Raw genomic sequence first — 70,479 nt, forward strand, 5'->3', positions numbered from 1 at the left:
GAAAATAGAATACGTAAACATGCTGTATATATTGTTACACGTACAAGACACATTTGTGTCACAACTTTCGTAAATCTCACTATGCTTTAATCCAATATACTGTACTTTAAGTTGGCGGGAAAAGCTTCAAACATAAAATAAAATAAAATTTTGAGAAAGTAAAATACAACAAATGGTTTATAACTTTTGTTGTTAGTTTTGGCCCAATTGTTTTCCTAAATCCAAAATTGTTGTGTGATTTTCCTAATGTATTTATAAAACTGTTTTTCCGACCCAAAAACAAAACTAATCTGTCCTTTTCATTCCAAGCATTGTATCAATTTTTCCAAATCTCCCTTACAAAAATACCACGACCTCTCCAATTTGTAAACCCTATCTTCTCTCCTACGCAACACACAAAAATCTCGATGAAGAGAAAGGTTCCCACCTCGATCGACTCAACTGATCTCATACTCGAGATACTCTCGAGATCTTCAGCAAAAACAGTTTCAAGGTTTCGTCGCGCTTCCAAATTCTGGAGTCAACGCTTCGCCGTCAATATTTCACAGAGTTGTTCCTAACAAGATCATCAGCTAGACCACGTCTCTTAATCTCCCTTGAAAAATCCGGTGAGTTGATCTTCTGCTCATCTACTCAGTTACAGAATCCTGAGGATTCGTCTCTTGTAGTAACCGCCGAGTTTCATATTAGTTTCCCTGCAGATTGGCGTTTACAAAATTGTTATGCTGTCTCTGGATTGGTCTATTGCCTTAATTCACCGTTCTCGGTGGATAGATTACCTGTGATATGTAAACCTAGCACGGGACAACACGTAAGTTTACCAAAACCTAAAGTGACCAAGGCATTGGTGCATAACTTTTTTGGGTATGATCCGATTCTAAAACAATTCAAGGTACTGGTCATGAGCCATGATAAAGACGTTGCAATCCAGGAGGCTTGTATTTTGACACTAGGAACTGCACAGTGGAGGTTGAAAAAATGGAGATGTCTCCATTATCCTTTGTCTGAGGGGATATGTATCAATGGTGTTTTGTATTATATAGGTCGAGTAGTAGAAGGTTCTGCTGTGGTGATAGTTTCCTTTGATTTTAGGTCTGAGGGGAAATTCATGTTGATTCCGGAAGTTAATGGCATTGCTCTTTGGTCAAGGCCTAGTGTTTTGGTTAATTTCAAAGGTAAGTTAGGAGGAATTCAGAGTGAGTGGCGTGCTAATGATGCTGTAGATGGAAGGCTTAGCCTTGTGTTGTCTTTATGGGTTTTAGAGGATGTTGGCAAGCGGGAGTTTTCTAAACGTGTCTACAATTTGCCGGAATTGTGGGAGAACCGAAACGTTAATGCCTCTGTTCACAATGCTGGAGTGACTGCTACTGGTGAAGTTGTTTTGTCGAGAGAGTGTACATCGTCTAACCCATTCTATGTTTTCTACTTCAATCTTGATAGCTACACTCTACGAAGAGTTGAGATCCAAGGATTTGAAAAGCTTGAGAGATATAGAGTTCGAGCCTTTGTAGACCATGTTGAGGATTTAAAGTTTCTAGCAGCGAGCTAAAGTTTGGTTGTTAATGCATTAGATTCTCTCTTCTTTTTTTTACTGATTCGTACGTTTGTGACTTATCTTAATTAACCCATTAGATTTCCATTTACCTTTTTTTAGTTATATTTTTTTTTTTTCCTTTGAACTTGTTAATATATTTCCTAGATATCATCTCCATGATTCTTGTGTTGGAGAGCCAATCCAATAAATTAATGTTTGAACCCACTTTGTTTCACAAAACTTCTTTCATGATATTCTGTTTTTATCCCATGTCTTTTTATTGTCTCAGAATCTCAACTCGACATCCGGGTCAAGGACATGCATAACAACCAAACATGTTGCAACCTTGGACACATGGCCAACCATGAGAAGGTACAAACAGGTCAAAATCCAATATCACAACTCGGTTCCGAGGTAACTTGGATTCTAGACTAGGAAAAAAAAACTTGCACTTTGCATGTACAAAGAAACAACAACAGTGGGACAAGTTCAATAATCAATCTAGTATAGTGATTTTATTAAGCAAATTTATCTTCGACTCTAATTTTGGTTTTTCTTAATATGGCTATCTTTACTTAATTTCACCAACATATAAAACAACGGCCGAATCAACCCATCCTTTTGTGCTTTCTGTGAAACATCTGTCTTCAACTTCTCCGGCAATTCATCGGCTGCCCAAACCCTCCTTTCCCGTTGCCATTAGACACAAAATTCGTCCAATCCTCCAGCATTTGTCTTAAATCCTTGACCTTATTATCCTGTCCAATGCAACAATTCCCATGCATTACGCAAACTTTGGTAATATCCCAATCTCGTTGGCAAAAATTCCCAACGTGTGTCATATCGAGAAATCTCATTTTGAGCCCTATTTTCTTCACGTATTGGTCATCTTTGATCCGGTTAAGCACGTCCTGCTCGTTTTCGCCAGGGAATCTTAGTCTGGACTCATACCAATAGTTGTAGAAGTCGATTGTTCTGCGGTTAGATATGACAAATTTAAATCCGCCATTGGCTGAATTACTGGTGTCGCTATGATTCCCGTTGAAGAAGACATCGCAAGCGATCTGAAAATCTGCATCCGCAACAAATCGAGGAAATGGATCTCTAAGCCAAATTGTATCCATGTCCTTTCACAAACATTTGGCGGGGAAAAAAAACAACAATATTAGCATATGTATATACAAATTCACTTTCAAGATAAATCGATAGATATAAATAACCAAACTTAACCTAGTTGAATAACCAAATGTAAATCCTAAAATAAAGATGTAAAGCTTAGAGAGCTACCGTGAAAAGGAAGTTATATCCAAGCTTAAGCAGAGAACCTAAGAACTCGGTTCGGCGCCACATCATCTTGAGGTAATCCGGCACCATGAACCGCTTCTCGCTGGAGAAATCAACTCCGGTAGTCTTCAGAAAGAAGCACCGACGGGGTAAGACTTCCAAACACCGTGTGTAGGCTTTATCATCTAAACACACCACCACAACGTGGCGGAGTAGCCTCTCCGTCCCTATTCCGATACGGAATCCCTCAAGAAACACATCAAACATCGAATTTGGCTCCGCCCAAGCCTGATTCATTATCATCACTATCACTGTCTTCTCCTTGGTCGCTGCTTCCCTTAGGACTCTTGCCAAATTTCTCCTATCTTCTGCCTCAATCTATCAACCAAACAAAACTAGTTCCTTGACTGAAAATACTCCATTTAAATTCAACAAAAAAAAAAATCCTCAAAATCTCAAATTATATATTTAGAATCTACTTCGCCAAGACTACTTGCTCGCCGTAATATATATATATATACTAGAAAGTAGTCCGCGATGCATGGGTTATGTATGTATTTGTTTTATATATTTGAAATATAAGATGAAGTTTTTATTCAATTATATATGTAATGTAAATGCAGTTGTTAATATGTCTTGAAAAATAATTTTAATAATCCTGCGGCTCAACTACAATATTATAATTTATACATATTATATAGTGTTTCATAAAATGGTCATGATGAGATAGAGAGAAAAGTTAAAGTACATGTTACTAAATATTTGTGATTACAATGTAGTGTCTAAATTATTTAAACAATTATGTTATTATAATAATAAGACTATTAGTTACAGCAAAATCAATTAAGTTTGGTCTTTTCGTTAAATAATTAAAATAAATTATACTTAATTATATTTTTGGTTTTTTGGAAAGTTAAAAACAAAGTAATCTACGGAAAAACTGTAAGGCCTTGCTTAATTACTTTGATAGATAATTTATGTTATCCTATATACTAATTTTACTGACAAATAATTATATATATGATAAGTCAATTTTAATATAATTTACTAAAACGATGTCACAAAACAAATATCTTATAATCTAAATTTAAATATTTTTTTTATAAACACTCATGAAAAGAAAGTGTGTCAGATATTTTTTTCTATATATTATCTCTATTTCTAATCAATTTAAAATAAATAGTATAATTAAAGATAAATTTATTTTTGAAACTATTATTTTCTGTTATTTCATTGGACGATAAAACAATTATGTTATATACCATTGTGTTTATTTTTATATTTTGGTACATATGTCTTAAAGAGAGTCAAACTGTAACTTATAGAACATTAAATACAAATTAAAAATTATTTGAGTTGTTTCTTTAATATAATATATATGATTATTGAAAATAATGTGAGTTTTCATATATTAGAAAATCTTCTAAATTTTAAATTAGAATATCATAAATTAATTTGTTTTCACTTTAAACTTTAAAATGTATGAAACCATTTTATAGTAATAGGTCAATTAACTACAGCAAAGTCAACTAAATTTGTTTTTTTTGTTAAATAGTTAAGATAAGTATTTTTGTTTTATATTTTTTTAGGGAAAAAATGATAAGTTGTCTAGAAAGAAAATTGTAAGACCTTACTTAATTACTTTGATAGATAACTTTACTGTCATAATTTAAAAGTAATAACTAACAGCAAATTATTGTATATATGATAAGTCAATGTTAAAATAATTTCTTAAAACAATATCAAAAAACTATTTTTATACTATAAGTTTAACTAATTTTTATAAAAATTCATGAAAATAAAAGTTTTTGTCAAATTTAATATTTCTTTTTTATCTTCTATATATTATATCTATTTCTAATCATTTAAAATAAATAGTATAGTTAACAATAAATTAATTTTTAAAACTTTTGTTTTCTGTTATTTCATTAGATGATAAAGCAATTATGTTATAATACCCTTATTTTGTTTTTTTTTAATTATCGCATATGTTTTAAAGACAGTCAAACAGTAAAACTTATTTGAGTTGTGTCTTAATGATTATTGAATATAATGTGATTTTTTCATATTTTAGGAAATCTTCTATATTTTTAAATTAGTATATCATAAATTAATTTGGTGTAAGTTGTTACTTTTAGAGTATGAAACCATTTTATATGCTTTTGTATGCTTATGCTTTTTCACTTTTTGCTCTTGTATTCTTCCCAAACTTTTGCATTTTCAATCAGATGGCAAAAAAAAAACCATTTTATATTTTTTAATTGGTGTAGATTAATTTGGTTTCAATTTGTTTATATTTTTTTAGTTTGGCTGATCCGTGTTTTTCATTTTTAGGTTACATGGTATATGATATCATTATGAAATATATTAGATGTTAAAACTAAAAAATGGAAGACGTATATTTTGTAACAATGTAAAAAAATTTCAAAAAGCAAACTATATTATATAAGATATATTTTTAAAAACCTATAAACCATATAAGATATAACTAAAATAAGATATAAATTAAAGAAATTAAATGTTAAATTTAAAATTAATGAACTGGACAGGTGTCACAAAAATAAAGTGACAAATGTCACATTGTTGAGCAAAGTTAGAAAAAACCTTCTCATGTTATATAAGATATATAGCTAATATATACTATTCTATATGATAAATATTAATAATATATACATAGACGTTTGTCGTATTATAAATGCAAAAAAACGAAAACTAGATATATAAAAAAATCGTATTTTTCGTGCATATATATTTTTACGTAAACTTGATATATGATAAATATGTAGATCATAAAATGAAGGTTACAAACGTTATCAGTATTGTTAAGTCTCTGCTTGGCTGCGATCACCGGCGGCACAAACGCTGAAAACCTTGACATTTGCTGCAGCGGTAGAGGCAGTGGCTGAACAAGAGAAGCCAAATAGTAAACTGCTAGAGACAGCAAAACTGTCAAAACTGATAATAATACAATCCACTTAACCACTCTAAATTTTGCTTGAAGTTGCAATAACATTTGTTTCAGCGGCTGCTGCTCTAGACCGGGGAAGCTGTTAATGGTGGTGGAGCAACTGCTGGCAGCCGTTTTCTCAGTGATGATCATATTTCGAATATGGTCTAAAGTAATATCTCTTTCGCTTAGTATTGTTTAAATGTATTTTTGGACTCATGCATGTGTATCGTTTTATAACATGCATGATGCATGATCGGTCATTTTCATGTGTATATTTACTTTAAGTTTGTTTCTTTTTTTTGCAAACTTAAAATACAAATCTCAAAATTTTCGTTTCATATAATTTGAGACCTAAATTGAATATTATTGTGAAAACAGGTTAATGCGTCTCTATATGTATTAAATTTATTTGTTAATTGCAAATGTAAACGTCAAAGAGAAAGACAAACAACCAAAAAAAACAAACTTATCATCAGTTGCGTTTATGGTTTGCAACTATATATTACTTATAAATTTCGAAACTTTTCGGTTTTATGATTTTTTTTTTTTTTTGGCAAACATAAAAAATTTCTGTTGAGATTGAGACGTAGCTGTATTGAATGTTGTTGTGAAAAAAGATGCGACTCCATATGCATTAAATATTATATTTTTCAGTATTGGTAAGTAGAATTAGTAGTAGTGACAAGTGAAGTGAGTGTCTTTTTCCAAGGTAGCGTGAACGTAACAAACTTGGCGTATGAAAGTAAATTAATACCAATGACATTTAAGCTCATCATCATCTTCGCCCTTCCTATGATTCCTCTTAACATGACATGACATCACATTAATCACAATAAATAAAAGGCGTATCAAATATTTAACAAATGGCTTATTAGCTCAGTTGGTTAGAGCGTCGTGCTAATAACGCGAAGGTCACAGGTTCGATCCCTGTATAGGCCACTTTTTAAAATCTTTGATTGTTTACTTAGTCAGGATTTGTTTTTCTCATTTTCTAAATAATAAGAAACATTTTCCATCTAATATATTAAAGTAGAAGTCGAGAGAGCTCACAGTCAATCTCGTCAAAAATTGACTTTCTTTGTCCTTAATGAAAAATGCCTTTTTTCGGAGAAGTTTTTCCTCTCTATTTAGGTTGCTGAAACGCACCACATTCATCCTCAGACTTAAGATTACTAATTTGCCATTAATGAGATTCAAAACTGGACCTTTTTACCCTTTTCTAAGTTTTAAAAAAAAAATAAAAAACGAAAATTAAAAAAAATCGAAATTTGTTTTACAAAATTGAAAAATCTAATATATTTACACAATATCTCTTTTTAAAAAAATAGAAGATAAATATTAGAATATATTACGAATATTTGTTTAAAGAAAATTCTATTTTTAAAAATATTAAAATGGTAAAGATAATTATGACGTTTTTTCTTCTAAGCTATATATATATAGAGGCTCAGCCAAAACAGTAGAAGTCGGATTCATAAAGCTAAACATATATTTTGAGAGTATAATGTTTCTTTTTGTATTATTTTGGTTCTAATGAATCAACTTTACTATTGTATGATTTTGATATTTTTTTTCATGTTGATGTACTATCCATATGCTTTGGTGCTTTGCATGATTAATTTTTATGCTGCTATAGTTTTTAATTATTATGTTGAATCATATCAAAAGTTTTACTTATTTTATACTGTTTTGGTTGTGTTTTAGGTGTACCTTCCATGGACCATGGATGTTTTTTGTATATCAAAAACAAGATTAGACGAACAAGTTGATGAGGCAAGCAAAAAAATCAAATCAGTAGATAATTGTTTTTATTTGTTTTTTTATAGTGGTGATTGTTATTCAATTTTATTCTTTTGGTTAAACATGATTATATTTTTATTCCATGATTTTTTATTCAACAAGCAAATGAGCAAACACAACTTTTGACAATTTTATATGATTCATGATTCTATTTTTTTTATGCTTGTTTTTTTTATTGGTTGTTTGGAAAGCAAGATTAAGCAATCATAGACTTTGTCTATGGATTCTCCATCTTTAAAAAATATAGGTTGTATTATTTTTTATATTTTGTTTTGTAGTTTAGTAATTTGAAATAATTTTTTCTATGTAACTTAATAAATATTTTTATGTTTCAGTTGAATTCATGGATGATCATTGATCATAATTGTGGATCTACAAAACTGAATATAATGAAATTCAGGTATTAATTTTTGCTAATCTGAATCTTTATTTTTTTTTAAATAATATTGTTGCTAACTTTTTTTTGTAATAATTATAGTTACAGAAAATTATGGTGGATTCTGTTCATAACAAATTTATGGTAATTTTCTAAAAACTTGGATTTCTTTCTGTTTACAAAAAGATTTAAATTATAATTCTATTTATATGTAACCTATTACATATTTTTTTTTTTTGTTTCAGTTGAATTCATGGATGATCATTGATCATAATTGTGGATCTACAAAATTGTATATAATGAAATTCAAGTATTAATTTTTGCTAACCAGAATCCTTAATTTTTTAAAATAATATTGTTGCTAATATTTTTTGTAATGATTATAGTTGCACAAAATTATGGTGGATTCTATTCATAAAAAAATTATGGTAATTTTCTGAAAACTTTGATTTCTTTCTATTTACAAATAAATTAAATGTTTGTTATGACTAATATTTAAATAAATATTTGTGACTAAGGGGGGTGTATTCAACTTGACATTTTAAGTGATTTGTGTGAAATTTACAAATTCTATGTTATTCAATCATGGATTTTAAAAAGTCTATTAAAATCCACTGTTATTGAACTGATGATTTAAAAATCTACTTTAAAATCCACTGTTATTCAAAACAGTTTTGTGGATTAGGATTTTAATAATTTTTAGGATTCTGGAGGATTTTGGAGGATTTGTTTAGTTAAAAATACAGAAATCCAAATCTCATAGTTTTAGGTGGGATTTGAAAGAATTTTACAGAAAATCATATGAACTTCCCTAAAATCTATCAAAATTCTAAATTTTCTAAATCCCATCAAATTTTCTAAAATCATGGTTTGAATACACCCCCCTAATATTTGTGACTAATATTCCTTCTTCCTCTTAAACTGATAGAAAGAAGAAGGAAGGAATATTAATTGGATTCGAGACTTTATATCTCAGAGATTTTCAAGAAGGAAAGAGATTAAGGAAGACTAGGAAGAGTTTTTTTATAACAATTTACAATTAATGTTTATTTGAAATTGCTTTAGATGGATAAATAAAATATAATAAATAGTAAATTTCCCATTTTGTTTAATAAAAAAAATTAGAAATATAAATTTTACGTCTCATTTAAAATTTAAAAGTAATAGAAAATAAATACTATAATATATTAAAAATATTTCTTTGAGAATATCCATGTTTTTAAAATTAGAAAATTTCTACAGACCTTTTGTTTCACTTTTAAAATTATTTTTCTTTTAAAAATGAAAATTAGAAAGATAAAAAACAGAAATCAAATATTCATATCCAATTTTTTTTAAAATGGAAAATAAATACTTAAATCTTTCTTAAATGTTTGTTTCAAGAAAATTTATATTTTCTAAAATGTTAAATTTCTATAGATAATTATAACGGTTTGATTTGGATAGAAGGAATTGAAAATCTCGAGAGGATATACTACAAATATCTATTTAATTTGATGATATGACACAATCTTTTGTGATCTCGACAAAATCTCATAGGGTTGATGTTAATCTCCGGAAATCCCATGTTATTTCGGCTGGATACTCTATCACCAAAAGAAGGAACAAAGATTCTAAATAACACAAAAGGTCATGACAATTAAAATGTATATATGTTGAAAATATAACTTTTAAAAATAAACTGTTTAAAAAAACAAATTATTATTTTTTAAACGAAAATTAGAAAATCTCAAAAAGAAAATAATTGAATCCCATTTTAAATTATTAAAAATGGAAAATAAATACTATTTTTGAAGATTAAATTATAGTTTCTTTTAATTAATTCTTTTCCATTTACATATTTGTTGGAATCCTTTTTAGCCTTATAATTAATTTAATTTTTGGTTTATTAAATTAGTTGAACTATTATTTAAAAATATATTTGCCCACACAAATTTATAAAAGAATTGAATTAGTGATATATTTGACCACAAAAACAGTTTAGACAATAATTCTTTTAAAAAAAGTTTTTTCCCGCACAAGTCAAATTGTTATTTGGTTAATTGAATGTAATTTATTTTTTGCAAAACAAAATTATAAGTAAGTGTTTAACTTTACTATTGTAGGTCTAATGTCGATACAGGCTCATATAGAAAGTATATGTTTAACTGAAATAAAATTGATGTTGCGATCGAATGGAACGTCTCTTACGGCGTTTGAGAAAATGCCTAAACCAGATAATAGTATGATGAACACAGGTGTAAATAGGCTTATCGCAGATGAGAGAATATATAAGCCTCATAAACAACAGGAATTGTACAATGAGTTGTTACCTATGCTAGCTGAGGAGCAAAGACGTGGTTATGAAGAAATCATTCACTCTGTGAATCACGACAAATGTGGTATTTTTTTTGTTCATAGATTTGGTGGTGTTGGAAAACTTTCTTGTGGAGTATTCTTGGTGCTGATATAAGGTCTAAAGGTAATATTGTTCAGAATGTTGCTTTATGTGGTATAGCTGCTTTGGTTTTGGAAGGTGGTAGAACGGCTCATTCAAGATTTGGTATTCCAATCAATCTTAATGAATATTATGTGTGTACTATCAATGCCGAGTTGGATCTTGCTGACTTAATTAGAGAAGCAAAACTCATAATATGAATATTGAAGTAATAATTTTAAGAAATACTAATATTAAATACATATCTAAAATTCCATCTTTATTTTTTTATTTACAGGTGAGGAGAGATGATATCTTAGGTCTGATAGTATTGAAACGTTAGATACAAGTGCTCATGATAATATGATCTACACTCAGGAATTTCTAAACAATATACAAGTTTCTGGATTGCCAAGCCATGTTTTAACGTTGAAAATAGGAGCACCTTCATGTTGCTAAGGAATATAGATCCTAAAGGAGGTTTGTGTAACGGTACGAGGTTAATTATTACTCAGATGGCCAATCATGTAATCGAAGCAAGAATCTTGACAGGAAAAAAGGTTGGTGATAGAGTACGTATCCCTAGGATGTATGTAAGTCCACTTGATGCAAAGTTTCCCTTTCGTAAGAGGCTACGATAGTTTCCTGTTACTGTGGCGTTTGCAATTACTATAAACAAAAGTCAAGGTCAGACGCTATAACATGTTGGATTGTTTCTACCGAAACCGGTTTTCACACATGGACAGCTTTATGTTGCCTTCTCTCGAGTCACAACCAGAAAAGAATTAAAGGTGTTAATTACATATAAAGATGGAAAATGCCAGAATAAAACACTTAAATGTTGTTTTCAAGAAGGTATTTGAGACTGTATAATGACGGTTTGTAGTTGGATAATCGTTTTGGATATTTAGACTTGAATTATATATCTTCTCTTAAATACAGTGATTTTAAATATCTTTAACAATATCGAAAGATATTCACATTAAAAAAAAGTTTAATCATTATTCTATCGAAATTTATAAAAAATAATAAGAGAATCAGGGAGAAAGAGTTATAGCTGAAACAAACTAAATTGACTAAAAAAATAAATTTATAAAAAATTAGAAATCATAATTAATTACCTAAATTAATACTTGGAAGAGATGATCAATACATGTAGATGGAAAACGACACCAAGTAAAAGTTAAATGAATAAGTCAATAAATAAAACAATTCAAAAAGTTTTAACAAAGATGTTAAACAATACTCAAAGAACAAAAACTCTTTTCAAGGTCCATAATATATATATATATCTCCATAATAAATGTGAACATTAAAAGTTGTGAATACGGCAAAAAAACACAATTGTTGGATCAAAATATTACAACTTTTAAGATCATTAATAAATCTAAACAGTTAGATGAGATAATAAAAACAATTTATCCCTTATATTTAAATTGACACCTAAAAGTGAGTTTGCTATAATATATAAACATATAAATCTATGAAAAATTAGAAATAACAATCAATTACCTAGATTAATAATTGGAAAAGATGATTGATGCATGAATAAATGGAAAATGATACCAAACAAAAGTTAGATGAAGGAGTCAATAAATAAACAATCCAAATTTTAATAAAGATGAGTGAATCATGTTGATTAATAAATTAAAAGAAAATAATACTCATAACTTTTAAAACTTGGAGGTGTGAAATAATACTCAAAGAACAAAAACTCTTTTCAAAGTCCATAAAATTTTGTATATATATAAAAACAAAAAGTTGTGGAAACAAAGAGGTGTAAAACAAAAAGAAGTGAAAACTAACAAGTGCAAAGATTGAAAGCTAGGGGTACGACGAAGAAGACCATATTTGTTGGATTAAAACATTGCAACATTATATAAACAAAAAGGTGTAAAACAAAAAGGTGTGAAACCTAACGGGTGCCAACATCGAAAACTGGAGATGCGATGAAGAAACACAATTGTTGGATCGAAACTTTGCAAATTTTGAGATCATTAACAAAAGGAGAGATAATTAATAATACTCAAAGAACAAAAACTTTTTTCAAAGTCCATAAAGATATGTATATATAAAAGCAAAGACGTGTGAAGACAAATAGGTGTGAAACAAAAAGCTGTGAAACAAAAAGATGCGAAACTAACAAGTGCAAACATTGAAAGGTAAGGGTATGACGAAATAACACAATTGTTGATCAAAACATTGCAACTTTATATAAACAAAGAGGTGTAAAACAAAAAGGTGTGAAAACTAACGGTTGCCAACATGAAAAGTTGGGGGTGCAACGAAGAAACACAATTGTTTGATCAAAACTTTGCAAATTTTGAGATCATTAACAAATGATGAGATCAATAATGATACTCAAAGAACAAAATTGTTGGATCACAATTGTTGGATGACAACTTTGCAAATTTTGATATCATTAACAAAGGGTGAGATCATTAATGATACTCAAAGAGCAAAAACTTTTTTCAAAGTCCATAAAAATATGTATATAGATAAAAACAAAAATGTGTGAAAACAACGAGGTGTGAAACAAAAATGTGTGAAACAAAAAGGTGCAAAAACTAACAAGTGCAAACATTGAAAGCTAGGGGTACGACAAAGAAACACAATCGTTGGATCAAAACATTACAACTATATATAAACAAATAGGTGTAAAACAAAAAGGTGTGAAAACTAACAGGTGCCTACATGGAAAGTTGGGGTGCGACAAAGAAACACAATTGTTGGATCAAAACTTTGCAACTTTTGAGATCATTAACAAAGGGTGAGATCATTAATAATACTCAAAGAACAAAAACTCTTTTCAAATTCCATAAAAATTTGTATATACATAAAAACAAAAAGGTGTGAAAATAAAGAAGTGTGAAACAAAAAGATGTGAAAAGTAACAAGTGCAAACATTGAAAGCTAGGGGTACGAGAAGAAACCCAATTTTTAGATCAAAACATTGCAACTTTATATAAACAAAGTTATAAACAAAGAGGTGTAAAACAAAAATTTGTGAAAACTAACGGATGCCAACATGGAAAGGTGGGGGTGCGACAAAGAAACATAATTTTTGGATCGAAACTTTGTAAATTTTGAGATCATTAACAAAGGGTGAGATCATTAATAATACTCAAAGAACAAATTTTTTTCTATCAAAGTCCATAAAATTTTGTATATATATAAAAACAAAAAAGTGTGAAAACAAAGAGGTGTGAAACAAAAAGATGTGAATACTAACAAGTGCGAAAACTAACAAGTACAAACCTTGAAAGGTAGAGGTACGACGTAGAAACAAAATTGTTGGATCAAAACATTATAACTTTTTATAAACAAAGAGGTGTAAAACAAAAAGGTGTGAAAACTAATGTGTCCCAACATGGAAAGCTGGGTGTGCGACGAAGAAACACAATTGTTATATCGAAACTTTGAAAATTTTTAGATCATTAACAAAGGGTGAGATCATTAATAATACTCAAAGAAAAAAAAACTCTTTTCAAAGTCCTTACAAATCTGTATATAAATAAAAACAAAAAAAAGTGTGAAAACAAAGAGGTGTGAACAAAAAGATGCAAAAACTAACAAGTGCAAACATTGAAAGCTAAGGGTACGACGAAGAAACACAATTGCTGGATTAAAACATTGCAACATTATATAAACAAAAAGGTGTAAAACAAAGAGATATGAAAACTAACGGGTGCCAACATGGAAAACTGGGGGTGCGACGAAGAAACACAATTGTTGGATCGAAATTTTGCAAATTTTGAGATCATTAACAAAGAATGAGAACATTAATAATACTCAAAGAACAAAATATTTTCAAAGTCCATAAAAATTTGTATATATATAAAAAGAAAGAGGTGTGAAACAAAAAGGTGTGAAACAAAAAAATGCAAAAACTAACAAGTGCAAACATTGAAAGCTAGGGGTACGACAAAGAAACACAGTTATTGGATCAAAACATTGCAAATTTATATAAACAAAGAGGTGTAAAACAAAAATGTTTGAAAACTAACAGGTGCCAACATGGAAAGCTGGGGGTGAGACGAAGAAACATAATTGTTGGATCGAAACTTTGCAAATTTTGAGATCATTAATAATACTCAAAGAATAAAAACTCTTTTCAAAGTCCATAAAAATCTGTATATAAATATAAACAAAAAGGTGTGAAAACTAAGAGGTGTGAAACAAAAATGTGTGAAAACTAACAAGTGCTAACATGGAAAGTTGGGGGAGCGACGAAAAATCACAATTGTTGGATCGAAACTTTGCAACTTTTGAGATCATTAACAAAGGGTGAAATCATTAATAATATGATACTCAAAGAACAAAAAATCTTTTCAAAGTTCAAAAAATCTGTATATATATATATATATATAAACAAAAATGTATGAAAACAAAGAGGTGTGAAATGAGGGTACGACGAAGAAACAAGATTATTGGTAAAAAGACTTGCAACTGTTGGGATCATTAATTATTTTAAACCGTTAGATGAGATATTAGAAACAATCTTATCCATTAGATTAAAGTTGACCCCCAAAAGTAGGTTTGTTATTGGATCAAAACATTGCAATTTTATATAAACAAAAAGGTGCAAAACAAAAAGGTGTCAAAACTAACGGGTGCCAACAAGGAAAACTGGGGGTGCGACGAGGAAACACAATTGTTGGATCAAAACTTTTCAACTTTTGAGATCATTAACAAAGGGTGACATCATTAATAATATAATACTCAAAGAACAAATTTTTTTTCAAAATTCATAAAAATCTATATATATATAAAAACAAAGAGATGTGAAAATTAAGAGTTGTGAAACAAAAAAATGTAAAAATTAAAAGATGGGGTACACGATTATTGAAAAAACTTGCAACTGTTGGGATCATCAATAATTCTAGACTGTTAGATGAGATAGTAGAAACAATCTCACCATTAGATTAAACTTGACCCGCAAAAGTGAGTTTGCTATTATATATAGATAATAATAAATATTAAAAATATTTAATAGTCAAACAAAAGGTGAGATACTAAAACGATTAAGACGCAACGTTTAATCGTGACTGTTTGTATTTTTACAAATCCGGAATCCACTTTTTCTTTTCGATAACAGAAAAGAAACAGGAAAAACCCTAATTTGAGAAAATCATGAGATTCGATAAAATTGATGATCTTCTTCCCGGAAAAACTAATTGGCGTATACACGCCAAGGTCTTACATTCTTGGAGTATCAGCGAGTTCTTTACAAAAAGAGTACTGCTTCTTGTGGATGTAGAGGTTAACGTCGTTAATTGAACATCATTCTTACTTAAATTTCAATTTTTAACAGTTCTTATATATATATATGACTTCTTACACAATTGTTATTAAACTGTGAAGGGTAACACAATTGAAGCTACTTTTTTACCAAATACACTCGCTAAACTCCAAAAATATATTGACGATGGTGACTGATATGATATTAGAACTTTCAAAGTAATCAATCCAACCCTGAATGAGAGGAATACTCATCATCCTTATCAAATTAAATTCACGGACGATACCACTATGACGATGGTCCAACAATTGAGTCCAAAGAATTACTTTTGATTCAAAGATTTAAATGATATATATCGTGGAAATATAAATCATCCCATCTCTTTCGGTAAGTGTTTCGTTAATTAATTTAATATTGATATGGTACAATCCGTGAGTATAGTTAATTGTTACTTTGTGTTCGGGAATCTAGAATCTTTATAGGATTTGTTGTAACTTTGTGTATTGGCCCCTCCCTTGTGAATTAATGTTGTAATCTTTATAACTTTGTGTCCTAACTTTGTAACTTTGCAACACTTTAGAAAACTAAATTCTATCTTTTCCCTAAATTAGATGTATGTGGTTGTATAGTAGATGTGGAAGATAAAAGAAGACCTGAGAGTGCCATTAAAAGTAATGAAGTTGTTTTCACGTTGTTGAATTGCAGGTAAAAGACATTTACTCTACCTTTAGGACAGTTACGTTTTAAGATTATCTCTGTTAAGATTTTTTATTAATTTGATAAACATGTAGGAATGAAGCTGTGAAGTGTCGTGTCAAAGATAACTATGCTTCTGAATTCATGTCTAAATGGCAATCAAACATGTGCCATCTCATATACAAATCCGAACCTGAGTTTTGTGTATTGCGGTTTGTGAATGTCGGAGAATATGAAGGTATGTAACATAAAATAGTTCTGATATAATCATCATAAGGTAACTAATATATTCACTCTGCAATTGTTTATAGGTGCACCATGTATCGAAAACACATTGGCCTCTTCGAAGATCTTTATAAACCACAGTTCGAAGGACTGGTAAGATTTGATTATGTAAAAATAACTTTATACACTTTATATATGATTATTTATGATGTTAAAATAATTTTGTTTCATACACTTAATATATTTACATGTCTGAGTTTGTTGGACATTATTACATAAACCATGTAATGGAGCATCAAAGTGAGAGCTCGGAGACTCAGTCATAAAGAATGGACTCAGAAATGAAGATATAGTGGCTTAATGAACTTTTTGTATATGCAAACTTTAGTATAATTTTGAATGTTTGTAGTACCAAATACAATAGTCTAAACGAAAATATATTTATGGGTTGCTTAAAATATTATTTTAGTGGTCTTAAAAAATTACATATTATATTGTCTCAAATTATTATATCAAAGTAATTAAAATTGACCGTAACAAATGTATTTGGCTTATTTAAAATTTCGTTACGGTCAATTTGGGCTTAAACTTTATAAATGGATTTTAAAGTTTCAATTAAACTTTAAAAATAGACTTTAAATTTTCAATTTATATTTTGCATATGTAGAGTAATACTATAAACATTTTATTAACTATTCATTTTATTATTTTTAAAAATGAAAAAAAAAATATTTAATACGAAACTTACAAAAAAATAATTTATGTCTGAACATACGAACTACTATAAAAATTAAAAAAATTAAACAAGTTTTTAAAATATAATAAAATTTTCATTCAACAGTTTAAAGAATTAAAACTTTTTTTTTATTCAGTTCCTGTCCGCACAAGCGTGCGGGTAACTCTCCTAGTTTGAATTATATTACATAGTCATTGTTTTCTTTAAACAGCTTAAAAGAACATTAACATATTTAATCAAATCAATCATGCTTAACATTTTTCTACATGATCTATATGACTATATGCAAATTACTACTACACATAGAAAATCTGGCCGACATTTAAAAGGCTCTCCTGAGGAACATTGAAAATGGCACTATTCTCTCTACAAACCTTCCTAAGAAACGCATAAACATAATCAATAGCTATCCTCTTGTAGAACCTCGCCTCTCTTCTAGCTCGAACCACTGTGTTCCCCATTATATGCACCACTCCTGCGTCTCTGCACCTGTTTATGAACTCCACCTCGTCCCCTACTCCGCTCATCTGGCTCGACCCTGTTATGGTGTTGCTCGTTCGTTTTGTTGCACCTGAGGGAGCTATAACAGACTCTATAGAATCAAATGTATCAAACGTCGACACGTTCCTAATCTCGTTCCCATTCCCAATCCCGTCTCTGGACTGTTGTTGTTGGCTTCCACAGACACTGTAATCGTCTGAATCCGAGCAACCTTCCATCATTGATTCGAGGCGGACAAAAAGGAAGAGGCTTTCAAAGAGACGTTTCTCAAAGTCGTCGTCTTTCTTGTGCAAGTCTCTGTATCCGTACCTGGCGACGCAGCGGAACATGTGAAAGTTTTTGGGGCCGATTCTTTTTACAAGGAACCGTTCTTCCTGTGGGACGGTGTAGACAGGAAGGTTCTTGACGCAGACAAAGACCACAACGGAGTGAGTTGCCGGCAGGTTTGTGATGAAATGAGAGAAAATGTGAGGGACTCCACTAGCTAGCTCGGTGTAAACAAGGCCTATCCCAGGAACACGGACAAGACCAAGGCTAGGACCAAGCCCAAGAATCCAAGCCATTGAGACTTTACTATGCATTTCAAACTCATACCTCTTGAGTGTTCCATAGTGCCAAACATACATGACAACGAGAAACGCCGCCGCAATGACCAGCGGAACCCATCCGCCTTGGTTAACTTTGAAGAGCACGGCCGAGAAGTAAGTGCATTCCACGAGAAGAGATAGAAAGGTAAACAAGAAGACTAGAACCCAATGGCATCGCCAAACGAGTATCATGATCAGCATCATTAGAAGCGTTGTCACGAGCATGACAATCACAACTGCAGTCCCATAAGCATTTCCTATCTGGTTCTGGTTCTTGAATCCAGCAGTGACAGCTATGCAAAGAATCATGAGGATCCAGTTGATGTCTGGAACGTAAATCTGACCAAGAAATTTCCGAGAAGTATGCACTACTTTAACTCTAGGGAAACAACCGTGAGCCAAAGCTTGCTTGATCAATGAGAAAGTTGCAGATATTGTGGCTTGGCTTGCAACTGTTGCAGCAGCAGTTGCAATTACGAACATTGGCCAATATACATTTTCTGCAACAACAACGGAAACAAAAACATAAACTTCCATCAGAATCTACTGACCACAGAGATATCCCTCAATAGAAACATAAACATATAAAGGTAAGATAACAAACTTGGAATGGATTGATAAAATGCGTCTTCTACATGATGAGGGTACTTTCTAAGGTACGCAGCTTGTCCACTATAGGCCAAAAGGAGGCAAGGAAACACAATAATAGTAAAAGCCAATTGCACAGCCGAGACTGGAAAGTGAGATAGATCCGCAAATAGAGCTTCAATCCCTGAAAATAGATAGACATCAAAAGAATGAATAACAAAAAGGGTAAGAAGAAGAAGAAGAAGAAGAAGAAGAAGAAGAAGAAGAAGAAGAAGAGAAGGAGATAGATATTTGATAAGGCTCTTTACCTGTGATACTAAGCATAATGCCTCCAAGTGAGGTCCAACGATCTTGACCTCCTCTTTTGAAATATCGATATATATAAAGAGGAGAAAAAGCTTTCAAAACGCTTGGATCATGTTTCCATATATTGAAGATACCGATACTTGCAATAAAGAGAAACCAAAGAAACACAATGGGAGCGAAAAGCCACCCAACCTTGTCTGTTCCATAATGTTGTACACTAAACAAGCTCACTAATATCACAACCGCAACAAGAACAACAACACCTGTAACAACAATCAAAAACCTTAAGTAATCAATCATTACACTCGCATAAATGGGCACCGTAACAAGAAATAAGAGACTTAAAACGTCGTAGTTAATACCGTTGTTTATCTGAGGAAGGTTAACCCTGAGTCCACCGGCAGCAGATAGGACTGCAACAGATTAAACACAATGAAACACTTTCCCGATAGAGAGAACAAAAATGTATACATTTGGAAGGTCAGTGGATAAATACATTACCCGAAATGGCAGGAGTAAGGATTCCATCACCAATCACCATGCACGTACCGAGAAGAACGAGAATAAGTAGCGAATTTTTCCTAGAAGTGCCTTTCTCTAACCATCTCTTGGTTTTTGCAGCAAAAGAATGCTCATGAAATGTAGTACGGCTATAAGTTGTAAGCTCTTCATCAGTACGGTGTTGGTTCGGAATTGTGCTCACTTTTGCATGTCTACAGAGCAAAGAATAAAGAGCAAATGTTCCACCTACTCACCAAAACAAGAGATAAATTCAAATCAACACAATACGCATTAGCAAAAATCACCAAATGAAAATATAGGAACACATAACATGTAAATACTACCTTGACCATTATCGTTTGCTTTGCATACAACGAACACATATTTGAGGAGAGGGATGAGTGTGAGGGAATATATGATTAGAGATAGAGCTCCAATGATATCTTCAGGGTCTTTGATCCCACGAGGAAATGTATTATAGAAAACATATAGAGGAGAAGTTCCCAAATCTCCATAGACAATACCAAGACTCTGAAACGAAAGCTGCAGAAGCAAAAACGCCGAGAATTTCTGCAGAAAACCGAAACTACAATATATCCCCAAACCAAAAAAGATTCTCTCTTTATGTCTCTATACCAATGCAGGTAGCAAACTAACAACAGTGTAAGAGAAACTAAACAACAAAAACCAATACAAATCAACACTCTGAGACAGCTTAATTCGATATTAATCAAGGATTATGTATCTAACCTTTTCTTTATACATGTTCCTGAGCTGACCAGCTTCTTCATCCATAGGTTGATCAAGTGTCTGATCCAAATCCCACATAGTACCTCTCCCACCACCACCCTCTTCATCAATCTCACCAGTACCACCACCAATTGATGCTTCTACTCTTGCCGCCATTTCTACTTGCCTCAAGGAAACTAAAAATCTAATCTTTTGACTCTAAAAACGCAAAAACCCAGAACCCTAAAATCTCCTCTAAATCCTCAAACCCAGATAAAGATTTTCAATTGTAACTTTTTGGATTCGATCAATTTAAGCTATAGAGATCAAAATTGTAGCATCTAAAACCAGAGAATCTACAAAAAAAAAAAAAAAAAAAATCCCTAAAAGGAGAAATAAATCAATTAATACACAAAAATGTAAACATCTACTTATGTCCTGCATCCCAATTTTGAACTAATAGACAAAAAATCCAATAAAAATTTTCTATAGAAAAAATAAACCAAAAAAGTTTGGAGTTTTATTTTATTCAAAGAGAACCCTTAAAAAACCCCAAGCTTTAAAAATTCTTCAGTAAAGAGGAAACAATGTTTTCCACGTTCTGGAGAGAGCATTAACGTTTGGTGGGCTCTGTTCAAATCGTTACCAATGAATCAAAATTCACACTAAACTAAACCCAAGCTGGAGAATGAAACAAAGATGATCGAAGCTATCGAAATGACCAGACCAGAATTTGGGTTTTTTTATTTTGTTTTTGAGTTTTACAGGTAATGATGATGATGATTAAGAGAAACGAAAGAAGTAACTGATTTCTTAATAGTATTTTTACTCTGATTTTACAGAGTAAAGCAACCAGCTTTTTTTAGAAAAAGAGAGAGAGAGAGAGAGAGAGAGAGAGAGAGAGAGAGAGAGAGAGAGAGAGAGAGACAGGGAGGAGGAGGAACTGTGGTGGGGATTATATGATTACGACGACGACGAGGACGAGGACGAGAATGTGGATGTGGAGGGATTTACATAAAAATTAGCTGTTTTAAAATTTAATCTGATAATTAGCGTTACACTTTTAATTATATTTTCTTTAATTGGGATTTGTATTTTACTTAAACTGTCTTTGTTTGTCTTGTGGCGACATTACCTAATTTATTCAAATTTACTTCCATGTTTATGACTTGTGTTTTAAACTTTTTAAAAAAATTGTTAGAATCATTACAGAGATACAAATACAATTCATTAGTGGGTTAGTGTATGTGGAAGGTGCAGCCGTGCAGGAAATTTTTTATTTAATATATTTGTTATTTATAGACATATGTACTAATTAGTATTAAAGTTGTAAATTTTTAATTAAATTGGAATTAGTGTATATTCTTAATGTCCTCCCTATAAAGCTTGTAACATCATTTTCTAATGATTATTTTCTACTTTTATTTAAGCTTTAGCTTTGTACACATTTTCACTATAATGAAGGTTTCATAATTATTTTGATATATATGGTAGAGCCAAAATCTCAAAACTAATGGACTGAAGAATCGAAAACTTAATAGAATCAGAGAATTGAATTAAGTGGAACTAGTGAATGAAGGTTGGGAATTTTGATGTGATACCATATCAAATCACTGTGAAACTTTCATTGAGCGAAATATATGTGTACAATGTAAAGCTTAAATACAAGTCACTGAACCACTAATAATAATCAAACTTTACTAATCGAGTTACCTATAATACTAAACCAGAGATTTTGTTTTTTTGGTCGTAAACCAGAGATATAATCTCTAATATAGTCATCACATATCAACAATCAAACCCTTCTCAATGTATATATGATTAATTAATCCTGCAAAACTCACCAACATTAGTTACCTCCTTCGGAACTGCCAAGTTTAGTTTCTTTTATGATGGCTACTACTGGCTATGAACTAGTCGGCTTTTAGACGGATTTGTTCACATCTCCATCCATTTCTACACTGATAGTTGTTGGAGTTATATCTACTAATTCACATACCGGTTAGGAAAATAAAACAACATAATCTCATATTAAATATGCTATTAGGAACTATAACTACCACATTATTTAATTAGAAGGATTTTGTGTTAAAAAGACTTTTGTGAGTCGTTAATTTTTACAAATCCCCTATATGTTTTAAAAGAGAAACATTCTCACACAAAAAGCTAATGTGTCGCTTTTACAGAGCTCTGGACACTATTTACTTTAATTGTCAATAGTTTTTAATAATATTTACATTTATATACCATTGTATTTTTCCAAAAATACAATTAACACCCAAAATTAAATTTTTATATTCTCTTTCTAACTTAATTATCCCCTATATATTAATGCAGAAGCACTCTCACAAAAAAAAACTGATGTGTCGCCTTATAGAACTCCTATATTTTTTTTAATAAATAATGCCACTTAAATATTTTGAGCCAGTGTTTTTTTCTATTATTTTTTAAAAATGAAATATTTAATCAACTATTAAATACGAAAAATTATTTAATTATCATTTTCATAGTCTATTAACTTATTAAAAGTAAATTACATTTCACAAACAAGAAAAAAAAATTATTCATTTGTTTATAATTTTATCATTTTTCTCATTGTATTTTTAAACTTAGGATTAGTTTAAATTAAATCAATTAGTTTAAAATTAAAATTCTGTTTTATCTATTTAATGGTATAGTGATATAAATAATAATGTGAAACATAAAATATGTGAATTTGATTTTTAGAAACATAAAAAGACATCAAAACTTTCTACGCCACCTTAAAATTCTTTTCCAAGTTCAAATATTTCACGGGGTGAAACATATTTTATAGAAAATAAACGCAAATTTGACTAAACGAAAAAACTTTAATTACACATTTTATTTTATACAACTGAATCTTAAATCTTAAATAATATTTTTACTCATAATATTTTATTTAAATCGATTTATTCCGCACATAGTGCGGGTTGGTACCTAGTTTATCCTTTATTTTTAGAAATCAAAATTAATATGTAATAGTGTCCGACTTTTACCATCAAGTTTGTAAAATATTGACAAATAATATATCAAACTGAAGCGTTCGCGATGGGTAATCTATGTTTACATTAAAAATTTAGAAAACTTTAATGTATATAATCATGTAAAATTTATATTGCATAGTATTTTTAATTTCATATGATTGATTTGTATTTTCTAGAAGTGAACGGTAAAAGTTACCAAACTTAACGGTTTAGAGGGTTTTTCCGCGTATTAGTTCAGATGTGGAATATACTCTTCTCCATCTATTCAAAGCCAAACCGAAGTCATGTTCAATTGCTTTGCCGAGGATGGCTAACTGATCAAATTTGGCTTTAACTCCTTGTTAAATAAAACAGAAATAACTAAAGAATGTATTAATTTGAGTATAGTTTTGTGCAATAATAATTTAAACTGATAAAAACTGATTTTATGAGATAATTAATTTAAACTGAATATATACTACAATTGATGAAAATTTTTGATAACTGATCATAATTGTGAAAAAAAAGTAATCAACTGGACCCCAATGTGTGTAATCTAACCAAACTGTAACGAAAGTCTGAATTAAATAAACAAATATATATATATATAATAAAACTAATTTATATTTCTTGTATGATTTTATGACTGGTAAATCCAGCAAAGACATATGAAATTGCTTGATCGAAGTTATATATGAGAAGCTCAACGAATTATTTAGCTTTTTTTGACGAACTCTACGCAATGAGCCATGCATAGCACATTGTCTGCTAATGAGTTTATATTTCTTGTTTTTTAAATATAACTCACTTTCCATATTACTACTGTATCTCTCTTCTAGCACGTGACGACCTTCTAAAAAGCTTAGAAAGCTTTAAATGAGTGATTTTGCATGGTTACTGTTAGAGTTGCTTTAATTAATGTAGTATTAATTATATAATTATTTAAGATGAGAGTAATCTTTTGTTAGAGTTGCTTTAATTAATTTAGTATTAATTATATAATTATTTAAGATGAGAGTAACCATGGAAGGTTACTCCACTAATGATGGTCTTATTATATATTTTCGAATGGAAATTTACGTGCATCTCAACTACGTCTAAGTCTAACCACATTCTTCCCGACCAGAAATTATTTTTGGACAAGAACTCCGCTGCGGCTAGCCGCTAGGACTCAACCCAAGTAAATTCACTATATAAATATCAACATTTCCTTTTTTCGATTAGACCCTTGTGAAAAGTTTTGCTTAAAAAAGGCTAATTAAACACGTTGATTAGATCAAAGGACGCTGTTCGTTTAGTTTAGGCTATAATAAGACTTATATAGCATGCGGATGCGGTCTCGTACTTTACCGTTTTGGGTAACCAAATAAAAAAACAAATTAGCGTCCAACTGGAAATTAATCAGTTATACTATTTATACTATACTCCATTTTTATATGTTCAAACATTAGACTTTGGCTCGAAGAAAAAGATGTTCACAAATAGATCCCGTAGCATCCAAGATAATGCTTGTTTAGAAATATATATACACACATCTTTATCACACACACACAAAAATATATAATTACACCGCAATGGGGTTTTTTTTCTTTCTTAAGTTTTCTAAAAGACACGTTATCTTATTTTATCAAATACAATATTTAAATCTAGGAGGTGCAATTTAACTTATTGTAATCCTTTTCAATTTTGCCTATTGGATAATGTTTATAATTCATTACTATACAGTATATAGTTTCACGGTTACCAAAAGTCAAAACCGTCGTCATATCTTTTTCGTGAATTAAATTTGACTTTGTTACATATACCTATATCATAAACCGAAATTACCATACTATATATTATCATAAAATCAACTTATTGACGATATTAAAACTTACTAAAGCTTGAACACTGGATATATCAGTATCAGTTCACAGAATACCCATTGCGTTGTATGCATATACGCATCTAGCTCACTTACACACTCGAAATATTACAATGACGTATGTGCACCATAACATAATTATGTTGGCAAATAGACAAAATAATTTACGTAATTTCAAGAAATATATATACGTGCGCATGTGTAAATTCAAAAAATATAACTAAAACTATGGGAAGTTATTATTTATCTTATGATTTAGAAATCGAAAATCCATAGAGAACTTTAAAAGCTATAGCCTACAGCGTGTTCCGATGGTTAAAATAAATGTCTAATAAAAAGTTAAAAACTGATCGAACTTACATAAATTTCGATTAACAAGAATGATATGTATGGACTCATGTCATTTGATGTTCTTTTTTTTTTTTTTTTTTTTGAATAAAATCATTTGATGTTCTTGTATAACAATTCCTATACTATTTGTATGGACTCATTTGAAAGGCACGTGATTGTACCTAAATGTAACAATAAGACAGCTGATACGGTAACCAAAAAAAAGTGGTCCTTGTCCGGAAAAGGAATAACAACAAACAAAGCTGGTCCAATTATTATTTTTTGGGTTATGGTTTTCTATTATTAACTCGAGAAATGAAGGTCGTTTAATCACCCAAATGAACATGTTATACTACTACTATTTTTTTTTTGGTTGTGAAGCCAAGGTGAACCCAAGCAAAGCAACCTAACTAGCTACTTTTGTAAATCCAAGTTAGAAACTACCAGACGTGTTTGTTATTGGTACTCATACGCACACGTGTATCACGTGCTATGCGTAATAGGGTTCAGCAAAGACAGAAACCAAAGACAATTTTGAAACGAAACGACCAAAAAAACATTTTTCTGTACGTGGGCACCACTTAAGATGTCATATTTAACTCCTCTATACAAAAGAAGCATTTGAACCTGAGTGCCAAGGTTGAACAATTATTTACATAATTAAGTTTTTGTTTTATCAAAAAAATAAAACCAAAATCTGCTTAAGAAAGAAACGTGCCTATGCCTTTAAGACAGTTCGGTGAAAAATCCTTCACAATGTAGAAACAAACGAAGAAATTTCAAATTTGGAAGAAGATAATATAGATATGATGAAATACCTCTAGAACCAATTGCATATTGAATTAATTATCTCATCAAAAGCTCCTTACAAACAAACCAAAAGGGTAGTGGCTTAGTGGTAGTACAATGGGTTGGTTCTCTTGTACCTCGGGTTCAATTACCTTTTGGATTGGAGATGCATTTTTAAAAATCGAAATGGACTAAAATCTGGTTTCGGATATTGAAAAAGATTATGGATCAAAGGTTCTGAACTTCTGCAATTTATCAAAACAAAAATATATATACACATATATATAGTGTCTAGAGTTTGAATGCAATTATAAGAAGATGTTCTTTCACCGTAAGAAGATGTTCTTTCAAACTCTATAAGAAGATGTTCTTTCACCATTTTCCTGTATATCTTCTTATATATAAACAGCAATTATAAGAAGATGGTCTTTCACCATTTTCCTGTATATCGATGGTTTCTTGGAATACTTATCAAAGTTTAATTCTAAGAGAATCTTATTTACCTTAGTGTTCCAGGTCCGAGGAGCCTGTTTCAAACCATAGAGGGCTTTATGCAATTTGTAAACCTTTCCTTCACATCCATTGGTTGTGAACCCTTCTGGTTGAGTAACATAGACATCCTCTCTTAACTCTCCATGTAAGAACGCGGTTTTAACATCCAAGTGATGCACATCCCATCCGTTTGACGCCGCTAGAGCAATAAGGAACCGTATAGTCTCAATACAAGCTACATGAGTAAATACCTCATCAAAATCCACACCATGTTTTTGCACATAACCCTTTGCTACTAGCCTTGCCTTATATTTGTTGATGCTATTATCAGAGTTACGCTTAACCTTGAAAACCCACTTCAGCCCGATTGGTTTACTTTCCAGAGGAGGATCAACAAGACTCCATGTGTTGTTTTTAGTAATAGACTTGATTTCTTCTTCACATGCATCCCTCCATACCTTCTCCTTGTTTGCATCTTCAAACTTTAATGGTTCCTCATTAAGCATTAACAAGAGATTCTCTCCTTCGACCTCTGCAAGTAACAAATAATCCTTTAAGTATTGAGGTTTTGTGGTTGTTCGCTCAGACCGTCTTAATACTATCGGCTGTGACTGTTCTATTTCACCTATCTCCTCTGCATCCTCTGATTCAATGTCTGAATTATTATCACCTCCGTTAGCCTCTGCAGCTTCAGTGACTGTTCTGTCTGCAACTTCATTGGTCCCAAAAACACCAACACCAACAGTAAACGACCCTGCTTCTTCTTGTCGCTCTACAACATTATTCCACTTCCAACTTCTGCTTTCATCGAAACAAACATCTCTGCTTACCGTAATTCTCCGACTGGTTGGATCAAGAAGCCGATAAGCTTTTGTACCAGGTTCAGTCCCAAGATACACAAGCATCTTTGATCTATCATCAAGTTTTTGCATATGTGGAGTTTCTACCTTCGCGTTGTCGATGCAGCCGAACACTCGCAAGTGTTCAACATTAGGTTTCTTGTGCTTGAATGCTTCATAAGGCGTTTGATCATTTAAAGTTCTAGTTCCAACTCTGTTTATAAGGTAGGTCGCATGTCGTACAGCTTCACCCCATTGGTAATTAGGCATCTTCATGTGCTTTAGGATGCTTCTAATCATTCCAAGTAATGTTCTGTTCCTCCTCTCAACCACACCGTTCTGTTGTGGTGTGTAGGGTGCTGTTAGATGTCTATTTATTCCCTTATGTTGGCAAAAATCCTGAAACTCCTGTGATAGAAACTCTCCTCCTCTGTCCGTTCTAAAGGTTTTGATAGAGGTTCCTGCTTCTTGCTCAGCTAATGCTTTGAAACTTTTGAATTTATCAAACGCCTCTCCTTTCTCTCTTAAGAGGATTGTCCACATATACCGAGAAAAATCATCAATCAGAACGAATATGTACCTCTTTTGTGCAGCAGCGGAGGGTGAAATTGGTCCACAGAGGTCCCCATGAACAAGCTCAAGTGCATGTGATGCTCGAAAGGATGATGTCTTTGGAAACTTATATCTAGTTTGCTTTCCAAGCAGACACGATGGACAAGTCTCTTTACCTTTCGGAGCATTTGATATTCCGACTACCAGATCCTTTGATATCATTGTTTTGATGAGTTTGAAGTTGATATGTCCTAGGCGAGCATGCCAATCCTCTGTAGTAGCAATCTACAGACATCTCGTATTATCGACTTCCAAGTTCACCTTGTACAACCTATTTTTTGATCTGTTAGCTCTTACTAGGAGATTTTCGTCTCTATCATGGAGAGTGAGGTAGTCTTGGCTCATTCTGACATCACAACCAGCTTCAGTGGCCTGTCCGAGGCTGATGATGTTGCTTCTGAGGTCCGGTATGTAATAGACATCAGAAAGAATTTTCTTGTCTCCACCTTTTGTCACAAACAGAATGGAACCTTTGCCTTCGATATTAACTCTTGAATCATCCCCAAAACGAACCTTTCCTGTTATCCTTGAGTCAAGTTTGCAGAACCAAGCATGATTACCTGTCATGTGATTACTTGCACTATTATCCAAGTACCACAAGTTCTCTGATCTGTCTAATTCTTTTGGTTTTACTTTCTTCTCATTAAGGTAGACCACCTCATGCATCATGAGAGACTCTGCTTCGTGTGTGTCTTCTTCTTCTTTTTCTTGTATTTCTTGAAGCTTGATGAGCTTTAACAGTCGATCCGGGCATTCTGAAGCGTAGTGCCCGAGTTTATCACATCGGTAGCAAGTTACCTTGCTCTTATCTCTTGGTTGAAAGTCATAATCCTTCTGTGAATAACCATAATCTCTTTGTTGGTAAGAGAAACGTCCATATCCTCTTCCTCGACCTCTACCACGACCACGGCCTGCTCCTCTACCTCTGCCTCCTTCTTGAAAGTAGACTGGTGGCTGTGAGTAGACCGGTGGCTGTGACTCTGTATTAACATACATGAGTTTGTTCTATCCTTCTTGGGATTCTTCTTCGTCATGAATTCTCTCTTCATAAGTTTTTAATCTGCCAACAATATCCTGAAAAGTTGTTGTGTTGAGATCAAGCACTTGTTCTAAAGATGCGACTATATGTATGAACTTCTTCTTCGGTAAGCTATTGAGAAATTTCTTCACGAGTTTAGGTTCTTCAATGCTCTGCCCCAAGGATGCTGATTTTGTTGCTATCTCTGAAAGTTTGCCGACAAAATCATCAATTTTGTCTGTTTCCTTCATTCTAAGTCTATCAAAATCAGCTGTTAAAGTTTGCAGTCTCGCTTCTTTGACTCTGTCAGCACCCAAGTTTCTTGTTTTTATAGAATCCCAGACAGCTTTGGATGTCTCTAGGTCACCAACTTGTAGAATCATGGATTCAGGTATGGACTGAAACAAAAGAGCTCTTGCCAAATCGTTTTTGTCAGCTTCATCTGAACCAGGATCAATCGTCTCCCATACTTTGTTCACTGGAGTGTTACCTTCATTCTCATGGCCCAAACGGTATAGTTAGTATCGTTTGGCATTGGACATTGTATGGATGATGATGATCCTCCTTCCTTCATTGCGGTGGTCGTTGCTGCTCCAACTGTTGTAGTTAATTCACTCATGTCTCGAATGAATCTCTCGAATAAAAAACATTTTAAAATATCGAACCCGGAAGCTCTGATACCAAATCTAGAGTCTGAATGCAAAGATCAAAATATAAAAGCACTTCTTTTATTAGCTTTGAAACTCTCTCAAAACAAAACTTCTCAATTTTTTTCTCTCTTAAATTCTTACAATTGTTTGTCATAACTTGATATCTTTTTATATGAAAAACTAAAACCTATTCCTACTAGGAATCCTTCTATGTTTAGATAACTCCTAAACATAATGCACACTTATCTCTTAACCATAACTCGGTTAGGATAATAACACTTTTGTCTTCAAGCTTATTCAACATAGTGTCTTTAAAAAATAATTAGTCTCTAATTGAATGTCATTAAGAAGTTTAGGTTTTAGAAGTCGTCATATTCTGAATATTTTATTAAACGCTTAATAGTCGAATAGACATTAACCTAACATGAACTGTCATAGCATAATAATGTTATAATATAAAACGAATCAATATCGCAATCTAATCTATACTTTAGGTTCTACGTAGTTGTCTGTTGCGTTCTTATTATACTAGATTAAATTATTAGATTCCGTATTTAGAAGAAAATTATATACGTGAACTTTTTTTTCTTTGTTTATGTTTAATTATCATTTAAAAATTGCTGTTTCGCCAATCCTTGAGAGAGCAAGCACTCACTGGCGAGTTCATCGAAATCTAGAAAATTCATTGTTTTTTTAATGAATATTCCATTTTGAAGCAACAATGCGGGGATTTTTAAATACCCCATCCACCCCAAAAAAAAAAAAGCTGTTTTACTAACTTTATAAAATAATATAAGCAAATAATTATAAATAATAAAAAAAAGATTTTAGCTTCCATGGAATAAACTATAGTCGTTTTAGTTTTCAAGTATGGAGTACTCATGATATATATGACTATATGAACACACATTGAAGCAATATATTTTGCCTGCTAAGATTTACTAAGATACTTTTTTTTTTTTTTTTTTTGTCAATCAGATTTACTAAGATACTTATGATAAAGAATATTAGTATATCACAAAAATTAGATCCTTGGAATATTCCGTATCAAGGGGTGCTTAAAAAGGGTGATTCAGATCTTCCCGATTATTATTTTGTCGCACCTAGGTTAGACAAAAGTGACATTTGACGACAACTTCATCCTTAGCCGAAAAACAGAAAACATGATTCACTAAACAAGTACTATTTTTAGATTTACGTAGAGCCTTCTACTAATTGATATATTAGGGGAAAACATGATTCACAAAACAAGTACTATTTTTAGATTTCCGTAGAGTCTTTGCTAATTGATATATTGGGGGAAAAAAATCGTAAATTACACAAATTATTTAATCAGCTATGATTCTCCTAAAACTAAATTACACGTGGTAATATAAAATTCCCTTACGATTGGATATGTAAAAGATCTCCATTCTCCAACTTGAATTATTGTTATACTCAACAAACTAGCTACTTGATAAATTCACATAAGAATTCCAATTAACATAGTATTGTCTAACTTTTCTCTCATTAGTCTTTTTTTTCGTTTTTATAATTCCTCGAGTATTTCTCTAGTTTAGGAAATCAATTTAATAGTTTGATCAATGATGGCCAGCCACGGATGGTTGTTTAAAAAGTGTTTAAATATACATGTAAATCTTCCTTAGTCAACCAAAGAGAGAGAACGAGAGATACGTTACAAATAAAAACAAGTCCATGAGTTTTACCAAAAAAAAATCAAGTCCATGAGGTGGGCTTGACCCACATGCATTGGAATTGTATTTCCACACGTTCATTGAGAATCTATGAGAGAGTCTACATACATTATTTGTTTGATAACATGTCTACATCATTTCATAACCATTGTTAATCATGCCTAATCGTTCAGTTTTAAAATTTGTGCTTCAATCGTATGGAATAGTGTTATTCATGTTGTATAAACAATCCGCGATTTCAAAAATAATAACGTGAGTTGTAAAACCATATTCTATATTTTGATCATTTTCTAATGGACAATTTATCTCACAATTCTCCAAATGTTATTATTCCAAATGAATCGGTGAGGATCTAAATCGAATCGTAGTGTCAATAAATAAATTTTTCATAATCAAATTAATGCTAGTACTATATGTCAGTTGAACTTGAACCTAACGTCCAAATTTATGGTTTATTTATACAAGTGTATACCCACAAAATCTATCCTATCCTTGACTAAATAACAACGTCCAAAATAATTTGTCGACGCATAAAAAAATAAGTCAACTATTTTGACAATCAAAATAAGAAGTTACAATTCTTCAATATATATTTTTTTTTTGTCAACACAATTCTTCAATATTATTTTGTAAATAAGTGACTTTCTTTATTTTTTATTCTCTACGTTCTTGACGAAAATTCTAAACCGTGAAGATTTTCTGTTGGGCCTACGATTAAAAGTAAAAAATACAGATTTGAACGCACTTCAGAAATAAAAGGCCCAATTAGAGTTCAGCTTGATAATTGGTACCATTCATTGAAGTAAACAAAAGAATACTATGGAACCAACATACTACGGTTTTATTCAAGTATATCATCAAAAGTTTAGTTACCTTTGGGACATGAACAACATAGATTCGTTCCACTTTGTCTTTGCCTATGTTTTCGAATCTTGGACATGACATGTTAACTCCCATTGCTAAAACGAAGTGTAAACTTTTATCTTAATAGATTCTTTTCTTTCGATTTGGCTTGCTGATATCACATTTGATTGATACATTTTGGTTGACAAGTAAACGGAATTGAGATTGTATACCGTAATGCATTTTCTTTATCAAATTGGTTTCATTGATCACGATATTTAGCATACTGATTTTGTGTTAGTCGTTGCTACATCACCATCTAAATTTATATTTACAACATACATTTTGTTAACAAATAAACTTATGGATATAAATCATATTAAAGTTATGAAAATATTATTGTCATTTTCTTTGTATTATGTTTATAATTTGGTTTCCATTCGATTTAACGTATCTAAACCAAATTTCCGAATCATCCACAATTACAAAATAAATCACTAGTATCCACAATTGCTCCTACTACCTAAACCATAGTGTAGGTTCCAAAAGGTCAAATCCTACAGCTAATTACATACTAACACAAGTCGCTTCCTCCAATAATAATGATCAACTTAGGCATCTACGAACCTAACATTTTCCCTCCTAATTTTCACAGATGACAATGATCAGCAATTATAGAAGAATCAAAACACACATCTTCAACAACAAACTCAAAAATCGTTCAAATCATGGATCAATTATCAAATCAAAGCCAATAACAACAAAGAGTCTTGAGTCTAATACGTACACATTACATCAAAAACTAATATTCAGATTCCACATTTCTTCTTCTCAAATGTTTACATACTACTACAGACAGCAAGAGAGAGTGATAATAAGAGAAGAGAGAACAGTACCAGAGATATCATCTTCAAATGTCTAAGTTCTCCAATTGAATGTTACTCTTAAGAGGCACGTAATCTCCAAGATACCCACCAAGATGATCATACAAAGCAGTCTTATCAATGGTCTGATGATGGTAACTCTTGCAAACATAGTAAAACACACTCTGAACAAGCAAACCCACAAGATTAACCATCACAAGAACACCAACTAGCAAACCACCAACCAAAGTCCTAGTGAAAGTTCCATACTTCCCTCCACCATGAACAACAACAGCTCCAAAGACAACTCCAATCAACCCACAGAGCAAAAGGTAAACAAAGACTAAACCCATAGCCATCTTAGTCTTCCCTTTAAGCAACTCGTAAGCTTTCCTCATAGCGGCAAGTCCATAAACCGGTTCAAGAACAGAGATCACACTACCTAAATGCCATAAAGCAGTGAAAAACACATGAACACCAAAGTAGAGAACAGAGATAATGATTCCAGCTACGACAGCTAAACCAACACTGTTCAGATCAAGAGCAACGAGGAGAATCACAAGGAAGACAAAGAAGACAGCGTTGTAAGCAAACATCAACAGAGCAACCCAAAGGAAAGTGATGAAGAGTCTTTTAAAGACTTTGGGAATCGCTGAGAGAGTCGAGGAGAAAGAAACTGGCTTCCCTGTGTAGAGAGAAGCGACGGTGAAGACAACAGCAGCGGTGGAGAGGAGAGAGAAGGCGAAGAGGAAGATCAAGTAGCTGAACTGGAAGATCAAGAGAACAGTCCAATCGTGACGTGAGCGATCTGAGTTCGGTGGGTCGGATTTGTCGAGTTTGGCTAGGATTGGTTGAGTGAAGAGGGAGTGAGCGAGGATAGCGAAGGAGAGAGGGAAGATTAAAGATAAGGTTATGAGGTAGAAGGTTCTTGGAGATCGTTTCTTGATTGAGATTGATTCTTGAAGTAGTTGAGGGATGGTCAAGAACTGGAGCTCTTCTGGTTGGAGATCCATGGTTGATCGGAGAGAAAGAAGAAGAAGAAGAAGAGGGGAGAGATGAAGGATCACCGACGGGTCAATTTGGAAATCTGAGAAAAGATGAGATTATTTTAGTTTCTTTCTTTGTTTGGTGTTGTTAATATCAAGAAGATGTAAAAAGAAATGAGGATAGAGAGACTTTGTTGGAAACTTCTGGGAAACTCTTAAAACACGTTTAAGTTTTTGACTAGTTTGTAACTTTGTATTGTAACCAAAGGTTTTTTTTTTTTTTTTTTTGGTAATTATAAGTTTTGAAATAACTTAATTTAAGGAATAATAATATACTCCCTCTGTCTCACAAAGATTAAAGTTTAGTATTTTACACACATATTAAGACAGAGGGAATATATGATTAATTTATAATTTATTATTTTCACTTTTCCACTTTCCCATTTTTACACTCCATACACTCTACAACATCAGTAATCATTAAAACAAAAATTATTAAAAATATTCAAAACATCAATCTTTGGGAGACAAAAAAATTTCTCTAAAACTTCAATCTTTGAGAGACAGAGGGAGTATATATGTAATTGGTCACAACTCTTTGTGCATGATCTCTGAGAGACGCAATCATGATGAATCAGGCTTGAAGACTTTTATTTTTTTGGTTTTAAATCTTGGTAAGACTTTTCATTTTTGTAATACCAACTATTGTAATACTTTATTTTTAACTATGTGTATTATTTATTTACGTGTTAAAAATATTTAAGTTTAAGGAATGCAAACATGATTTAACTTCAACGACATATCAGAAATGTTTTAATCTGAGACATTAAAATTGTGATGGTTTGATATTTCGATTGTATGTGTGATTATACTACTAATATATGTTTCTATTTATGTTTCCATGTTATAAATAGGATCAAAGTTTCTAGAAAGAGCAAACCGGTGAAATTAATTAAAGTTTTCTTTTAATACTTAAAAAAAAAATGGATTTTGATACATCTCTAACAGGTTTTGTTTTGTTTTACAGGTTTTTATTTTATTTTACATGTTTTTATTTTTAGAAAAGAACAGTAATTAATTTGACGAATAATGGTTACTTCTACTGAGAATCGGAGGGTGCAGAGATATCACATGGACCGATGGTCCCAACTGTTAAACGTCGATATCAACTTTATAATTTCAGGCTTCAAAGTTCAAACGTATTAAACATCAATTTGGATATTTAATAAACTGTAACAATATTGTTGAAATTATTATTGAACTTATAGCTTCTTTTTTGGTTTAGTTGAATTTTTAACTTTGGTAAAGTCTTTACGTAAGGAAAATAGAACTAACAGTCAAATGTTGGTGTATAAGCACTAATCCTACACACACATAAATGTAACACTTTTTATTTAATTTCTACTTTCAATACCGTATAGTCTATCTAAATGGATTAATCCTAATTGGTTATACATACTTTCAACCTTTGTTTTGATTTAGTTAAACTTTTAAATTTTGTACAAAGAACTGTAACAACTAACAACAAGTGTCCAAGACCCGGCCGGTTTAATTAATTGAACATGCTCAAATTACCATTCTTATTTACGTATTCTTATTTGATGAGCCCTCCCAAACCGGGCTAGATCAAAGTACCATTTGGTTGCCTTCAAATTAATAATTGATACGTATAGAGTATAACATCAAAAAGATTCCGCAAACATCACATATATCGATATATACATATGAAAGTAGCAGTACGTCTATATAAATAGCAATTGATCATCTCAAGGTTTCATTTGCTACGGTACTACCTTTCTTCTTTTTCTCTCTCTCTCGTTTAGCATTCTCATGAGATTATAGATTAGGGTTTTAGAAAGATAGATCAATGAGGAAAGGTAAGACAGTGATAAAAAGGATAGAGGATAAGATAAGGAGGCAAGTGACATTCGCAAAGAGAAGAAAGAGTCTGATAAAGAAGGCTCATGAACTCTCTGTTCTCTGCGATGTCCCCCTTGGTCTCATCATCTTCTCTTACTCCAACAAGCTCTATGAGTTCTGCTCCAGCTCCACCAGGTTTCATTTATATATTTTCACTTATATGTATATAATTGTAGACTCATACATGTGTACGTACGTACGTGTTCTTTGTTTTGGTGGGATAAACAAGAAAATGAATTTTTTTTTTTTTTTTTTTTTATAATATAGACCAAAAATTTGAGTTTTCTTGATGTTATCATCATCACTTGTTTTCATATTAGTGTTGCATCTTTTATTTTTTTTATGTGCACTGGTACGCTTGTTTGATATTTTACCGAAGTTATATGCTTTCTTGGCTTGATTTTGAACCCTTTTTTTTAATAAAAAATTCAATCGATGAACTAAGAGACCGTTTTCTGATATTTAGCCTTGTCTCAGGGTTTAGTTCTAATGTTGATCCAAAAAAGTTTTCTTGTTAATGAATATAAAAAAAATAACACATCATTATTAACAATTTTCTGTATTCCATTACTTAATTTCCTAATTTTATTTTGTTTTTTTGCAACATATCATCAGCATGGAGAATCTCATCATGAGATACCAAAAGGAAAAAGAAGTTGGTCATACCTCTGCAGATCACAGTTTCCACCCTGCAGTAATTAAATTTCTGCCAGTTCCATGAATTATTATTTAATATCAGCACATGCTAAAATTCTTATAGGATAAATATTAATAATAAAAATTAATTTTCTTATATATATAGGATCAGTCTTCAAACTGTGCGAAGACGAAAGACTCAATGATGAGAGAGATCGAGAATCTTAAGATCAATCTTCAGCTGTACGATGGACATGGCTTGAATCTCTTAACCTACGACGAGCTCCTTCAGTTTGAACTTCATCTAGAATCCTCTCTTCAACATGCCCGAGCTCGTAAGGTATATATTTATACGTACACACACACACTCTATAAATGACATTTATTTATTAAACGAAAAGTATGTCTTAAGTACATATTTTGGTGACCGGTATTTAAACACTCGATAACACACACTATATATATAGATTTTTCTTTTGTTAGAATGGTTTTATAAATTTTTAAAGTAATGGTTCTAAACTCTTGTGTTTATTAAAGGGAATTATGCAGTGTGAGTTCACGCAGCAACAGCAGCAACAAACAAACAAGCTTAAGGGAAAGGGAAAGGTGAGTTATTGTCATTTGGTAATTATTTTCCCCCTGCACTAAATCAGAAAGTAGTCATTGTTTAACATTCGAAGGTTTATAATATAAATAACCATATATATTCAAATGTTCTCATTACTATATTTTTTTTCTTTTCTATAGGAAACATTCATGGATGATGAAACCCAACATTTTCCCGATCTGGTACATGCATGCCTTTGTGTGTGTATAATATAAGAAATACTATCATGTTTTCATTTTGTATATGTATGTTATTGTAAGCTTTTTAATATAAATGTCGATACTAAAAAAAAAAAAAAAGCTCTTTATTTTTGCATTTTAATATGAAGGTACAAGGAGGAAGCTCTTGGGAGCATCTGATGTGGCAAGCAGAGAGACAGATGATGATGACGTGTCAAAGACAAGACGATGATGATGACGTCACACGCCTGCAACAGCAAGTAAAGGAGGAGTTCCTTTTTGACGGTGAGGAAGAACAACAACAACAACAACCCACCGGTGCTCTTCAGCTCCTCCAGCTGCCACAGCCATCTTCATCATCACAATTCACAACCAACCCCAAACCAAGTCCCATATAACTACTAGTCTACCTCATAGTTTATCAAACTCATTCTCCTCATAGTTATATCATCAAACTCATTCAGTCATTCTCGATTTCTCATAGCATTAAGAATTGACCCGGTTTGATTTGGTATGGTTCGGTTATTGATATCAGACAGTTAATTAATTTCCGGTCTTTCTTCTAATTAACCAACAAACAAAGACATTGAACTTTTCGGGTTGGTTACTTTAAGGAAATGTTTCTCTGTTTAATTACCGTATTTGCGACTCCATGCCACTACAGTAAACTAGATATTATTACACTTCGTTGCCACTGCTGGATTCTCCAATTAAACAAAGGTGTTCGGAGAAACCAAATCAACCTGAAATTCCGATGAACCGGAAAAAAACTCGACGACACCGTCTTCCCTCGAGATCGACGGCTAATAAACAAGGAGACAACGACAATTCCACACAGTCAGAAGGTAAAAAAAAAAAATGTCCCGACATCGATTCATCTAAATAGTAACATCTGATCATTTCCAGTTCCGATTCGTGCAGCAATGAACCAAATCGAAGATCCTCCAAACCCTAATCTACCGGAACGTCTCTTACCCGTCGATAGCTACTCAGACGGAGCACGTCTTAACATATACTCGAGACCAGAGTACCTCGGTACAATCGCTACACTTCTCAAAGGATCTAAAGAATGGGAACAAATCAAGAATTCACAATTCGGTAAACTCTTCCAACTCCCTGTAGCTCGATGCTCACATTCAGGTAAACTGTTACACGGTTTGCTCTCCCGACAGCTCGTAACAGAAAAGAAACACGAGATATGGTTCGTGTTCGGTGGTCACCCAATGCGTTTCTCTATAAGAGAGTTTCACATTGTGACTGGTCTTCGTTGCAGTGAGTTACCAACACAAGATGAGGTAGACAAGCATAAGGATCGGTACTTGTCTGTGTGGCATAGGCTGTTTGGAAATAAAACCATGGTTACGGTCGCAGATGTGTTGGATATGTTGTTACAAAACGATAAAACGACAGATAAGAAGAAGCAGTTTTCGTCTTGGAAAAAGCTTTGTCTTGCTCTCATTGTGATTGTGGATGGTGTTGTTGTATGCCATGACCAAAGCTTTGTTAGTTCTGAGTTTGTGGAGATGTTGAATGATGTTGACTACTTTTTGGATTACCCCTGGGGGAGGTTAGCTTTTACCGCGACCATTCGTCGTTTCGGGCCGCCTAAGGATGCGACTAATCCGATTGGGAAGCTAAGAAGCGTCTGAAACAGAAGACGAGTGCATGTTACGGTTTTCCTCTAGCGTTACAGTTACAAGCTCTTGAATCCATTCCGGTTATATTGGAGAGGATTAAAGATCCGTTGGATCTTCGTAACTTCACTGAGAGGTCAGCTGAAGGGTTGTCATTCGCAGTTTTGCTTCATGAGACTAAATTACACAACGCTGAGGTTGATGACAAGGTTAGCTAACCCTTCATTCTAAAATAGATAACTATTATTTATCATGTTGTAAGTTGTAACACATTGTAGCTTCCCTTAATGTAATGTAGCTTCTGGTTGCACATACATTGGATCCTAAGGGAATAATTAACGAAACAGAGTTGGTTTGGGAAACAGAGGTTTCTGATCCTAAGGTGGATTTCATGTTGAAACTGATCAACGAGGGACATGTTTTCAAACCGTTTGAATGGCCAGTCTTGAAAGCAGCAAATCAAGAGGTTAATATTCAAGAAAAGCGTATTCTAGATAAGGCGAAGCCTAAACATTTTACTAGGTGTTCTATGAAGGAGAAGGAAGTTTTCAAGCCTCCTACTAACATCCACAAACATACTTCTCAGAAAAAACCAACGGCCAAAGTTCATGTTGGTGGAGAAAGTAACGACCCCGGGTACGTCACGCTTGCTCACTTGGATGACATGAAGGAGTGGATACTGAAACAGAATGAAGACCTTAGAAACAAGATTAGGGAGGACGTTACAGAACTTGTTGGTTCCAAATCACATTCTCAAGATGACACACCTGAAGGAGGAGCATCTAATCTTCGCCGATCAAACGGGCTTAACACCAACTGTTTGGAAATGATGGCTAACACTGATGCAACCCCTACAGAAACTCGAAAACGCAAACGGGTAGAGGTTCACTCTATATCAACTAGAAGTGAGTCAGCTTGTGACATTGAAGGTGGAAAGGATGTTCAGTGTCTAGGGACACAGGCTAGGGAAGGTGGAGAGGGTGTTCAGAGTCTATGGAATGAAGACGGAAATGCGCAAAGCTCTGGTACATTTGATCAGTATGATGATTATGGAGATGCTCTAAAGATCACTCAGGAAGATGATTTGATGCAGGAAATTAACGACTCTGTAAGTGTGTGTTTTTTACATTCTTACATCCCATTCCCATTTTTTTAACTGATTTTTTTACGACTCACTTCCTCACTTATGATTGTTATCATACTCAAATTCTTGTAGGGTCACTGTCCAAATTGTGTGAAGACGAAAGAATCAATGATGAGAGAGATAGAAAATCTTAAACTGAGTCTTCAATTGTACCAAGGACATAGCCTGAATCATTTAAACTACGACGAGCTCCTTCGTTTCGAGATCCAACTTGAATCTTCTCTGCATAATGCTCGTAAGGTATATAGTATACACACTCTATATACATACATTTCATTATTCAGACGACTCATATACAACATGTATTTTGATGAACAACAGTTTTATAAACATACACATATCCCAACTTTTACAGTTTCAATGGTTCATGTTTCTTGTTTATTAATTATGTAGTTTGAGTTCATGCGGCAGCAGCAACAAACAGACAAGTATAAGGGAAAGGGAAAGGTGAGTTCTCTTGCCAATGGTTTATAATCTGATGATAGCTAAAATATAAATAAAGTTTTTAAGCTTTAGAATGTATGACCATTTTTAACTATTGGTATAACTGTTCATTAGGAAATACTCATGGATGAAGGAAGCACACAGTTATCCAATCCGGTACGTGCCTTGGAGTGTCAAAGGCAAGAAGATGATGACATCATGCACCGGCAAGTGAAGAAGGAGTTCCCTTCTTTCGGTGAGGAAGCCACCGGCGTTCGTCACCTCCCCCAGCTGCCACAAGACTGGGCTCAAACTAAGGCCGGGCATTGGGCGTGTTCGTTTCGTTGATGCAGGGCGGCTGCGGCAGCGACTGCGGCAAACGCAATCTTTTTGATCGCCGCAACTAATCGACGTCCAAAATTAGAATCAGCGTTCCCCGCAGCGTCTTGCCGCAAGCACCTGCGGCAACCAAACGAACAACAATACATGCGGCTGCCGCTGCCGCAGGTACTTGCGGCGACGAAACGAACAGGCTCATTGTCTCGTTAATAATCAGATAATAACAGACAGCTAGTTAATATATCCGGTTATTGTCTTTGCTGACTTCTAATGGACATTGACCATGCTTTGAGGTTCAACAACAAAAAAAACTCTTATCCTCATGAAGTTGTAGCATCACAACTTGGTAATTAGTAGTAGCTGTTTCTTTTTGATTTTTCTTCTCCATTTGCTTAACAATATTTGTGTCAATTAAATTTAGAAACAGAAGCTCATTTGCCTCGATTAGTTTTGTGAAATATATATTATAAAATGAATAATTTTATTATTAGTTTTGTGAAACTTCTCCATTTGCTCATCTAAGTCAAGATTGCTGAATTGTTTTAACCTCTTTTATAATTAATTGTTTAGCTGTCGACTCGATTTGACCTCCTAAACACCGTATACTAAAACTTTATATATATTAGATAACGTTTGAGAGACGATATAATCATGTGCCAATCACGTCAACTATTTTGTTTTTTACTGATTCTATTCTCACATTAATCCCACTCAAGGATCACAAGCTTCATGTTTCTGATTATGTCTGAAAGTTGCTCAAGTCCGCGAGTTCAGCTTAGGCCATTTTTGGCTCGTCTCGGGTTCATACTAGAAAGGTGATATGAAGACTATCGAGGCCGGATGGCAGGTTAGATTTTAGTGAGATTTCTAGCTAGTAAGTATTTATTATACAAATTTTATTTTTAACTTATATATGTGAATGACTAAAACTATAATTGTTGTTTCGTTACTTTCTATTTAGGTTTCTTTCAAGCTATACTCAGAGTCTCAGGCTATACTTAGAGCCTCAGACTACCAGCCCAGATTATTCATATTCTGGACGGTATGTGTATGTGATAAGTTTCTTTTTCTGTTTTGCATAGAGATGCATACACTAGTGAGAGATGCTACAATCTTCGATGTCCTGGTTTTATACAAAACAATGGCAGCACCTCGTTGAAGGCGCCATTTCTCCTCAAACCGAAGTCATTACCATCCCGATTTGGAACGGTTAATTTTATTTTGTTTTATGTATAATATATAAATAAATCTTGGACACTAGTGTGATGCCCGAACAACAGTCAACAGCTCATATTTATGTCCGCTGGTTATTGGTCAACTGAGATGTTCATAAATAAGAAAGTTGAAACTCACAAATATTCGACTAGTTTTGTGAAAAAAAATTAAACTTAGGTTTGGATCTTATTATATTTGTTTGGTTTAGAGAAAGGTGGACCTAGCAATGAAACTAAACGGCATTGTTTGACAATTTAACCCCAACAAAACGTATATATACAAAAAGAATGCAAAAATATAGCAAAACATAAGGAAAAATAAAGCAAAACATAATTTTTTTAAGTGATAAATAATAGAAATGATATATAGAAAAACAACATTTGACTATAGTAACTACAAAATAATACTATATAACAATGTATATATATATATACCCAGAACATCCATTTATAACTGTGATCATAAACAATTTAGAAGTAATGTGCAATAGACCAGAAACTAAGACCATCAATGTTTTTGGTTTTTTGAAGTAGTTCTTTTTGTTTTAGTTTTTGCAATATGTTTTGTTGTCATGCCACTTGTGATTTTGAAAAAGAAAAAACAAGTTTTCATATAAAACAAAGAATATAGTTTTGGAAGTGTTTTAACAACTTCAAAGAAAAATGAAAATCCATATTTTTGGGTTTTTCCCTATAAAACCATGGATCACTTTTCTGTTCTCTAATTTTTTGTCAAAGAAAAATATAATACATCAACATAAAACCCAAAACAAAATAAACTACCATTCACTGATTCAAGTTTTTTAAAAAAATACATATTCTACAAACTTAAAATCAAAGAAATCAAAATTTGAAAAACCATTTTAGAACTACAACCATTAATGGCCTAAACAAATTTGGTTTACACCAATTTTTTCTCATATGAAACCACTAAAAGTCACAAGTCACATGCATGTCTTTGATAAGAATTAAGCATATGCTATTTGGACTTTGGAGTTCTAATCTAGCATTATGATTTTATTGAAAAAGTATTGGACATTTTGTTTTAAAGGACCGCTCATATAACTCTGTGTATTCAATACTTTTTTGGTAGAAGGCTTGGGGTATTTGAGGAGTTTAAAAGTTATAAGTGGAGTGGATTAACTCTATAGAGCTCATTTAAATGTATAGATCCTTATACAGTAACTGTAAAACGCTATTAGGAGAGAAACACTCTCATATCATATAAAATGTTGATAATTATTTCTAACAATGAACAGAGAAAAAGAACTCGACTAGACTACAATTGGAAATGGAAATTGGAAGCCATCTAATCTCTACGAACTCACAACTGGATAAATCTAACAGTGGTAAATACTCATAAACCATAAAAGACAGGATTGAAGCAGACAATTTTGGAGCTCGTAGGCCACAATTTTTTTGGTTTAACATGAATGTTTTCTTCTTAACCTGGTGGCCATTTCATCTGTCGGCCTCCGAGGACGTGCAGATGAAGATGGTAAACAGATTGGCCTGGATGAGAGGAAGTTAATTCAGTTAAGTGTATGACGATGATGATGATGATGTTTGATTGGATGGAAAAGAAAAGACTTACAGGCTTCAACACCGTTGTTGATAACCACACGGAACCCGTCGAGGATGCCTTCTTTCTCAGCAACAATCTTTGATGCGTGTAGAAGTTGGCCAAGAACATCGACGTGTCTTGGTTCAGCCTGCGATGGCGCTTAGGGATTAGATAAGTTCAGGTATCTGTTCCACCAAAATAAAAGCTTAAAACTCCTTTTCACATGTTTATTCAATGACTTGTTCCTCTTGTCATCGGTTTACGAACACGGGCAGGAAAAAGATAAAGCATTTACATATATTGATCAGAAACACTGGCATAATACTAGTCATTACTCGTTACAGAACACAATCATACTGGCTTCAAGATGAGACTCTATGAGCACACCACACAGTAGATACGAAATAAAAAGATTCAATACGAAGCGGGCATGAAACTGCAAACACGAATAGTCAAGAAACACACTATCCTATCTGAATCCACAACATGGTCCAATAAGCTGTTTGTGGGGGATGCGATTGCAAACACGTATAGTCAAGAAAGACACTATCCTAATCTGTTTTCCGCTTTTGTTTTCAAATGTGCAAACGCCAAGAGAGACCTTTCTCTCAGTCATAGACAAAACATCTCGATTTTAGAACTGCTAGAGAACATGAACAGGAGCCTGTGGGTTTATGTCTAAAAGAGACTCACATTGCCAAGCATGGTCAAGCCATCTCTTAACTTGGGGATAACCAAAACATGAACAGGAGCCTGTGGGTTTATGTCTCTGAATGCCAAAACGTTCTCATCTTCATAGACAATGTCTGATGGAATCTCTTTCGCTATAATCATGTCAAATCTAAAAACCACAAAATATGAAGATAGGATAATTTCAACTCCACAATTTCATAATTCGGATGTAAAAATCTCAATGCGACGTGAACGACAAAATCAAAAATTAAGAGAAACCATACATGGTCGGAGCTCTGGTGTCAGCAAGAGAAGCTGCAGCTTTCGCAGCCGCCTCTTCATTATGAGCAGCACGAGTAGAGCAAATGAATCTACACAATCGATTAAACCAAAATCAGCTCAAATTCCAATAATCCACATAACACATAACACAAAAAAATCTCACCTAGAGGAACGAGTATGAGGGAGAACCCTAATCAATTCTCCCGTGGAGAAGCAAATCCTCGAAGTTGCTCTCACAGATTGAACAACTCTCCCCGCCGTAGAAAAGTTCCTGAAAACACGAACAACTTCAACGCCATCAACAAATTCAACAATACCACATATCTGTATTAAGAGAGAGAGAGAGAGAGAGAGAGTTTTACCGTAGCAGCAGCATAGAAGAGGAAGTGACAGCCATTGAGAAGAAGCTCTCTGCTTCGTTAACCGTTTCGATCAGACCCTTTTCTTCTCAACATTTTCGAAATAACGACGCCGTATTTGATATTTACTTATACGACATCGTATTCAAACTTTATATTTCGTTCACAAATATTATTATTAGAGAGATTGAGAGGAGAGAAGGAGACGGTGACAAAAACAATGGCGAATTTGATGATGAGATTACCAATTGGCTCGAGGAGCTTCTCCGTCTCAGCTTCTCCATCCAACGGTAACGATCTAACTCAATAATCCATTTTACACAGTTGTTTATTATAACCAAGGTTGAAGATGAACCTGAGTCTCTGTTCTTTTTTTAAAAAAAAATTTGAATATCAGGATCGCCGCCGGTGATCGGAGGATCAAGCGGCGGTGTAGGTCCGATGATAGTGGAATTACCGTTGGATAAGATACGGAGACCTTTGATGAGAACTAGATCCAATGATCAGAACAAAGTGAAGGAGCTTATGGAAAGTATCAGTGTAATCGGTCTTCAAGTTCCGGTTAGGCAACTCGGTTTATCCAATTTCCGATTTCAAATTATTTATTCGATTCATAATTCAACTTTAAAATTGAAGAATCTAATCTTGTTGTGTTGAACAGATTGATGTGATTGAAGTTGATGGAACTTACTATGGTGATTGTTCTTAAATTTTATTGTTTCTTCATCATGATTTCTGTAATCAAAATTATTATTAAGCCTATAGCGTCTCCATTGTTGTAGGGTTCTCGGGTTGTCATAGGTACGAGGCGCATCAGAAGTTAGGGCTTCCGACTATACGTTGCAAAATCCGCAAAGGAACTAAGGAAACACTAAGGTAATAAATGTTGTGTTCTTTTTCTTTTTTTTTTGTATATGAAAAAATTGGGTTGACGATTACAGATTTGTTTTACATTAGAGCTTCTTTGTGGTTGCCACAGGCATCATCTTCGCTGAGAGAATGTTTACTTTTGAAGTATATTAAATTTGTATGGTAAGGGGTAGTCGAGAGTGTGAATTTGAAAGTGTTGTGGTTTATCTTTAAATTAAAAGTAAGAACTTTGTACAATCTCTGTGATAGATTTGGTAATCTAAGTATAAAGTATTAAGTACTAGATGAAAAGGTTTCAAAGTGATACATTGTTGAGAACAAATTTGGAAGGTCTTAGAGAAAAAGGAAAAGATAAACAAAGTTGAAGAAACACAGTTTAAGAGAAGTTATTTTTTTGCTGATTTTTTCGCGGGAGCCGGGAGGCATTGTAGTGGAGGTACCGCTTCCTTCAAACTAAGTCTGAAACAATGTCAAAGCTAGTGATGGCCGAGATGATCAGTAAGATGAAACAGAGTTTCAGCGGTATTCAGTACGAAACATATTTTGTTCGGTTGCTGTCAACAATCATGTATCAAACGGACAGGGGCACCAACGCATAGCCCAAATGTTGTTGCCCATTTTTGCATACAACGACTACTTCTTCACCAATTCACGTATCCATAGCTCAGGGAAAACGATCAAATCAACACCTATGGGGTTGACGTAGAAGCTCTTTCAAAGACATAAATGATTTTACTTCGCCATATCCCCTTGGCAGTAATGGCTGGAAACGTTGTTGACCAGGGTCTTACATATAACTAAAAAACATTTTCCTTCTTATCTCTTCTCATTCTTCAGATAAAACCTTTTGTTCCTGAAAATAGTCTTCACTCTTAAGCGAAACCTTAATTTAAAGAAAGGAGAACATGGGTTTAAGCTTAATTAACAACAACCACAGTCCACACATATAATAGTTTACAATCCTACAACAACTTATAACCACATCAAAGCTTACACAAACAAACGAAGGTTACAAACCTTATAATAGTCGTACACTAGCTTGCGAAGTTGCAATCATATAAAAGTTAACAATCATGCAAGCGTAATCATTAAAATGCTTACAATCATACACAAACTTACAACTAGACAAAAAGCTTACACTCAACTGTTTAACCTTTTACAGCCATAAACTTACAAATATTACAAAGGCAAATAATCGTTAAAAAAAGTTTATAACAGTACAAAACTTTACACAATTGTACTATCAAACATTAAAACGTTAGTACAATCACAGTATCACACAAAAAGCTAATCATCTTATAAAAACATTAAAATCGTACTAAAGTTAAGAATCTTAAGGACATTAAAATCGTACAGCAATTCGCAGTCGCACCAAAGTTACAATCAGATAAAAGAGGCTACGACAATTGTAGAAAAAATTTCTTGAAATCTTAAGATTTTCAGCTTTGATCTTTTTATTATGATTGTGTTTTTCGTTTAATAAAGTTTTTGAGTTTTTAATTTGCAACTAGTATGTAATTAAAAGAATAAAAAACGTTTGTGTTTGTTTTTACTTTTTAGTTACCAACTTTGGAAATTGGAATAATAATAAATTAGTATAGTTCTCAATCTCATAAGTATAAATTGCTAGGTGGCAGATGCTTATTGACGGACACATATGATCACGTCGTCGATTTGGTTTGGTTAACGAATCTTATTCACAAACTAATTGTCAAACCAAAAAAGACGAGTGGGGGATTATTTTTCTCGTCATACTTAATAAAGTCTAATTATCTTTTCTGATTTCAATCATGGGAGACATTAAAACATAATCACGTTTCAATGGACCCAATTATTAAATTAGTTACGTCAATTATAACAACAAAAACAAGAAAAATAATTAATGGAGTTATCATAGACGCATAGCACATTCTACTTGTTTTTTTTTTCTTTTTCTTTTTTGGGTTTATATTATGAAGATACATATCAACTCTTCGTCTCTTACTAATGCCTTCGTTTAAAAATTAAAACTAACATAGCTTACTTGTGTCAAAGTAATGTGGATTTTAAATTTTCCAACATTGTTTCTAAGAAAAAAATGCATGTGTGAATTTTATGCTACTATATATTTACGTACGTACAACTGGAAATGTTCAATTGATATAGTATGTAAAACACAAAACAAAAGACAGTAGAGATGACAAGAGACAACACACTACACAAGACAACTCCATCTTCCAACCAATCTTGTCATGCCCAACGTCCATTTATTACTACTTGTTAGCACATCCATTAATACACACATTTTTTTGTTTTTTTTTTGTCACACCAATTGATACCCTAGTGATCTATATGTATACAAATATGTTGTATCCGAATTGATTGGTTACGACATAAGTAAAATAATATATCAAAATTATTATAAATATTTAAAATTTACAATTCACTTTCGTGATATTAACATTGTAATTTTCTATATAGGAGATTTCAAAATATAAATATAACAAGATGAGCACAAACGTATACAATTGTTGTACTCTATCGTAATCCTAATATAGTTCTTATTTTGTTGATATATATTTATAACCTTTACACATCTCAAGATTAGTTTGAACTTTAGTAAATCTTAAATCTATTTCGAACGTTGCAGTTTGACTGTTTGAGTTTCATGTAAGAAATTCAAGCTTTCACATAATAATTGCTTTTGTGTATGCATGTATATCAGTATATGTGAACATGTTGGATCGATGGATTGTGATGTCTGAGGACAAACGAAAGAGGAGATGCAATAAGACAGAAGACGCGTGCAATGAAGATTTCGGATTTGGTCGTATCCTTTTCATTTGTCTCAGCCATTAATTCCTAGACCCTATCTTCTCTTCTTCATCCATCTTTTTCGTTTTTAAAAAATTCTAATATTATTACGTTAACTTATATATAACTATTAACTATGGCCAGCTTATCATAAATTGGGGTAAATAAACATTTTGGAGATCGAAATACTTGGCTATATAATAAAGTAAATAATGACAGTATAAACTACTTAAGTTAATATTTCAATCTAAAATTTATTTGACAGTATATTCTCTTGTTAAGCCAAAACTAAAAAAAAAAAAAATTGATAGCGTCCAAAACATTAATAATACTTGAATGAGACTGTCCAAACACATTCTTCTAAATTTCACGAAAAAATATCTTACCTTGATATTAAGAAAAAAGTAATGATTCCAACTGTATTAATTTATATTAAGGTTATTGTATACCAAAAAAAAAAATACACATGTTGACAAAAAATGCCTATTTGTGGTCCATTTTATCCAATTAAGCATCTGTGTAACGTGTATTGTTGTTATTTCTTATTAAATAAATAATTATTGTTGTTGATAATTTTTTGTTATATACATGTGTGTGAGAGAGAGAAAGAAGAAGAATCTCAACTAAGATTATCAAGTTGAGACATTTTTCATATCTCTTCTTCTTCTTGTTAATGGTTGCTCTCTGCTAAGAACCAAAATCTTGAAAAATAAGCTTCACAAGGGGGGTATTTCTCTTCTCATCCTCTTCCTTAATTGTTCATCTACGATTTACATATCTACCTACACATGCATGGATCTATATCTATGTTGGTTTTGAGAGGCTGAAGCTGCCAGCATGATCTGGTAATTACTATATACGACATACACGCACCTCTATACATGTATACAAGTATTCACTCACACACACTTGCTAATTTCCACACCTCAGAGTTTTTTTTTTTCTTTTCAAGTTCCTTTTCTACAACTAAAAGCGTTTTTTTCCTCATAAATTTCCATAATTAATGATCATTTGTTCTTTTGACTACTTGTAATATGAATTTATGGATTCATGCATGTTTGTGTACATAATTTACAACTTTACATGCATGCATTTCGTGTATGGTAAGATACACCAATTTGAACACGTCCATTATATATTCGGTTTTCATTAGTATACAGATGTATGTGCGTGTGCGTGTGTGTGTATATAGATAGTAGTACTAGGTCATCCTGCAGCTTCAGTCACTAAATCACCAACAATTTAGCCAGAAACGATAAAGTTAACTTCATGATAAAGTCAATCCGGCCGCGTTTAACTTTGACGATCTCCTCTATCATCGAAGGTAAAAAAAAACACATCTACTTGTCTTGTTCTTGTACTTGCTAGTAAATCCAATAATGTGTTGTTTTCATAGTATCACATCTTCATTCTCCGAATTATGCGCATTAATGTTTTTAGTTACTGTAATACTGTGTATATGATACATGTCCACAAGTCCATGTTCGTTGGTAGGAACGCGTTTACATGTGCCTATGTGTTTCTTTCCCTTGACCTATACGAAGATTTATAATTAAATAAACATAATATATTAGTTTATAATTCAACAATTTATCTTCTTCGAGATCATTTTTGTATTAGTTATGTATAGATTTTTAATTAGTCATATATTGTTAAATTGCCTAATTTAGTGCTTACATAGTATATGTTTTTAATATGGAATTTTATGATTTAATCATTGTGCTTGCTGTGCAATGAGAGATTGCGTTCAGTTTTATAATCTCTTCCATTCAATGACTAAGCAACATCCATTATCCTTCATATTCTATATACATCATAAGACCAATCTTGCATACTATTACCTTTTTGCAGACTCATGTTATTTGTAATATAGGTTGTGCCATAACCAACGACCGACATTGAGATTTCTACATTGATAAGCAATTCTAGTTTGTTTCGAAGATCTTTCATTTGAAGGACGCGCGCGTGATATGGATTGTACTAAGATCATGAAGATTATTCTTCCTCATACTTTCAAATTAAAATTGTAATTTAGTTCATAGCTAGTTTCTGATGTTTTTAAATCATTTGTTACAATTAGGGGTTTGTACAAACAAACAGTACTGGTTTCCATAGACAAGTACTTTAAAAAAATTTCCCAAAGTGGTCATATATACAATGTGTTTGAGATTAAAAATATAAAGATTTTTGGAATCTGTAGATACTAGGGTTGCAAGGATGATAATGATATCACAATTCATATTAATAAAAGATAGGATCCTTTTTTTTTTTTTTTTTTGAATGAATGTGAAATTATATTAAAAAAAAAACTTTTGTACAAACAAGTTGCGTCCTTAAAACATAAAATCACTCTGAAATATGTTAAAAACGTAGCAAACTAAGTTCGCGAGTGGAACCAGAGTAGCAAACCATCCTTAATCACCGTATTAATATATATATATATATATATATATATATATATCAATATATTGATGTATCAAAAAAAATCCATTTTTGAAACAATTGTGCATGGATGGATCTATAAGATGTATGAGAGTTGATATCTTACATCATGACAAATACTAGTAATTTATAGAAAAATGACTAGCAAAAACAAAAAATGCATATTTATATAATGACACATAATAAGAGACTAATTATAGCGTGAGCACTCGCTCATCTAGTAAAAAACATAGTTGGTCACATCCATAACCACTTCTTATTGAAGAAGCAACCTTGGCTGCAAAGACTACAAAAGTCACAAAACTTTTCTATAACTACCACATGTGATTTGACTTTAAAACCAAGAAATATTATAAAGAAAAAAAGATTGATATTATTTATAATCTCTCGTTCTTAATTACTTTTGAATTCGTGTTGTTTGCAGTGTGATGTAATACTAAGTGGGCTTCATAACTCAAAAGCCCAAGACGAAGCCCAAACTCTAAACTAATGATTCCAATAGAACAACGCGACTCATCAAAGAAGATCATGTGAGTGAGAGAGATCGATCACCGGAAAGAATCAGGGCGGGGTGATTCGGATTCCGATGAGATCTTGCGATCGGTTGGAGGAAGCACTGTTGCAGTGCCATCGTCGGATGCCGGAGGGACCAGCAAGGAGATCAGGCTGCAGACATTTGAACAAGGCGTTTGCGGAGTGCGTGGTGGCGGAGGCTTGTCCTGATGAATCAGAGGCGGTGAGGTCGCTTTGCTCTAGCGGCGGAACAAGCCTCAAGCGTAAACAGTGCGAGGACGCTCAACTATCACTATCTCTATGTCTCTCTCGTCATCAGAGACAATTTGAGCAGCGGTAGATATTAAGAGGAGCCATTACTATATGTTGTTGTTGGATGTGGTTGAGCTTTGTAATTGGGGGAATTAGAGGTTTAGGGATTATAAAGTCTGATTCTTTTATTGCATCTGTTGGAGATGAGAGATCATGAATAGTAGAAGAATGTGCTGATCATTTTGAGGAGATGAGAGGAATCATAAGATTGTGAATTTTGGTTCATCTGCATTCTGCATTAGTCCTCCTTATATGGGTTTGGTATAGCGAATTGGGTTTGAAATCTGTATTTGAAAAAGCTGTTATGAAGCCGGAGACATTATGGTGGGAGTTACTGCAAACTGAGTAGTTTTAGTTGCTTGGTTTCTTAATCTGCAATGGTCGAATCAATTACAATACTTGGATAGTTGGATGCTGCTTCTGATGGATTGAAATGATTAGAATCGTTTCTTTTTGTTAGTCATTTCCAAGTCTTCTCAGCTGTTCTTGCTTATGTACATTGGATTCAGACTATTTCTGCTTTCTGTAAAAGATGTTGGAAACAATGAGCTTAGCTTCTGTTGCTGAGTGTGATCAATCAACAACAAACAATACTGTACCACACACATGTAATTCATACATCATTTACCTTTTAGTTTCCTTTTTAGTCTTGTGAATTTTCAAAATTACACCACAAAAATTCCATCTTTGTAAGTTTTTTTTTTCAGATATTTTAATAAAAATGGTATCTTTCTATCAGCTTTGTTGGGACTCTCTCCCTTGTTCATCCACTCACTTGCGTCCATATATAAACAAAAAAAAAAAAATCCAAAATTTCTCCGGCGATACCAATGGGAAGGTCTCTAATTTTCTCGGGGAACATGTCAATGAGAATCTCTCACATACCCAGATCATCATCTCTTCCGTTGCAAAACCCATTTTCATGCCGGACAGTAACCGGACATGGGTGTTGGAGGATTTTGTCTAATAGCTTGAGCAAGTCCACGACGAGACTTCAAACAAAAGCTCTTGTCTCTGAAGTTTCCGATCAGACACGTTATCCCAGAATCGGCGCTAAATCCACCGGAACTATATCGCCTTCACATCTCCTTGAAGTTGTTGAACTCGCCGCTAAAACCGGCGCCGAGGTTCGAAAATTTCGTGTCTTTACAATACAATATCCAAATTTATGTTTACTAGAGGATGCAATGGTAATAGAATCGAGTCCTTTAGGTTCATAGAGCAGAAGGAGAAGAATAAAAAGTCTAACTTGATTTGAATCATCTGGTTTGGCAGGTGGTCATGGAAGCTGTGAATAAGCCAAGGAATATCACTTATAAAGGTCTCACTGACTTGGTAACTGAGTAAGCACTTCTCTTTTTAAGTTGTTAGCTTGTGTATGTATAGATTGAGGACTAGTTTCTTCATCGTTGATTTTGTTTGAAGCATTCAAAGTGTTAGTATCTTACTGAATTTGCAGTACTGATAAAGCAAGCGAGGCTGCTATTTTGGAAGTAGTGAAAAAGAATTTTAGTGATCATCTTATTCTTGGTGAAGAAGGAGGTATCATCGGCGATTCGTCCTCTGATTACCTCTGGTGCATTGATCCTCTAGGTTTTGCTCTCCTTAACAAATCTCATTGCTTTCCTCTTTATTTGTGTGAGGTTTGAGTGATAGTTTCTTCCTTTTATGTGTTAGATGGAACAACAAATTTTGCTCATGGATATCCCAGTTTTGCTGTTTCTGTGGGTGTTCTGTATCGTGGCAATCCCGCTGCTGCTTCTGTGGTAGATCTGATTTTATACTTGCACAAACTAGCTATTACTTGTTATTACTTGTTCTGCGGTTACTTTTACTTGTTCTGCTGATTCTTTGATCAATAGGATAAGTAAGAAACCAAAAAATTTCATTGTGCAGGTAGAGTTTGTAGGTGGTCCAATGTGTTGGAACACTCGAACCTTTTCTGCAACTGCAGGTACAATGTGGCCAGCTTATGTTCGTCTAGTTTGGTTAGGTATTTATGATTTGGCTAACTAGTTCACTTCTTAGGTGGTGGAGCATTGTGTAACGGGCAAAAAATTCATGTCAGTAAAACTGATGCTGTAAGTAAACTTATCAGGAATCCAATTTAGTTTCGACATGGTGTGTTCAGTAGATTTGGTTTTATAACACATCTATTATGGTTGAGTATAGGTGGAGAGAGCACTCCTTATCACAGGGTTTGGATATGAACATGATGATGCGTGGAGTACTAACATGGAATTGTTCAAAGAGTTCACTGATGTGAGTAGGGGAGTGCGGAGACTCGGTGCTGCAGCAGTTGACATGTGTCACGTGGCACTTGGGATTGCAGATTCATACTGGGAGTACCGTTTAAAGCCATGGGATATGGCAGCTGGTGTTCTTGTAATTTTCCTTCTTGTTGTTTTCTTTCATACCAAACTACATATGTTGTAGAACTTAATCCATGTCTGAATATGGACACAGATAGTTGAGGAAGCTGGAGGAGCTGTGACTCGAATGGACGGAGGGAAGTTTTCTGTGTTTGATAGATCTGTTTTGGTGTCCAATGGCATTCTTCACTCTAAGGTTAGTGAAAGGTTTGATGAACTGTTAATACTTTTGTTAATGCTTTCAATCGGTTATGTTTAGAGATAAGGTCTGAACATATTTCTTGTTTAATCGTTGTAGCTTCTGGAGAGAATCGCACCCGCAACTGAGAATTTGAAGTCGAAAGGAATCGATTTCTCGCTGTGGTTTAAGGCAGAAGATTATCACACAGAACATTAAGACTTGTTCAAGAAAGTGTACCTTTTTGCTACAAGGCTTTTCTTCATTTACATAATTATGATCTAAGGTGTAAAGCTCGTTTATTAGAACTAAATCTTCGAAATTTGAGGTATAACATTCGTGTTCAGACTATACAGTCAACAAAGATCATATTCTCTTAAACTTGGTGAACAAAAAGGCTTCATGGATCAACAGAACGGTCTTCCATCTTCTAGTCCAAACCTCATATAGACCAAACTGAAGCTTAGTATCTTGGTTAGTAGACTGAACCGGAAGGTACCTTGGTTCTTTAGGGATAACCCAAACCAATATCTCGATCGAGTCACCTCAGAATGAATCGGAAGGTACCGTGGTTCTCTAGGGATAACCCAATATCTCGAGTCACCTCCCCCAAACAAAGTTAAGACCACTCGGTTATGAAACCCATGCTTTTCTATTGCTCTGCTCAATTTAAACAAGAAATTTACAAAATCAAGACACATTTTTTATCAGAGTTTTGGTCATTTCTTATTAAAAAAGATGTGGCAACATGAGTTATAGAAAAAAAAGAGCTATCGACGTACGTACAACATGAGTTAATTCATAAATATAATTTACTACGAGATATCCCGTGCTATATAGCACGGTTTAATATTTTTTCTAAAAATAATAATTTAATAATAATAAATTTATTGTTATATTTTTTTAAAAAATTATTTTGTTTGAGATAGTATTTATTTTTAATATTGTAATTGTTCGGTAAATCTATATATATCTTTTTGAATACTAATTATTTTAGAATATTTTAGTTTTTAATTTGTTTGATGTATAATACAGTTTTATATTGCTTGTTTGTATTATTTGCATCATTATTTTGTAAAAAATTTTGAAGTAGTAATTATAATATTGTAATTGTGAGTAAATCAAATTTATGAATTTATCAGCCACATAAATTTAGTTTTACCAATCCACCAATGTGAAAAATTAAAATACACATTTTTTCTTCATAGATTGAGTAATAAATCTTTGATTTTAAAAATTTAAATCACAACATATGCATAATTTTTTTTACATATTTATCAATCATAAGTATTATATGATAATTCAAAACAATTTGTAAATAAAATAAAAGAAAGATGATAAGAGAACCATAATTTTAAAATCTTAACAAAATCTTCCAAATCTCGTTATTAAAAATAATCATATTATCTACTTGGATAGAATATCTTAGTTTTAAAATTTCTGATTGGTTATATATTTTTAAAAATAAATAATAATTTTCGTCCATATTTTATTAGAAAAAGAAAAATATATTTTTTTGAAAATTAATAATTATTTAAAAGATTTTATCAGAAAATTCTGATATACTGTTTATATTTGGTCAAAGTATTTATTATCTTTATTAAATTAAGTAATTAATCTTTATTAAATATTTCTAATTTCCAATGGCAATTAAATGTAAATTTTACACTTTTAAAGTTAGTTTCATATTTGTACTTCCCAATTAATATAGTAGGATATATATATATATATATATATACTCACAAAATAGCTATGATTTATGGGTTTACAAAAGTAACGACTTTATTCCTAGTTCAATTTTATTTATTTAAAATAACTAATAGTACGTAGAGTTGTGATAATTAGAAAAAACAATCTCAATAATATTATTTGTAATTATATAATTTATATTAGTATTGACACCTATATAAAAAAATACTTTTAGTTTCCCATACTATAATATTTGTTTGTATATATTTTACCTTTTTACCCTGTTATCTCACATGTTCTCTTTCTTTTATATTCGGCTCATTCTGGGGCTAGTGTTGATGATTTTGTGTCTTCGTTCTTAGATATCCCTAAGCAACTCCAACTGTTGAAACAAAAACTTGCTTGTATCCCTAAATCAACAAGGAATGAGTTTTCAGTAGGAGATGATCACATGACGAGGGACGGTATTAAGTTTTTCGTGGATAATGGAACGTGACATCGAACTTCCACCAGGGAATCAAGTAAAAGGTATCACTACAAAAATTAATTTATTTGACATCAGTTCTTTTTTTAAGTTAGCACAGGTTAAAAAATGACACTATAATTATATGATTTTCTTAAAAAATATTGCTTAAATTAGTGAAACTAAAAAAATTACCATCACTTACAAAGTGACTATAATTCAAATTTAGCATCACTTCATTTTTTTATTAGCATTATTTATTCAACTGATGCTACAATATTTCAGTGTTGTTTTAATAAATGTTACTATCAAGATTTTTACATAGTATAAAAAGTTTTGAAATGAAGTGAAAATTGATTTTTTTTTTGCATTTCCTTTAAAACAACTACATTTATCGTAAATCTCTATAACTTAATTTTATAAATATGAAATTGGGACGGTTATTGGTAAACGATGTTTTTTTTTTTGTATCAAATAAAAAATGTGACGCACAATATAGTAATTTAAGATCGATTAAAATAAGTGATGTTGCACTTATTTATTTTAATATCAGTTCTCTAAATGATGTTAAATAAGTGTTGTCAAATGTTTTTTTTGTTTTATAGTCATGTATAGATTACTTTTGCTTGATAACTTTAAGTGTTTTTTCTTGTTGTACATGAACTTGTTGGGCTTGGGCTCTTTATAGAGATCATCGATAATTCACTGCAATTAATGGTTTACAAGGGTTCAATCCCTTGATTTTTGAGACGTTTTTAATTGGTGTTTTGAAGAAGCACCTTGACCATGAAGGTGCAATTGATAACGTCGAAAATGAGAAATATTATCTGATTAATAACAATCACGTCAAAGACATGATTGTCTACAGGCGCACGTTACAAAATTATGCAGATGCAGATTTTGAAGTTTTAATAGAGAAGTTGCTGATTAAAGCCCCAGTTGTACTGTTATGTGATATGCTTCCAAGCTACCAGTCCTCCTACTTTGGAAAGGTATAACGTTAAATATTCCAGAATTTCTTTAGCTTTGTTATGTTATACAATTTAGTAAAAGTAATATTTAACTTAAATTATTTAAATAATTTTCAGAGGATATACATTCTTACTGTCTTCGAGTCTCAAACTGAAGCGACCGACCCTTTTTTTTTTAAATAATAAAAATAATATAATAATTAACCACAACTAGTGGTCCCATATCCACTAGCCACCTAACCACATTCACAATCCAACAGCGGAACAACATACCAATAAATATCCAATAAACCAATAACAAATAACCAAATAAATAATATCCAGCATTAATTCCAAACAGCATAAATCAAATAACCAGCAATCCTAACAATGCTCTAAGACTCAATTCTAGCAACCTAACAATGCCAGGTAACCAATCAATCAAGTCCCTAGAACATCCTCCTCTTCATTGCCTTTGATTCCATGATCACACTTTGCCTTTACCTGCACCACAAACACAAATTGAGATGCATGAGTATTTGATAAACACTCAGTGAGGCAATCCTCCCATCTACTGGGCTACACACACAAGCAATAAGATCTCTACATGCCACAAACAACAATCAATAAAACAAACCAGACAATATACAAAGCATACAACGATCCATCGTAGCTGAAAGAAGGGTGTCGACCGACACCAGATGGTGTCGATAGACACTGACAATCTGGTGTCGACCGACACCATACTGGTGTCGACCGACACCCTGCCCGACACTCCCGAAAACCCTAGTTTGTGTCGACCGACACCTCCACATGGCATCGATCGACACTCGCCAAAGTCCCGAGCCGTCCTCGCGTTGGTGTCGACCGACACCCCAACTGGTGTCGACCGACACCGTTGCCGAGCAGCGATTTCCTTCAATCAAAAACTCCGAATCTCGCCTCCAATCTTCTCCAATCCGCTCCTTGCACTCCCATAAGCCAAACCCAGCCAAAACAGCGACGAAATACCATAGAGAACTCAAAGAAACAACCACATAAGCACCAAATCACATAAAATCTAGAGATCTTAGCTTAGATAAGCCATGGTCATGCACTCACCTCTTTCAAGAAGATTCTGACCAACAAGAACGAATTCCCTCACTCCTAGCAAGCTTCTAGCTCCTTCCCAGCCTTAGATCTCCCAAGAACAGCAAGGAATCTCTCAATCTCTTCCCAAAAGCTCAAGAACACTCTCTCTTTGTTTTTCTCTCAAAAACGGCGAATAACCCAAAATAACACGACCCTAGGTCGTTTTCTACCTCTAAAACTCGATTTTAGGGATTCCCTAAACCAACCACGCAAACCGGACAATTAAAATTGAACCGACCAAACCGACCACAACTGGTGTCGATCGACACTCCCCCTGTGGTGTCGATCGACACCCTCACCAAAATTCCCAGAAAATGGTTTGCGGGTGTTACAATTCTCCCCCACCAATCTAGATTCATCCTCGAATCTCGAACAACCATCAGTCAAGGACTCCCGTGCAACCGTCTTCACGGCCCGCACTCCTCCGACCGATCTACAGAAGGTCACCTCTAGGCGATAGACTCACGTTCCAGGCGTCATTTGCTCTTGAATTTTTGGAATTTCCTTTACTCCTAGGCCTAAACCTTGAGTTTTTATTGGCTCCTCATCAGACCTAAGTCTGCATGCCAAAATATCTAAGGAAAAGTCCAAACTCGTCTCTCGGGTTGCCACCCTACAGCGCGCCCCCGGATCGTCATCCGAAGTCGATATACCAACCATACTCCCGAGCCACAAAGTCTCTGAATATGGCAGTACTAGGAGAACCTAAGTCCCCCAAGAGTCGCGAGCAAACGATTCTGAACACATCTGAGTCCTATCCCTATCCAGGTTTCCCTCCCGTGGCTCGCGTAAAACATCTTAATGCCCTACCAACCACATATCCCCTCACCGGGATACCCCATGACCACACAAGGATCATATTCACGCCACAAAGGCCATCTGTCCCGAAGGACCGTCTGTCCCGAAGGATAATCAGTCCCGAAGGACCGTCTGTCCCGAAGGACCATCAGTCCCGAAAGACCGTCTGTCCCGAAGGACCATCAGTCCCGAAAGACCGTCTGTCCCAAAGGACCATCAGTCCCGAAAGACCGTCTGTCCCGAAGGACCATCAGTCTCGAAAGACCGTCTGTCCCAAAGGACCATCAGTCCGGAAGGACCGTCTGTCCCGAAAGACCGCCTTAACAGGCACTCTGGCTAAACAGCCTGCCACAAAGGCCACACAAAAACAAAAGAATACTGCCACAAAGGCCACACCATAACAAAAGAAATACCGCCACACACTGGCACACTGACTCAAAAGTCCGCCACTAAAGCCACACAAGCCCCTCCAAGGCTCTCCACCGCTAAAATGGACAAATTCCAACTCCCGGAAAACTTTCCATATTTAGCACTTTCCCTTTTTGGAAACTTTCCACTTTTGGAAACTTCTATTACAGGAAACTTTCTTCCAAAACCCCGCCTCACGGAAAACTTTGTACCCTGAACACCACTTCATCTTGTTACTGAGTCGCACAACCAACCACCCCACGCGACCGAGTAACAAGTGAGGTGGGCTGGAATACTCCATTCCCGCTCCAGCCACGGATTACAGATGGAACCAGGCTAAACAAGCTCAAGTCGCGGCTTGCTTCTCATACCACTTCTTGAACCTTGCCTTCATCTTTGCCTCAGGCTCCTAAGTCTGCTCCTTAACACCATCACAGTCCCACAGGACTCTCATCAAAGGAATCTTCTTCTTCCGAAATTCCTTGATCCTCCTCTCGAGAACCCTCACTGGTCTCGCCTCCAAAGTCATGTTAGGCTGAAGATCCTCAGGAATCTTAGCCAACACCTCCTCTCCCTCACGGAGACACTTCCGCAACATAGACACATGGAAAACCTTATGGAATGCACGCATCACCTCAGGTAACTCCAATCTATCTGCCACTGGTCCAACCCGCTCAATCACTCTGAATGGACCCATATACCTCGGACTCAACTTAGTCTCTGACAATGACCTGTTCGGACCCCGCAACATGGCCATCTTGAGGTACACTCTGTCTCCTACCTGAAACTCAAGATCTCTCCTCATCCTATCTGCATAACTCCTCTGCCTATCCTGAGCCTCCTTCATGTTCAGCTTGAGAACCCGAATCTTCTCAGAGGTCTCCTGAACAAAACTAGCACCAAACATGCTCCTCTCCCCCACCTGAGTCCAGCATAATGGTGTACGACATGGCCTCCCATACAAAGCCTCATAAGGAGCCATCTTAATACTTGCCTGATAGCTGTTGTTGTAAGCAAACTCTACCAGGTTCAGATGATCTGCCCAATGGCCACCCCAATCCAACACACACATCCTCAACAAATCCTCCAGCGTCTGGATCGTCCTCTCTGACTGTCCATCAGTCTGGGGATGATAAGCTGTACTCATATGCACCCTAGTGCCCATCTCTGCCTGGAATGCCTTCCAGAACACCGAAGTGAACTTAGAATCTCTATCAGACACAATGCTCGCTGGCACCCCATGCAACCTGACTATCTTCCTCACATACTTCTTAGCCAAGACCGCTGCTCCATCAGTCTTCTTAATGGCCAGAAAATGTGCTGACTTAGTCAACCGGTCCACAATGACCCAAATAGCATCAAAGGTCCGCGACACTGGCAATCCTACCACAAAATCCATAGTGATCATATCCCACTTCCACTCAGGAATGGGTAAACTCTTCAGTAACCCGCCAGGAATCTGATGCTCAGCCTTCACTAGCTGACACACATCACACCTCGAAACCCAACTAGCCACATCCTTCTTCATCCCGACCCAATGATAGTACCTCTTGAGGTCACGGTACATCTTGGTCGCTCCTGGATGAATGGATAACTTGCTCGCATGAGCCTCTCTCAGAATCTCCTGTCTCAACTCCTCATCCTTGGGCACACAGACACGACCGTGCACCAAGATAGTACCATTATCTGAGACCTGATACTCTGAATCCACATCCTTAGAGGCATTCACCAGCCCCAAATCCTTCTCCTGAGCCAACCGCACTCTACTCAGAAGATCTGCTCTATCTACTGCTTCCAAACCCAACGGTTCCTGTGAGACAGCACATAAGCTCAAAGCACTGATCTCCCCTACCAGAGACTCCATCTCCTGCTCCTGAGCCGAAGCTACCCTCTTCCGACTCAGAGCATCTGCAACCGTGTTAGCCTTACCAGGATGATAGGCTATCTCCAAATCATAATCTGCCACAAGCTCCATCCACCGCCTCTGTCTCAAATTCAGCTCAGGCTGAGTGAATATATACTTTAGGCTCTTATGATCTGTAAACACCTGTACCTTTGCACCATAAAGAAAAGATCTCCAAATCTTCAGGGCAAAAACTACAGCACCCATCTCCAAATCATGAGTAGGATAGTTGCCTTCATGCACCCGCAACTGCCGCGAAGCATAAGCAATCACCTTCCCATGCAGCATCAGAACACAACCCAACCCAACTCTAGATGCATCCGTATAAACCACATAGGGTTCTCCCTGCTCAGGCAAAGCCAACACTGGCGCAATAGTCAACATCTCCTTCAGGCTTGCAAAGCCTTCCTCACACTCTTCTGACCAGACAAAAGGAACATCCTTCCCTGTCAACTTAGTCATAGGACGTGCTCTGCTTGCAAACCCCTGCACAAATCTCCTGTAGTAACCTGCCAATCCAAGGAAACTTCTGATCTCTGTGGCATTCTGCGGTCTAGGCCAATCCCTAATAGCCTGAATCTTCTCTGGATCTACAGAAACCCCCTCTGCAGAAACAATGTGACCCAGAAAACCCATCTCACGCTGCCAAAAACTACACTTGCTCAACTTGGCAAACAACTTCTGCTCCCGCAGCTTCTCCATAACTGCCCTCAAATGCACTGCATGCTCCTCAGGACTCTTAGAATAAACCAGGATATCGTCGATGAAAATGATGACAGATACATCTAGAAACTCCTGAAACACACTGTTCATCAATCTCATAAAACGCTGCTGGTGCGTTAGTCAACCCGAAAGGCATCACCACAAACTCATAATGCCCATACCTTGTCCTGAAAGCAGTCTTCCTCACATCTGCCTCATCTATCGGTATCTGATGATAACCCGATGCCAGATCACCTTGGAGAACCAAGTAGCACCCCTCAACTGATCCAACAACTCGTCAATCCTTGGGAGAGGGTACTTGTTCTTCACAGTGACCCGGTTCAAACCCCTGTAATCAATACACAACCGAAAACTCCCATCTTTTTTCTTGACAAACAACACCGGCGCTCCCCACGGTGACACACTTGGACGGATGAATCCCTTACTCAACAAATCCTCTAGCTGCTTCTTCAGCTCTGCCATCTCTGCTGGAGCCATTCTGTAAGGAGCCTTGGATAACGGTGTCGTCCCCGGTTCCAGTTCAATGGTAAAAGGATCCGACCGAGATGGTGGTTATCCCTGCAAAGACTGAAACACATCCTCAAACTCCTCCACTACCGGAATACCGCTAACCGTAGACTTCCCCACTGACTCTGGCATAGATATAGTAACCAAATAGGCCTCACGACCCTTCTCGATCATCTTCCCAGCCTGAATGGCTGAGATCACGAGACTCCCTGAAGTCGGTCTAATATCCTGAAAAACCAACTTCCCTCCTGGACGCTCAAACTCCACTCTACCCCGATAGCAATCCAAATGCACCATATGCCGATGCATCCAATCCATCCCGAGAATAACATCATACAGCTCCACCGGACTGATAAGCAAATCCGCTGGCCATGACTCTCCTGCGATCTGAATATCAATTCCTCTAGCTCGTCCAATAACTCTCAGGAACTTGCCTCCCGCAACTCTAACAACTCCTGTACGCTCTCCAGGATCCCTGCACACTCTGCACACTCTGGAGTAATGAAGCTATGCGAAGCTCCAGAATCAAACATAACGTGGGACTTAAACCCGCCCACCAACAAGGTCCCTACACAAACCTCATGTGTTGAGAACCTAACACTTTATCACAGGAACATAAAATCTGACCCTACTAAAATTCATAAAACGGAGCACTCCTCTTGGGACAGCTAGCAATCTTATGATCCTTGCTCCCACACTTGTAGCAACTCGCACCACTCTGTGTCTGCGTAGCCTCCCACTTCCTCTTGGTTCCTTGTGCAGGCCTACCGCCCCTGCTCGAACCACCCTGCTGCTGAGCCCTACTAGACTGAGCCACTGGAGTAGCCGACACTGACTGTGCCCGGATATCCTCCTCAATCTCTGCTGCAGTCTCAACCAGCTCTGCACGCGTAGCAAAACTCCGCCCTCTATAATGAACTCTCAAATCATCACGTAGAGCCCTCAAGAACCTCCTGATCTGAGCCTCCTCAGGCTCCATAGCCCGACCTCCATAACAAAGAAGTCGACTGAACTCCAAGTCCAGCTCCCGCACTGACTGTGTCCCCTGAGACAACTGAAGGAACTGCACCTCCAAACGATCCAATGGCTCTCTAGGAAAATACTTGCGGCTGAACTCCAAAACGAAGTCAGCCCAAGTCATCTCCCGCTGCACCCTCCTAGCAGCCACAGATCTCCACCACAACTCAGCATCACCACTCAAAAAGTAGACCCCTATGTCCACCCAAAACTCCTCAGGACATCTCAGAGTATGGAAGTTACGTTCCACTCTCGTCCTCCACGCATCCGTAGCAGTAGGATCTACACCCCCCGAAAACTGCTCAGTACGCAACCTACCCATCTCTGTCAACATGCTGAGATAACGAGCATGGACCCCCGCATCCGCAGCCACTGGCTGCCGCTCCTCCGCCACCACTGGTGGCACTACCTGAGCCTGAGCCGGTACCACTGGTGGTAACCGAGCCAACACCTCTGCTAGCATAGCCGCAAAGTCAGTACCAGGGACTCCACCCGCTGGGACTCCCACACCCGGGACCTTAGCATCACCGGCAACTGGAGCATCAACACCGCCCCCTCCTGCCACACTCACGGAATCCCCTGGAACATCCTGCGACTCGCCAACACCCTCAGCTGTCACACTCTGGTCCTTGATCTCACTAACCACTGGGGCTCTGCCCCTACCACGACCACGTCCGCGACCACGTCCGCGTCCATGACCTCGACCAGCCACAGCATCCTCTCTAACCATCTGCACTACCATGAACAGAAGGCTAAGCAAACAATTTCTATTATAACGCAGAAAACATAAACTCACCGTGGAATCACACACTCGGCTCGAAGAGGATGTTCTAGGACTCCATGCCACACACAATTGACTAACTCATATAATCAATCAAGACATGCAATCCCAAACATCTACAACAGAAACCTAGTGAACCCAAACCTAGAACCGTAAGGGCTCTGATACCAAAATGAAGCGACCGACCTTTTTTTTTTTTTTAAATAATAAAAATAATATAATAATTAACTACAACTAGTGGTCCCATATCCACTAGCCACCTAACCACATTCACAATCCAACAGCGGAACAACATACCAATAAATATCCAATAAACCAATAACCAATAATCAAATAAATAATATCCAGCATTAATTCCAAACAGCATAAATCAAATAACCAGCAATCCTAACAATGCTCTAAGACTCAATTCTAGCAACCTAACAATGCCAGGTAACCAATCAATCAAGTCCCTAGAACATCCTCCTCTTCATTGCCTTTGATTCCACGATCACACTTTGCCTTTACCTGCACCACAAACACAAATTGAGATGCATGAGTATTTGATAAACACTTAGTGAGGCAATCCTCCCATCTACTGGGCTATACACACAAGCAATAAGATCTCTACATGCCACAAACAACAAACAATAAAACAAACCAGACAATATACAAAGCATACAACGATCCATCGTAGCTGAAAGAAGGGTGTCGACCGACACTGACAATCTGGTGTCGACCGACACCCTGCCCGACACTCCCGAAAACCCTAGTTTGTGTCGACCGACACCTCCACATGGCATCGATCGACACTCGCCAAAGTCCCGAGCCGTCCTCGCGTTGGTGTCGACCGACACCCCAACTGGTGTCGAATGACACCGTTGCCGAGCAGCGATTTCCTTCGATCAAAAACTCCGGATCTCGCCTCCAATCTTCTCCAATCCGCTCCTTGCACTCCCAGAAGCCAAACCCAGCCAAAACAGCGACGAAATACCATAAAGAACTCAAAGAAACAACCACATAAGCACCAAATCACATAAAATCTAGAGATCTTAGCTTAAATAAGCCATGGTCATGCACTCACCTCTTTCAAGAAGATTCTGACCAACAAGAACGAATTCCCTCACTCCTAGCAAGCTTCTAGCTCCTTCCCAGCCTTAGATCTCCCAAGAACAGCAAGGAATCTCTCAATCTCTTCCCAAAAGCTCAAGAACACTCTCTCTTTGTTTTTCTCTCAAAAACGGCGAATAACCCAAAATAACACGACCCTAGGTCGTTTTCTACCTCTAAAACTCGATTTTAGGGATTCCCTAAACCAACCACGCAAACCGAACAATTAAAATTGAACCGACCAAACCGGCCACAACTGGTGTCGATCGACACTCCCCCTGTGGTGTCGATCGACACCCTCACCAAAATTCCCAGAAAATGGTTTGCGGGTGTTACACAAACAACTGATTTTGAAATATAACCAAAACATATTGTTGTTATCACGGGGTTCATTGCTAAGAAGATGAATGAAATGATAAAAGAATTATGGGAAATCCAAGATTTCAAAGGAAAGGGATGTGGAGTGGATGGGTTTGATTATTTGGATTTTCAAATTGGAGAAAAAACTCAATTGCTTCTCTTATTAGACCGTCCCACAAGCCCAATAATCAAACCCATCTACTCCCCATCCCATCCCTTTCCTTTGGAATCTTGGATTTCTCAGAATTCTTTTATCACTCCATCGATCTTCTTAGCACCGAACCCCGTGATAATAACAATATGCTTTGGATATATTTTAAAATCAGTTGTTTGAGACTCGAAGACAATAAAAGTGTATATCCCTTGAAAAGTATTTAAACAATTTAAGTTAAATATTAATTTTACTAAATTATATAACATAACAAAGCTAAGTATGTTTTGGAACATTTAATGTTATACCTTTCCAAAGTAGGAGGATTGGTAGCTTGGAAGCATATCAATTGACACTACAACTGAGGTTTTAATCAGCAACTTCTCTATTAAAACTTCAAAACCTGCATCTGCATAATTTTGTAACAGGCGCCTATAGACAATTATGTCTTTGGCGTGACTGTTATTAATCAGATAATACTTTGCATTTTTTACGTTACCAATTGAACCTTCATAGTCAAGGTCCTTCTTCGAAACACCATTTAAAAATGTCTCAAAAATGAAGGGATTGAACCCTTGTAGACCATTAATTGCAGTGAAGTATCGATGACTTCTGTAAAGAGCCCAAACCCAATAAGTTTATGTACAACAAGAAAAAACACTTAAAATTATCAAGCAAAAGTAATCTATACATGACTATATAAAAAAAGACATTTGACATCAGTTATTTAACATCATTTAGAGAACTGATATTAAAACAAATAAGTACAACATCACTTATTTTAGTTGATCTTAAATTACTAAATTGTACGTCACATGTTTTATTTGATACAATCAAAAGAAAAATAACATCGTTTACCAATAACCGTCCTAATTTCATATTTATAAAATTAAATTATAGAGATTTACCAGAAATGTAGTTGTTTTAAAGGTAATGCACAAAAATCAATTTTCACTTCATTTCAAACTTTTGATAATATGTAGAAATCTTGATAGTAATGTTTATTAAAAAACACTTAAATATTAATAGCATCAGTTGAATAAATAATGCTAATAAAAAAACGAAGTGATGCAAAATTTGAATTATAGTCACTTTGTAAGTGATGGTAATATTTTTTAGCTTCACTAACTTTAGCAATATTTTTTTCAAAAATCTTATAATTTTAGTGTCAGTTTTTAACCCGTGCTAACTTAAAAAAAAACTGATGTCAAACAAATTAATTTTTGTAGTGATACCTCCTACTTGATTCCCTGGTGGAAGTTCGATGCCACGTTTCATTATCCACGAAAACTTAATACTGTCCCTCGTCATGTGATCATCTCCTATCGGAAACTCAATCCTAGTTGATTTAGGGATACAAACAAGTTTTTGTTTCAACTTTCAACAGTTGGAGTTGCTTAGGGATATCTAAGAACATAGACACAAAATCAGCAACACCAACACCATAATGAGCTGAATAGAAAAGAAAGATAACATGGTAAAAAGGTAAAATATATATAAACAAATACTATAGTATGGTAAAAGTATTTTTTTATATATGTGTCAATATTAATATAAATTATATAATTACAAATTTATATTATTGAGATTTTTTTTTTCTAATGTTCACAGTTCTAAGTACTATTAGTTATTTTAAATAAATAAGTCGTTACTTTTGTAAACCCATAAATCATAGCTATTTTGTGAGATATATATATATATATATATATATATAGTTTTAGAAGTACTTAAAATTTGTGTAAATTATATTTATGAATTAACTCATGTTGTACGTACGTTGTTAGCTCTTGATTTTTCTTCTATAATATACCATTTTTCTTAAAAATATTATTCTACCTATATAAGTAGATAGATAGAATAATGTTTATGAATTGTGTCCACATTAAATTAAATTATATTTATGAATTGTGTCCACATTAAATTAAATTAAACAAGTTTTTACAGATGACATACAAACAATTAATTAGGAAAAACAGAAGTAGTGGAAAAATAATTTACTCATAACATTTATCAAAAAAAAAGTAATTTAGTAGAAAGAACAATGAAAATTAGATTAGAAAAAAAGATGGGTAGAATTTAGAGATTTTAATTTGCAAATCAAAAGCTAATAACTAAGACATATAAACATCATACCTCCACGTTCCATTGTTTGTAAGTGAGAAAGAAAATGGTGATGGAAGCAGTAATGTTCGAGCGACTATGAAACTGGTGGAGAGATGAAGGTGTTATGAAGAACTAATAAAAATGTAGTATATATATAGAGGGAGTTTTGGGGTTTAGGAAGATAGAGGGAGTTTTGGTGAGCAGACATTTACTTTTCACCATGTATTTGTTTTTTTTTTTTTTTTTTTTTAATTTATAGATCAAAAAGTGTAGAGCACGATTTATCTTAGGCCATCTTTATAGGCGGTGTTGGTATTCTAAGCCCCAAAAAATTAGAAAAATAATGAATAGATGGTTTTTTTTTTTTAACTCTAGATATTTGATTGATAAAAGAATAAAGCCAACAGGCTAACAATTGTTCAGAAACTCAAAAACGCAATGAAATAACAACATTAGTAATGATAACCCAAGCCTTAACAAAAAACTCCACTGCACTCTTTGCCTCATCTTCATCAAACTCTTCACTATCCTTAGTCTCAGCTGCGCCTTCTCTCTTCTTCTATCCGATCATGTAACCATGAAGGACCACCCAAGGATAAGTACGAAGAAAGTCTGCCGTCTCTGGTGACACTGTGAGCAATATCTCTAGCCAAGGAATTAGCTTTCATCGAAGAAAATTTAAAGTGGATCCTGCCCATTCCTTGTATGACGCCAGAGATCTTCTCCACCTGAGATCGATACTTTGGCCAGCTCAAAGGGTTCTCCAAAGCCAAGAACGCAGCTTGACAATCCAACCACACTTCACATGAGAATATATGTAGAGTACGAAGACTTTGTAAACACCATAGGATACAGCCTAGCTCCGCAGAAATTCTATTCACCCTTGGAGGAAAGGCATCACGCGCATGAAACTTAACCTCCCCTGCATCATCCTGCAGAATCCAAGCTCCACCACAGAAATAACGATCATTCACCCAAGCACAGTGAATATTACATTTCAGGGTTCCCGGTGATGGCTTCCTCCATCGGTCTGGTCTCAGTGCTACCCGTTGGTCACCAACATTACTGGCTTCCAATTGCTTGACTCGTTGACGTAACCATAGATCAGAGTTCTCCAACGCCCCAGCTAGTAACACATGAGGATCCTGCAGTCTCCCAGAAAAGATATATCCATTACGTGCTTTCCAAATCTCCCAGGGAATCCAAGGAATAGCATTCCGATAGTCCTCCCGTATGTCCCCACGACTCATCAGCTGCAATAAGTGATGCATATTATCTGCAATAGATGTTGAGAAACCCTGTGGTGGTAATGGAAGTAATGCCGCCTCCCATACTCTAGTAGCAAGGGTACAACCAAATAGCACATGTGCGATAGTTTCATCCTCCATACGACACTCCTGGCATAGAGGGTTCATTTGAATTCCATGTCGCCTCAAACATTCCGCCACCGCCAAAGCACCAGACAAAACTCTCCATAAGAACATGCGTATCTTTGGTTCTGTTTTGGTATGCCAAATC

The 70,479-nt window shown here is 34.5% G+C and overlaps 10 protein-coding genes, 1 long non-coding RNA gene and 1 other non-coding gene across 13 annotated transcripts in view; 8 read left to right on the forward strand and 4 right to left on the reverse strand.

Annotated features, from left to right (window-relative positions):
• LOC104759582 (putative F-box protein At1g30920) overlaps nt 1-1,549 on the forward strand; it is a 2,093-nt gene extending 544 nt beyond the window's left edge. Inside the window, exon 2 of the mRNA XM_019238946.2 lies at nt 478-1,549. Coding sequence (XP_019094491.2) covers nt 478-1,549 — 1,072 coding nt within the window. The remainder of the gene's footprint in view (nt 1-477) is intronic.
• A 478-nt stretch (nt 1,550-2,027) lies between these two features.
• Nucleotides 2,028-6,015, reverse strand: LOC147923855 (uncharacterized protein At4g15970-like). The gene is made up of 3 exons (XM_087497280.1): nt 5,628-6,015; nt 2,822-3,196; nt 2,028-2,661 (listed from the first exon to the last, which is right to left on the reverse strand). Exons 1-3 carry the CDS (start codon nt 5,916-5,918, stop codon nt 2,182-2,184), a joined length of 1,146 nt encoding a protein of 381 aa, XP_087353406.1. The 5' UTR covers nt 5,919-6,015; the 3' UTR covers nt 2,028-2,181.
• A 618-nt stretch (nt 6,016-6,633) lies between these two features.
• On the forward strand, nt 6,634-6,707 carry TRNAI-AAU (transfer RNA isoleucine (anticodon AAU)). The gene has a single exon. It is a non-coding gene; the product is annotated as a tRNA-Ile (tRNA).
• A 10,664-nt stretch (nt 6,708-17,371) lies between these two features.
• On the reverse strand, nt 17,372-21,483 carry LOC147923857 (potassium transporter 10-like). The gene is made up of 7 exons (XM_087493998.1): nt 20,493-21,483; nt 20,087-20,312; nt 19,743-19,988; nt 19,604-19,654; nt 19,244-19,504; nt 18,952-19,119; nt 17,372-18,847 (listed from the first exon to the last, which is right to left on the reverse strand). The coding sequence occupies exons 1-7, from the start codon at nt 20,646-20,648 to the stop codon at nt 17,556-17,558; spliced, it is 2,400 nt and encodes a 799-aa protein (XP_087350124.1). The 5' UTR covers nt 20,649-21,483; the 3' UTR covers nt 17,372-17,555.
• Nucleotides 21,484-33,303: 11,820 nt separating this feature from the next.
• Nucleotides 33,304-34,717, reverse strand: LOC147923858 (uncharacterized). Its single transcript, XM_087493999.1, has one exon. The coding sequence runs from the start codon at nt 34,460-34,462 to the stop codon at nt 33,497-33,499; it is 966 nt and encodes a 321-aa protein (XP_087350125.1). The 5' UTR covers nt 34,463-34,717; the 3' UTR covers nt 33,304-33,496.
• Nucleotides 34,718-36,215: 1,498 nt separating this feature from the next.
• Nucleotides 36,216-38,395, forward strand: LOC104757508 (agamous-like MADS-box protein AGL63). Its single transcript, XM_019238947.2, has 6 exons — nt 36,216-36,490; nt 36,971-37,049; nt 37,158-37,331; nt 37,529-37,597; nt 37,739-37,780; nt 37,927-38,395. The coding sequence occupies exons 1-6, from the start codon at nt 36,303-36,305 to the stop codon at nt 38,173-38,175; spliced, it is 801 nt and encodes a 266-aa protein (XP_019094492.2). The 5' UTR covers nt 36,216-36,302; the 3' UTR covers nt 38,176-38,395.
• Nucleotides 38,396-38,409: 14 nt separating this feature from the next.
• LOC104757509 (uncharacterized) lies at nt 38,410-41,691 on the forward strand. Its single transcript, XM_087494000.1, is given in 8 exon segments — nt 38,410-38,622; nt 38,699-39,385; nt 39,388-39,620; nt 39,710-40,288; nt 40,358-40,519; nt 40,628-40,795; nt 40,949-41,002; nt 41,114-41,691. Coding segments are annotated over 8 exon segments (2,187 nt in total). The 5' UTR covers nt 38,410-38,531; the 3' UTR covers nt 41,327-41,691.
• A 2,038-nt stretch (nt 41,692-43,729) lies between these two features.
• Nucleotides 43,730-45,550, reverse strand: LOC104757510 (14 kDa zinc-binding protein). The gene is made up of 6 exons (XM_010480258.2): nt 45,412-45,550; nt 45,213-45,320; nt 45,052-45,138; nt 44,789-44,936; nt 44,126-44,243; nt 43,730-44,043 (listed from the first exon to the last, which is right to left on the reverse strand). The coding sequence occupies exons 1-6, from the start codon at nt 45,444-45,446 to the stop codon at nt 43,976-43,978; spliced, it is 564 nt and encodes a 187-aa protein (XP_010478560.1). The 5' UTR covers nt 45,447-45,550; the 3' UTR covers nt 43,730-43,975.
• LOC104757511 (sulfiredoxin, chloroplastic/mitochondrial) lies at nt 45,534-46,561 on the forward strand. The gene is made up of 5 exons (XM_010480259.3): nt 45,534-45,698; nt 45,806-45,969; nt 46,070-46,103; nt 46,191-46,284; nt 46,388-46,561. The coding sequence occupies exons 1-5, from the start codon at nt 45,629-45,631 to the stop codon at nt 46,401-46,403; spliced, it is 378 nt and encodes a 125-aa protein (XP_010478561.1). The 5' UTR covers nt 45,534-45,628; the 3' UTR covers nt 46,404-46,561.
• Nucleotides 46,562-49,597: 3,036 nt separating this feature from the next.
• LOC147923859 (uncharacterized) lies at nt 49,598-51,247 on the forward strand. The gene is made up of 2 exons (XR_015585881.1): nt 49,598-50,395; nt 50,945-51,247. It is a non-coding gene; the product is annotated as an uncharacterized LOC147923859 (long non-coding RNA).
• Nucleotides 51,248-52,024: 777 nt separating this feature from the next.
• Nucleotides 52,025-52,563, forward strand: LOC104759584 (uncharacterized). Its single transcript, XM_087494002.1, has one exon. The coding sequence runs from the start codon at nt 52,100-52,102 to the stop codon at nt 52,364-52,366; it is 267 nt and encodes an 88-aa protein (XP_087350128.1). The 5' UTR covers nt 52,025-52,099; the 3' UTR covers nt 52,367-52,563.
• Nucleotides 52,564-53,010: 447 nt separating this feature from the next.
• On the forward strand, nt 53,011-55,269 carry LOC104757513 (phosphatase IMPL1, chloroplastic). 2 transcript variants are annotated; one of them, XM_087494001.1, is made up of 10 exons: nt 53,011-53,465; nt 53,614-53,681; nt 53,798-53,931; nt 54,016-54,104; nt 54,235-54,292; nt 54,367-54,419; nt 54,511-54,723; nt 54,805-54,906; nt 55,009-55,112; nt 55,195-55,269. In XM_087494001.1, the coding sequence occupies exons 1-9, from the start codon at nt 53,169-53,171 to the stop codon at nt 55,105-55,107; spliced, it is 1,113 nt and encodes a 370-aa protein (XP_087350127.1). In that variant the 5' UTR covers nt 53,011-53,168; the 3' UTR covers nt 55,108-55,112; nt 55,195-55,269. The 2 variants fall into 2 exon arrangements, with proteins under 2 accessions (XP_087350127.1, XP_010478562.2); XM_010480260.3 differs by having other exon boundaries at nt 55,009-55,269.
• The last annotated feature ends 15,210 nt before the right edge of the window (nt 55,270-70,479 follow it).

Source organism: Camelina sativa, chromosome 17, assembly GCF_030686135.1.
Source record: "Camelina sativa cultivar CO46 ecotype springtype chromosome 17, ASM3068613v1".
Taxonomy (NCBI): Eukaryota; Viridiplantae; Streptophyta; class Magnoliopsida; order Brassicales; family Brassicaceae; genus Camelina; species Camelina sativa.

What these genes read in the sequence shown, in the direction of transcription:
- LOC104757508 (XM_019238947.2), top strand. Translation starts at nt 36,303, where the DNA reads ATGAGGAAAGGTAAGACAGTGATAAAAAGGATAGAGGATAAGATAAGG. An exon ending in TTCTGCTCCAGCTCCACCAG is followed by an intron (nt 36,491 to 36,970) that starts GTTTCATTTATA and finishes ACATATCATCAG; the next exon opens with CATGGAGAATCTCATCATGA. An exon ending in ATCACAGTTTCCACCCTGCA is followed by an intron (nt 37,050 to 37,157) that starts GTAATTAAATTT and finishes TTATATATATAG; the next exon opens with GATCAGTCTTCAAACTGTGC.
- LOC147923858 (XM_087493999.1), bottom strand. Translation starts at nt 34,462, where the DNA reads ATGGATCTCCAACCAGAAGAGCTCCAGTTCTTGACCATCCCTCAACTA.
- LOC104759584 (XM_087494002.1), top strand. Translation starts at nt 52,100, where the DNA reads ATGAGATCTTGCGATCGGTTGGAGGAAGCACTGTTGCAGTGCCATCGT.
- LOC104757510 (XM_010480258.2), bottom strand. Translation starts at nt 45,446, where the DNA reads ATGGCTGTCACTTCCTCTTCTATGCTGCTGCTACG. An exon ending in GACACCAGAGCTCCGACCAT is followed by an intron (nt 44,937 to 45,051) that starts GTATGGTTTCTC and finishes TGTGGTTTTTAG; the next exon opens with ATTTGACATGATTATAGCGA. An exon ending in GCTTGACCATGCTTGGCAAT is followed by an intron (nt 44,244 to 44,788) that starts GTGAGTCTCTTT and finishes GCGCCATCGCAG; the next exon opens with GCTGAACCAAGACACGTCGA.
- LOC104757513 (XM_010480260.3), top strand. Translation starts at nt 53,169, where the DNA reads ATGGGAAGGTCTCTAATTTTCTCGGGGAACATGTCAATGAGAATCTCT. An exon ending in AACCTTTTCTGCAACTGCAG is followed by an intron (nt 54,293 to 54,366) that starts GTACAATGTGGC and finishes TTCACTTCTTAG; the next exon opens with GTGGTGGAGCATTGTGTAAC. An exon ending in ATATGGCAGCTGGTGTTCTT is followed by an intron (nt 54,724 to 54,804) that starts GTAATTTTCCTT and finishes ATATGGACACAG; the next exon opens with ATAGTTGAGGAAGCTGGAGG.
- LOC147923855 (XM_087497280.1), bottom strand. Translation starts at nt 5,918, where the DNA reads ATGATCATCACTGAGAAAACGGCTGCCAGCAGTTGCTCCACCACCATT. An exon ending in GACTTAACAATACTGATAAC is followed by an intron (nt 3,197 to 5,627) that starts GTTTGTAACCTT and finishes TTTGGTTGATAG; the next exon opens with ATTGAGGCAGAAGATAGGAG. An exon ending in GATATAACTTCCTTTTCACG is followed by an intron (nt 2,662 to 2,821) that starts GTAGCTCTCTAA and finishes TGTTTGTGAAAG; the next exon opens with GACATGGATACAATTTGGCT.
- LOC104757511 (XM_010480259.3), top strand. Translation starts at nt 45,629, where the DNA reads ATGGCGAATTTGATGATGAGATTACCAATTGGCTCGAGGAGCTTCTCC. An exon ending in CTCAGCTTCTCCATCCAACG is followed by an intron (nt 45,699 to 45,805) that starts GTAACGATCTAA and finishes TTTGAATATCAG; the next exon opens with GATCGCCGCCGGTGATCGGA. An exon ending in TAATCGGTCTTCAAGTTCCG is followed by an intron (nt 45,970 to 46,069) that starts GTTAGGCAACTC and finishes TGTGTTGAACAG; the next exon opens with ATTGATGTGATTGAAGTTGA.
- LOC147923857 (XM_087493998.1), bottom strand. Translation starts at nt 20,648, where the DNA reads ATGGCGGCAAGAGTAGAAGCATCAATTGGTGGTGGTACTGGTGAGATT. An exon ending in CATTATGCTTAGTATCACAG is followed by an intron (nt 19,120 to 19,243) that starts GTAAAGAGCCTT and finishes ATCTATTTTCAG; the next exon opens with GGATTGAAGCTCTATTTGCG. An exon ending in ATTTTATCAATCCATTCCAA is followed by an intron (nt 18,848 to 18,951) that starts GTTTGTTATCTT and finishes TTGTTGTTGCAG; the next exon opens with AAAATGTATATTGGCCAATG.